The sequence below is a fragment of the Diabrotica virgifera genome, chromosome 4 (genome assembly GCF_917563875.1).
Source record: "Diabrotica virgifera virgifera chromosome 4, PGI_DIABVI_V3a".
Taxonomy (NCBI): domain Eukaryota; kingdom Metazoa; phylum Arthropoda; class Insecta; order Coleoptera; family Chrysomelidae; genus Diabrotica; species Diabrotica virgifera.
The window spans coordinates 65,438,419-65,510,507 of NC_065446.1; positions in this window are offsets into that span (position 1 = coordinate 65,438,419).

Genomic DNA, 72,089 nt, shown 5'->3' on the forward strand with positions numbered 1-72,089 from the left:
TTTCAACGAAATAAATATACTTAACAGTTACAATACCAAAAATACACAATAATTACCAAAACTTAACAATACCAAAAAAAAAAATGAATATGAATATGAATATGAATCATCCGGGATTTGAACCCGCGATCTCTCGATCTCTGGTCCAATGCTATACCAACCGAGCTATGAAGCCCCGTGCTATTGACGTGTCGGATACAATTACACATCACAGTGACAAATAGATCAAAGTGAAGTATAAACATAGATATTTTATTATCTTACGCCCGAGGAAGACAAATCTAAAGACACAAAAATTATAATAAATAATACATTTACTAAGAACACTATACTAAGAACATTTACTAAGAATCTATAAAGCAGCAATTAGACCTATATTGACATACACGGCGGAGGCAAGACCTGACACATCTCAAACGAGACGATTACTAGAAACAACAGATATGAAAATACTCCGACGAATATCAGGGAAAAGTCTGTTGGATAGGGAGAGAGACGAAAACATAAGAAGATCATGCAATGTAGAAGACATAAATGGATGGGTGACAAAACGGAAACAGGAGTGGAACGAACACATTAGTAGAATGGCAGAGGATATGATATTACGAATAGCACGAGATAAGTCACCAAATGGACGAAGAAGTATTGGCAGACCAAGAAAAAGATAGTGCGATAACTCAAACAATTTAGGAGGCTAATATTGAAGAAGAAACAGGCTTTAAAGCCTACATAAAAGAAGGAAGAAGAAGAAGATTAATAACACTAATATATTCTTTTAATGACTTATTTACGCTGATACATACATAATTTGAAAGATTAGCAACGCGTCTGTCCCTGTCCCTGTCCCTGACCCTGTGTGTCTGCGCATGCGCCAGGGACTTATAAAATTTCACGCCCGATCGTAAAGAAGTATAACTTCAAAAAAGATCTTAAATCAAAAATATCGATTTTGACTAAGTTCTTTAGTACGTTAAAAAACAATAAAAAGCGATGAAAAGCTATTGAATTTCAACGCTTAGTTGACTTTAATAGTTTGTTTCAAAATAAAGATGAAAATCAGTGTCGATTTATATGTATATTATACAGGGTGTCCAGAAACTCTACCGACAAACGAAGACAGGAGATTCCTGAGATAATTTTAAGACACTTTAACCCAATAAACCTAGTCCGAAGATGCTTCCTATGGGAGCTAGAGCTCTTTGAAGATGGCGTCTTGTAATTAGTTTTTCTTAAATAACTCCATATCGATTCGAGATAAATCGATTCCATGCATTGCGAATTTCTTGTACCGGTCATAGGCGTCCGTTTTGGGTAGGGCAACAGTTATTTTATCGCATAATTTTTATCTTTAATTTTTAAGCATTTTTGACTCTGGATTATTAAATTGTGAAGTATTTTACAACTAAAAGGTAGGTACTCTTGTTTTAAGTCGATAGGATACACCGTGTTTTAGAAAAACCGATTTGAAAATTTTTCTTTTTTTGAATTTCCAAAAAAAATTAAAAAAAAACTATTTAAAAATCCGAAAACTGGTACGTTTATTTATATTGCAGAGATGAATCGATTTCATTAATTGCGAATTTCTAGTACGGGTCATATGCGTCCGTTTTGGGTAGGTCAACGGTTATTTTATCGCATAATTTTGTCTTTAATTTTTAAGCATTTTTGACTCTAGATTATTAAGTTATTAGGTATTCTAGTACTAAAAGTTACTCTTGCTTTAAGTTCGTAAAAAAACTGTTTTTTGGAAAAAATTTTTAAAAAATTTTAAATTCAAAAAACGAAAAATTTTCAAATCGATTTTTTTAGAAAACGAGTGTCCTACCGTTTTAAAGCTAGAGTACCTTTTAGTACTAGAATACCTCACAATTTAATAATCTAGTGTCAAAAATGCTTAAAAGTCAACGACAAAAAAGTTATGTGATAAAATAACCGTTTCCCTACCCAAAACGGACGCCTATGATCGATACTAGAAATCCGCAATGGATGGAATCGATTTATCTCTGGAAGATAAATACACACACCAATTTTCGTTTTTCTAAATTGAAGCGTTCTGGAGGTATTTAAGAAAAACTAATTACAAGACGCCAATTTCAAAGTGCTCCAGCTCCCTTAGGAAGCATTTTCGAACGAGGTGAATTCAGCTAATGGTCTTTAAAATATCTAAAGAATCTCCTGTCTTCGCTTGTCGGTAGAGTTACTGGACACCCTGTATGTATAAAGGGTTGTTCAATGCTAAGGGTTTCCCCTACGTCCGTCAGCCAGGACTTCCATTTTTACGATCTTCTCAGTCTCCTTCTTTCAATCCTTCATTTGATATGGCTTCGTCGACTTCATTTTTCCAAGATCTTCTCGATCGTCCTCTCCTTCTTGTTCATCTTGGGTTCCATTCTGCAACCTTGTTTATCCTTGTACTTTCTGCTCTGCGTACGTGGCCGTGCAATGTTAGTCTTGTCTCATCTATATACTGCAGGGTATCATATTCCACTTTCATTATTCTTCTTATCTCTCCATTTGGTATTCTGTCTCTTCTGATTAGACCACAGCGTCTTCTCCAGCATTCCATTTCCGTCGCCAGAGTGCTTCTTTTTTTTGTTTATGACCCAAATTTATGTTGCATATGTTATGATACTTCGTACTGTTGTTTGGTATATCAATTTTTTTTGTTTTTTCTTTTATGATTTTCTTCCAGATTACACTATAGAGTTGTCTTATATAAGATCTTAAATTAAAAGTTAAAATTTGTCTCAATCTATTTTTTATATTTTCTTCTGTTGTTCCGTTTTTCGACAATATAAAACCTAAATATTTAAAATTCTACGTTCTTTTTATTTCTACGTGTTCTTCTATTTCCATATTTTTGACGTCTTCTTCCGATATTGCTAAGTATTCCGTTTTCTTCATATTTATTTCCAGACCCACCTTTCTGTATTTCTCTTTTAGTTTTCTTACCATGCATGATATCCTCCTCATCTTGAGACATCACCACCTGATAGGTTCTGCGAAACACAATGTGTACAGATAATCGTCCCTTATCGGTATTTCCATATCCCTACATTTTGACTTGTTATTAGTGCGTGTTCTAAAAGTATTTTAAATAGAGTTGGTGACTTTGGGCATCCCTGTAGTAGTCCTCTTGTTGTTTTGAAGTTGGCAACTACTTTGTTTCTGATTTTTATATTTACTAAATTTCCACTGTATATTATGTTCGTGATTGCTTGTGTTAGGTTAGCTGGTATCCCTATTTTTGTTATTGCTTTATGCAGTCCTTTCCTTGGCGCGGTGTCGTATGCCTTCCTAAGGTCTACAAACGCCATGTGTAAATTTCTGTTCTTAGCTCTTTTCTTCTTTATGTCTGTTGTATTGTATGGATATGATCTAGACTTGATTTCCCTGCTGTGAATCATGCTTGCCCTTCACCAATTTTACCTTCTATACTTTTCTCTATATTTTGTTCCTGAGGATCCTGCCATACAGTCTTCTCATTGTAGCAATGACGCTTATTCCCCTGTAGTTTTCGCATTCTTTTCTGTTCCCTTTTTTATATATCGTTGTTATATATTTATAGGCTTCCTGTCATTGTTTAGGGATGTGCTCTCCATTTATTGCTCTTTCCATTATTCGGCATATCATTCTTCTTAATTTCTCTGTTCTGTATACGATTTTTCTATGACGAAAATACAAATCCCATCCCCATTAAGAGAGGCGTGAGACAAGGAGAAGTAATATCGCCAAAGCTTTTCAACCTAGCCCTAGAAGACGTCTTCAAAACGAAAAATTGGTCAACCTATGGCATTAAGGTCATTGGTACATAATTCGCAAATATTTTACGGGTATCCCTACTTTCTCTGTCTTTACACGGCAAATTACGTGTAGTAAAATTCACACTGGTATGGATATGTAAACATTACTAGAATGTCATTCTACCTGAAAATGTCATAATTAATTTAAAGAGATGGCTTTTGAATGTTCTTGGATAACTGTTATTTTTATAATTGCAAATTATTAATTCAGTTAATAAATGTGATAATTTTTTCACTAACTATGTATTCAATGATTGTAATAATTTATATGTACAACAAAAACTAATACTAATACTAAACTAAAAAGTGATTTTGTAATAATATATTGTTACTATGGAACGCTTACAATTTTGAACATCTTTAAGAACAAACTACTTGGATCACAGAATATATTATCCTGATGTATTCTCTGCTTGAATCTTCCACAAATAATACACAATAAATAAATTTTTATTAAATTCACTTCGTAAATTAAATATTTATCAAATACACTATTATCAATATTATTTAATCAACAACTCAAAATATTCCCGATGCCATGTCAAATATTTAAAATTGTCACTGATTGTCACTGTCTGACTGACAGTATGCTGACAATATTCTATTCGACTGAGTGCGTTATATGACAAAGATAGATTTGGAAATATTATCACGGACATTGTGTTCATTTTTTTTCGAATCCTGAAAAACCAATAAATATTTTTGAAAAATTTAAACGCAGAATGAAAGACTATATTATTACCGAGGGCCGAAAGTCCCTTAGAATAAATAAAAAATCTATTTTGAATGAGATATTTTAAATTAAATAGGACACTAAATTTTCTCTTAGTTTTTCACCCCTGTAACTTATTAAAATAAACATTATGGAAGTTCTCAGGGACTTTCGGCCCTCGCCAATAACGTAATCTTTCATTCTGCGTTTAAATTTTTCAAAAATAATTATTAGTTTTCTCAGGATTCGAAAAAAATGAATCCCCATTTGAATAGCATTGCAGCCGAAAATACGTACCCATCCTCTTAACGTTAATGGCAACAAGCTAAACTACCTCAGATTCTCTGACAACATTGTGATTATAGCGAGCTCATTCGAGGAACTGCAAATTACGATGGAGGAACTAGCAGGCAGATCCCAATACGAATTTTTATAGTGGTTCTACCACTGGTTTTATAGTGTTAGTTCGTAAAGATTTCACAATTTTCCAGACTTCTGAGCTTCTTGTTTCTCACATATTCTGCTCTATCTTTCTACATGACCATTGCATTTAAATTTATGGTATAATTCCTTTTTTTCTTTTATTTTCTTGATTTTTTAACGTAATAAAAAACTAGAATCGATATTTTTGACTTTTTACTTTTTACTTATCAGTACAGAATTGTTCGGTGGCATTCAGTCCTAAATAAGACATCCTGCACGTGTACGGGAAAGCTGAAAACCATTTCTACACCACTGCACAGGAGCAGTCAATATCCTTCAGTTCATTGTAATCCGTGTTAAATTCAAACTTGACAAAAACCACATAACTGACTTTTATTTTTATGCCTTTTAATCGATTTCGAACTGATATTCTCAAGAATGTTATTATTAGAGAACGGAAGCATTTTTCGGTTGAGTTGAAGCTTTAAAAAAAGCCGTTCGGTAGCTATTGTTGCGTAATCAACAATCAACACAATGCTGGAGTAATGAGTGAATTTAAGGTTCGAGTTTCCTAATTCAAAGATAATTATTTATAGTTTATGATGGTCTTCCCAACTGAATCTTCTTCTTCTTCTTTTTGTGTAGACATGCCTCTGTCTGTTTTTTCAATGTGCCTCTAGTAAGTTGTCGTTCCATCGTTTTCGTGGTCTTCCCACTGATCGTCTTCCTATTGGGGAACCGTCTCTCGCCGTCCTTACTACTCTACAGGGCCGTGCCGTGCTATGATGCGGTGAGGCAGCCGCATCAGGCGGCATCACTATAGGGGCGGCATATCAGTAAAATCAAAATGCATCAAAATAATCATAGGAATAAGAAAGGGTGTGCAAAGTAGAATACTTGAAAAATATCCGAGGTTACGTGCCCTGCGGATGCCACTCTTTAAACTTAGTTTTAAAAGTGAAGAAAGCGTCTTCTTCTGCAGAAACAACCTTTTTTCTGGTTCTCCAAAGCGTTGGGAAGTCTGAAGAAACATGTTTCACACTAACACTAGTAACTCTAAAACCGTTGGGTGATACTAGATGGCCAAGTCGAATAGATGCATTGGAACCTTTAAGATTTCAATTTTGTGAAATATATGATGCCTTATTCGAAATAAGTCAGAAAATAGATTCAGAAACTAACGTCAAAGCACGAGGATTAGCAAAAAATATTAAAAATTATAAATTTATAAAATAGGCGGTGTAGTTCTTTGGCATGATATTTTAGTTCATATGAATTCAGTCTCTAAGATGTTGCAATATGCAACTATAGGTACATTTGCCAGATTGTGTAAAAATGTTGTAAGAAACTATAGATTTGTCAGAAACTATACAAAAATTAAAAGTTATAGATAGACAATCTTGCTATGACCAAACGAAAATTACTGCTAATGCAATTGCAGAAAATTTTGATATAAGTTTCGGATTTCCAGTTGAAAATGAAATTCGATCCAGGAGGAAAAAAGCGTCAAATTGATTACAAAAATCTGTGGATGAGCTCTTAACAGAGGATGATAAATTTAAAATAAATTTTTTCATCTATATTTTAGATATTGCCATTAATTATTTGATTGATCGATTTTTTCTCCTAGAAATTCATAAATAAATAAACTTTTGATATTTTTAAATTGAGGGAAATAGATTCATTCAATATTTTCAGTAGTAAAAGAAAAAGAATCTGATATAGAGGCAAATGAGCTTCTAGACTGAAAGAAGAAATGCTTGATATATCCCAAATGATACCATACTCCATGAAACCGTGGAGGTTTTCAACTAATTATGCCAAGATAACCTAATTTCTTTATATGTACCCAAATGTAGTTGTATCACTAAGAATTATATTAACACTCCCAGCTGTCTCGGTAGATAGTGAAAAAAGGAGTTTTTCAAAATAAAAAATTATTAAAAACTATGTATGTACTTACGAAGCTGCACAAGACAAACAATACTAAAAAATTTAGCATCCATTTCAATAGAGTCCTCACTCGCTACTATTTTATATTACATCAATCTGATTGACGTGTTTGCCAATATTAAAGTCGAAAGGGTAAAATTATTGTAATTTTTGTAAATGTTATTTAATGTTTTTTTTTATTTTGTAAATATTATTTTGTGTAGTTGCATTTAATAAAAATAAAAGTTAAGTTTCAATAATATTTAAGGGGCGGTATTTCGAAGACTTGCATCATAATGATAATATGTACCGCACGGCCCTGCTACTCTATTTGTGGTCATTCGGCCTATGTGGTCGTTCAATTCTCCTCTTCTGTTTTTTACACAGTTATTAATGTTATCCACCTTGCATCTCCGTCATATATCTGTAGCTCTATCCCATAGTGTCTACTCTGCTGTTTCTAGCATTACTTTTATCATTTCTGTATCAGGTCGTATTTCTGCCGCGTACCTATGTTATTATTGGTTTGATGACTGTTTTGTAAATTCAGCTTTTCACTTCTTTTCCGATATTTTTATTTGTCCATATTGTTTCATTGAGGAAACCTGCGGCTGTTTGATTTATTCACTTGATATTCCACTTCTGTTTCGAACTTTCCGTAGCTAGATATTGTGATGCCTAGATATTTAAACTCCATGACTTGTTCCATTATCTGACCCTCCAGCTCTAATTTACGTTTTATTAAATTTGTTAACCATGCATTTGTTTTATTTGTGGAAATTACTATATTAAATTTTCTAGCGATTTTCTAATTGGTGCAGCATACGTTGTAAATCATCTTCACTTTGAGAGATTAGTATTGCGGCCTGTGCGTAGCAGATTATTTTAAGTAGTTTTTCTCTCATTTAGTATCCTTTTTTAGTTCTTATTTTTTTATTATTTCGTCCATAATTACGTTGAACAATAGAGAACTCGGGGATTTCACTGCCGTATCACATTGCCAGCTTCAATTGGGTCAATTAGTTTTTTTTTTTCTACTTTTTACTTTTATTGCCTTGTTCTGGTAGATATTTTTGATCGTTTTGATTATTCCTGTAGGTACCTCTCTTGCGTACAATAGATGGATAACGTCGTGTAATTTGACCTTGTCAAATGCTTTCTTAAGGTCCACGAAACATAAATATGCCGGTTTATTGTATTCTAATAATGTCTCTTGAACCTGCCTCATTATAAATATAGCGTCGATGCACGATCTTCCTGACCTAAAACCTTGTTGTTCTTCTGCCAATGTTATAATTTTATTCAGTTTGTTTATTTTCACTTTGGTCGTTAATTTTAATGTTGTGTTTAAAAGATTCACACCGCTGTAATTCTCCGGGTCCGATTTTTCTCTCTGTTTGAAGATGGGTATTAGGATGCTTGATCTCCATTCTTGTGGTATTCTGTTTTGTTCTATTATTTCTTGGATTAGTTTTAATAGTTATTTAGTCAGGATTTTTTAATAGTTTTGAGAAGCTCTCCCAATGCTGTTTTCACCCAATTTTTAAAAAATGTGAAAACTTTGAATTATCCACGTCCTTCTGTCCGTCTGTCTGTCTGTGAACACAACTCCTCCGTCATTGTACTAGGTAGAATGACAAATGAGGTGTCAAATGAAAGCTTATAATCCAAGGATGGTAGTAAAGGTGAGAAATTTGACCTAGGCTGTCTGTCTGTCTGTCCGTAGGACCTCGAATATAACTCATCCGTCATTATACCAGGTACAATGACAAATGAGGTGTCAAATGAAAGCTTATAATCCAAGGATGATACTAAAGGTGAGAAATTTGACCTAGGCTGTCTGTCCGTCGGTCCGTCCGACCGCGAATATAACTCATCCGTCATTATACCAGGTACAATGACAAATGAGGTGTCAAATGAAAGCTTATAATCCAAGGATGATACTAAAGGTGAGAAATTTGACCTAGGCTGTCTGTCCGTCTGTCTGTCCGACCGTGAATATAATTCCTCCGTCATTATAGCAGGTAGAATGACAAATGAGGTGTCAAATGAAAGCTTATAATCCAAAGATGATACTAAAGGTGAGAAATTTGACCTAGGCTGTCTGTCCGTCTGTCTGTCCGACTGCGAATATAATTCCTCCGTCATTATAGCAGGTAGAATGACAAATGAGGTGTCAAATGAAAGCTTATAATCCAAAGATGATACTAAAGGTGAGAAATTTGACTTAGGCTGTCTGTCCATCGGTCCGTCCGAAAGCGAATATAACTCCTTCGACACTATATCAGGTAGAATGACAAATGAGGTGTCGAATGAAAGCATATAACTCAAGGATAGTATTACAGATGAGAAATTTGACATCAGACTTCCGGTTTTAGAGTTGCAACCGTAAGTACTGTTTTAAAGTCACGGAAATAGTATAAGCGATACCTATATTATTCGACATGCTATAGCAAGATGAGAACAAATGTAAAATTTTGGTTTTTATATCATTTCCGGTTAAAAAGTTCTAACCAGAAGTGTCATTATAGTCGCTGAAATAGTACATGTAACACATCAATCGAAGCGTATTGAAAAGTTGAGTTTGAATCTTTAGTTCCGGTTTTGAAATCAAATTTTGTCAAAATTTAGTAACAATGACTCAAAATTAGTAAAATCGTTTATCAATCGACGCAAAGTTACACGAAGAGTTCAAATATCGACTTCCGTTTCTACTTTCGATTACTTTGGGTGAAAACCTAGGATTTACGAAGTCAAATTACTTGTTCTCTTTTTATTTGTCTGACTAAAGTGTTCGTTTCTGCTTCTTTATAGTGGTTGTATGCCTTTTGTGTTTGTTTTGTTCTGTATTGTAAAAAGGGTTTCTTCTTTTCTTCACTTCCTCTCTAAACCATTGGGTTTTCTTTTTTGATATATTAGTATTCGTTACTTTCCTCTCTCTAAGCGATTCTGTTGCTGCGTTAATTATGTTACCATTCAGTTTTTCCCCGCTTTCCTCGATGTTATCGTTTTCTAATGTTCCATTCTCAGCAATCTTCTCTGATATTCTTTTTGTATATAAGTAGGTGGTATTCCGTATTTAGTCCTTCGACTCTGGAAAAACCTTGGAAAAGTTAAAAAGAAAGAGGAACTACGAATTCATGTGGCAGAATTAAGAATACTTAGAAGGATGAATAGTGACAAAATAGGATAAAATTAATAAAGACTCTCTCTCTCTTGTCGTTTCCCATTACTAAGGATCGTGATTTCTTCCAATATTCCTAACAATGTTTCTCCATTGGTGTCTATCTTCAGCTGCTCTAAGAGCTTCGCAGAATGAGTTTCCAGCTGAATTCTTTCTTTGGTCGGACCATCTAGTTGGTGATCGTCCTCTTGATCTTCTCCCCGGAACGTTGCCAGAAACAATTAATCTCTCCAAACTTGTCACCTCTGCGAACCACCTGACCAAAGAATTGCAGAATTCGTTGCAGACATATTGTAGACAGCCTTTTTTTAATCTTGAGTTGGTTTAGAATGGAAACGTTTGTTCTATGAACTGTCCAAGGTATGCGCAGCATTCTTCTCCAGCACCACATCTCAAATGCATCAATTTTTTGCTCCGTATAGAAATATTGAGAATACAAGGGCATTCACCAGTCTCATATTGATATTTTGAGAGATAGATCTATCTTTCCAAACTTTAGTTAGGCGACTCATCGCATTTTTTGTCATGCCAATACGTCTTCGAACTTCTGCTTCACAGTTACCATCGTTAGTTTTACTAGACCCGAGATAGACAAAGGTGTTTACTATCTGGTGTTCTTGTAACATGTTGGTCAGTTGAATAGAATAGTGTCGAATCTGTCGACCACCATTATTTTTGTCTTAGCTTTATTGATTTTTAGACCAACTTTATTGCTTTCATACTCAACTCTTCGCAGGAGATCAAACATTTCTTGCTCATTTGCTGCTATAAGTGTAGTGTCATCAGCAAATCTTAAATTGGAGATTTTCCTACCAGCCACTATTACTCCACCGGCCCATCCTTCTAAAACCAACCTCATGACATGTTCACCGTAAATGTTAAATAAGTCAGGTGACAACACGCATCCTTGTCTAACACCTCCCTCGGTCTTGAATTGGTTTGAGAACTTATGATCTAGTCGTACTGTCGCTATATTGGACTGGTACAGATTTTTAATAAGTGTCACCAGGTGCATTGGTGCGCCCATTTCTATTAAAATTGACCACAGATTTATCCAGCTTACACAATCAAATGCCTTTTGGTAGTCAACAAAGCATATAATCATAGATAATTGAAATTCTCTAGATTTTTCAGCATTTTAATAATGACAGTACTTGTTTAATATATACTAATGGTGTGAAGTTATGGAATCTCTCTCTCTATCTCCCTATTTCTTTCTCTGTGTGTATCTTTCTCTGTATATAGTCTGCTCCCTAGCAATGGACGATTGGTCTCATTTTTATATTTTTTTAGCCAATAATAGAAGGTGGCAGTCATCTCTATTTCTCGCTCTTCATTTGATTTCTTTTCAACTTACCCAATTGCTTTATGTGCTATTGTTGTGATTATTGGCGGAATTTTATCAGATCTTCCTTTTCTTCTTTTCCTTTTAGATTGTTACTTGAGTGCCTGTCTGATTAGGTTAGTTTGGTTTTTCTTCAGTGCATGTCCTGTAATAATTCTTTTTAAGGAGTGCGATAAATAGAAACATATTTCTTATTTCTAGTGTACATTGTCTCCTCCTATCTTTTTTTTTCAGCTTCTCCACATTCTACCTTGCGATTTTCGCCTGTTTATCTATTGTTTCTGTTGAAATTCTTGTTTTGAGCTTGGCATTCACGATAAATAGTCCGGTTTTAAATGGATGAATAGCAAGACGAAATGTACGGTAATAACAAAGACAACTAAGGGCATTCGTGAGATATATGCACAGAATCAGCCTATTGAAAGAGTAAGACAATTAAAATACCTATAACCATTAATGAAAGCAATGACAGCTCTCAAGAAATACGAATCAGTATCGAACACACCAGAAACAGATTTACAAGAATGAAGAGGCTCCTTTGCTGTCGGGACTTAAATTTTGAGTTAAAAATACGACTGTTGAGGTGCTGTGTGCTATCCGTAATATACTACGGGATGGAAGCGTGGACACTGAAGCAAATTGACGTGAAGAGACTGGAGGCATTCGAGATGTGGATGTAGCGAAGAATACTGAAGATATCATGGGTAGATAGAATAACCAACGTACATAGAGGTAATGAGACATATGCATAAGGAAAGAGAAGTACCTCCAACAATTAAGAGAAGAAAACTGAGATATGGGACATGTGATGAGAGGAGATAAATATCTAATACTCCAGGTCATTATGCAAGGAAAACTCCAGGGAAAAAGATCCATAGGAAGGAGACGTAACTCATGGCTGAAGAACATTAGGGAATGATTTGGAGGAACCAACGAATTATTTAGAGCCGCTCGCTGTCTCAAAAGTTAAAATCGCTCGGGTGATTGCCAACCTTCGAAGCGGAGACGGCACCTAGAGGAGAAACTGACAAAGATCCGGAAATATACGAAAATATTTCCTTTTACAATCCTCTATTATTCTAGGAAAGTTTATTTGTTATTAAAATTATATTAAATATATTTGAATTGGCGTAAGTAAAACTTAACTTAGCTTTAAAGTTACTCCTAAGTTTTGAATTATATTTCTCAAACTGTTAATAAAATTCTGGCTACTTTTCAAATTCAAGTTGATACGCCTTTGAATAACAAGATCGTTTCACTACAAATAGATCTTTCAAAGAAATAGGAATTACACAATATACAACGGTGATACAATTTTTACAGTGGGCAAAAAGTTCATTTGTTTCAAAGAAATTTCACCATTGTTACGTTTTTTAAGTTTATTGTCTGACAATACTTCTTAGTTTATCGAATCAGCGATTACTGATGTGCTGCTGATTCGACTTCTTTCTGATCATTGAAAAAGGATATTACATAATTATTTTTATTTTTATTTGGCAGTTAAATATTAATAAACATATTATATTAACTACAATCGTGACTACTTTATATAGGGTGAGGCAGATAAAGGGCCTATTAGAAATATCTCGAGAACTAAATGCAACTGATTCATGAAAATTTGAATGAAGGGGTTTTGAAGACTGATCTATTTAATGAAAATATTTTCATCTATTTGGTACGTCCGGTTATACCGGAAGTTGCTTATAACTTCGTTTTTTTTAATGGGACGCCCTATATATTTTTACATTTTTGGATTCTCCTTGATTTCTTCTTTCCTAAAATATGGTTTTGTAATATTATACAGGGTAATTTAAAAGATAATTACTTTTTTTATTCATTTCGTAGCAATTTTCACACCCTGTAGAATTGTAATAGTTTGAGATCAAAATCTCTATTTATGTTCAAATGATTTTTAATATAGTCTACTGTTGTTAGATAAATTTTTAATTTTAGTATACAGGGTGGGTCGAAACTCGGAATTAGCATTTTCTGAGTTTTCTTAAATGGAACACCCTATATTTTATTATTGTAATGAAATGATATTTTATGGTACTTTTTTACTTCTTAAGCATTCCCTATACCTAACTGCTTTAATTTGTGCATAATTGTTAATCGCACCAACAATCATATCTACGTAGGTATTTTGATAACTCAAGCATTAGTGGCAATTTTAAGTATCAGTCTAGATTAATATGTATTTATTTCCGAAAAATTATTTATGATTGAATATTTTCACGGCCAACCTAATAAAATTTCACGTATTTTGTGTTGCAATTAATGTTTGGACTTAATCACCAATAACTCACAAATTAAAGCAGTTAGGTATAGGGAATGTTTATACAATTAAAAAGTACCATAAAATATCATTTCATTACAATACTAAAATATAGGGTGTTCTATTTAAGAAAACTCAGAAAATACTCATTTCCAGTTTCGACCAACCCTGTATATTAAAATGAAAAATTTAACTATACCAATAATTCTTAAAAATAGTAGACTATATTAAAAAACATTTGAACGTAAATAGAGTTTATTATCTCAAACTACTACAATTCTACAGGGTGTGAATATTGCTACGAAATTAAGAAGAAACGTAATTATCTTTTAAACTACCCTGTATAATATTACAAAACCTGATATTTTAAGAAAGAAGAAATCGAGGAGAATGCAAAGATGTAAAAATATACAGGGTGTCCTATTTAAAAAAAGAGACCATAATATTTTCACTAAATAGCTCACACCTCAAAAACGTTTACTTCTCGAGATATTTCTGATAGGCCCTTTATCTGCCTCACCCTGTATAGGTACCTCCATTTTTGCTATTCCAGTATTCTGCTATTTCCAGTATTCTTTGTGTTGTGGCTGTATAGGGTTTTTTTCTGATGCATATGTCATTATTGGTCTTACATTGGGTTTATAAATTCTAGACTGATTGGTTCTTTAGGTACTGATTACCTACTATTTTTTTAGTTTTCTAAAATAAAATTGTCATATTGAATTATATTGCTCTCACGATAAATCTGTGGACTAATCCTTGCAGACTACCTTAATCTTGGGCTATCAGCATTGCCTCGTCTAATTAATATAGTATTTCTATTTCTTTGTTTCCCATTCAATATCCTCTTACTTTGTTGATACCAATGGATGAAATGGATGATTTCATCCATTACATTGAAGAGCGTAGGACTCAGGTAGTCTTATTCTGTTGCCCATATCTATAGGTTGTGTAAGTTGTCCATCAATTAATCAATTCTGGCTTTCATTTTGTTGTTTTGGTAGATGTTTTCAATAGTTTTTATAATTTGTAGGGGAACTTCTCTATTATACAGAAGATGGGATACATTCTTGAGTCTTACTTTGTCAAATATTATCTTTAACCCGTCATCCGATAGGTGAATTTTTTTGCCACTAAGAGACAGCTGGGGTGTGACAAACCCCAGCAATTGAAAGAGTTAAAAAATCTCAAAAAATATATTTACGTCTAGTTTTCTGTGATATGTGGAACGTCAACATCTTAAAGCTGGTCAGAATAGTCACTATTTACACTAACATTGTTTATTTCTTCACTTACTTCCCAATCACTCTTGTCAATACATTCGTCACTGTCTGCCTCATCCCATAAGGCCCGACGGCGTGCTTATTCTCGTTCGTAATTCATTTTAGGTTAGACTAATAAAAAAATATGTTAAAATCTGTAATATAAGTATTATTCACTTACCTATACTTACTTATTTATAGTAGTAATACAAAATAAAGACAATTCTGCAGGAAGTCTGACTCATGGGACTTCCTACTACTACTATCGGTTTACAGCGTTCTCCGATGCCTTCCGACTCCGGTTCCGGTTTAGCCATAGAATTGGAGGGATTTCTCTTTCCTGTAATTCTTTTTCAATTCCCTCCCTCCAGCTTCTTCTCGACCTTTCTCTTTTCCTTCTCTCTTGTGGTGTTCACGTCAAAATATGTTTAGGGATCCGATGATCTGGTATTCTCTGTACATGGCCGTACCATATGAGTTGTTTTGTTTTTATGTCATCAATTATTGTATGTGTGACTCCCATCATCTCTCGTAATCTCTCATTTGGTATCCTATCTCTTCTTGATTTGCCTACAAATTTGTAGGAAATTTGTTTTGTACAAAATATGCCACGAGTGGAGTGGACTGCAATTCCTTAGCTACTCGTGGGAACAATATGGAAGACAATATGGAAACCAATATTCTCAAACAACCCGTAGTAGAAAGCCCTGAAGGCACTACTACGCAGATAGCGGGCCGACCAAAAGGAAGGCAGTCAGAGTCTTCTCCCTAGAGGAGGTGGATCTGATGACAGACAAGGAGGTCATTCAGGCCAGGTTGGCCGGGGCCTCCAAGAAGAAAGTAAGGGATCTGGTGGGAAAAAGCCAGGATTACATTGAAGCCAAACGCTCGGTGATCAAGGCTAACCTCACCAAGGTCCTTGGACGACAGGAGGACAAGAAAGGAGGAAGAATCCCGGAAGAAGTCCGTACCGACTTACAGGGGAGTGCTACAGACCCGCCCAGAAGGCTAGAAGCCACTGAGCGGGTGGTCGCTCCCATGGAAGGGGTAGAGAACATGGAAAAACCCGAAAGTTAGCCTTCAGTTTAGAGGAAGGTGGAATAAAGGTCCTGCGGGTCAACCTATATATAGAGGACCAAGCTAGATGAAGTACTTTAAGTACTTTAAAGAAGGGGAAACACAATCGATCTGCAAAGATCGCAGTGTATCAGGCTCTATTGGCCGCCCCATTTTCTACATTCTACATTCTAGGGTAGTATTTAAGAAGTTGATACCTCTGTAGTTTTCGGACTATTTTTATCTCCTTTTTTTATTTAGTAGAATTAGTTCCCTCGTCGCAAGAACATTGTATATAATAATATGTATTTAAATCCTCATCATGCTCCTACTGCAGAAAAATCAGATGAAGAGGTTGAGGAATTCTATGAACAAATTAACCATGTTCTAAAATCTATAAAGGCAAGAGACGTCACAATTATCCTTGGTGATTTTAATTCCAAAATTGGGGAAGGAAAAAGCGGCAAATATGTAGGAAATTATGGTCTCGGGTTAAGGAACGAGAGAGGAGACCGAATGTTACAGTTCTGCCAAGAAAACGATATGATTATTTCAAACACATTTTTTAAACTCCCCAAAAGAAGGCTTTATACGTGGACATCACCTCAACATAACGCACAGAAAATAGTTAGGAATCAAATAGACTTTGTGTTGATAAATGAAAGATACAAAAACGGCATAAAATCGGTTAAGGCGTACCCAGGCGCAGATGTTTCCTCGGACCACAATCCCTTGATAGCGCGTGTAAACATTAAACTTAAGAAACCTTCACAAAGGGTAAAACCAGATTACATAGATACCAGCCGCTTACAGAACTCAAAAATCAAAGAAGAATTAAAGCAACAGATAAATGGTAACCTAAGAATGTTGTCTACAAAGGAACCAAACACGCACGTGGAAAACAAGTGGCAAAACTTAAAAGAAGCCCTAATAAAACCCGCTCAGAATATCCTTAGCAGAGGAAATACGACAAAAAGACAAGAATGGATGACAGAGAAAATTTTAAGTCTCATGGAGGAACGAAGACAGTTTAAGGGAAAATGCAAACAAAAATACAACGAGATACACAAGCAAATTAGAGATGAAATAAGGTCAGCGAAAGAAAACTTTTACAAAAGAAAATGTGAAGAAATTGAAGAACTGCAATTAAAACATGATACGTTTAACCTACATAAAAAGGTAAAAGAATTGGCAGGTATACAAAAAAGGAAGCATCCCAATGTGCTATACAACGCAAATGGACAAATAATAACTGACCTACAAGAAAAGCTTACGACCTGGAAGAATTATATAGAAGAACTCTTTGCCGATGAAAGAGAGGATCATGATATTGGTAACATACAAGGTGAGGAAGGACCAAAAATCTCTAAAGAAGAAATACTATATGCTATAAAAACAATGAAAAATGGCAAATCACCGGGTCCAGATGGACTTCCATCGGAACTTCTTAAGCTTGTGGAAGATGAAACAGTAAATGTTTTGGTTGACCTCTTTAACTGCATTTATAAAACGGGAGAAATACCTAAGGAATGGCTTCTGTCAACTTTTGTGACTATTCCAAAGAAAACAAACGCAAAACTGTGCACCGACCATCGCACAATAAGCTTAATGGGACACACACTAAAAGTATTTCTTAAAGTGATACATACAAGAATTCACAAAAAACTAGACGCTGACATCAGTGATACTCAGTTCGGGTTTCGAAAAGGGCTTGGAACAAGGGAAGCACTATTTGCACTTAATATCATGTGCCAAAGATGCCTGGATGTTAACCAGGATATATATATGTGCTTTATTGACTACAACAAGGCGTTCGATAAAGCTCGCCACGAACACCTGATGAGACTGTTGGTAGAGAAAAACTTGGATAAAAGGGACCTCAGAATTATTTTCAATATTTACTATAACCAGAAGGCGAATATAAGAGTAGAACGGGAAACAACCGAGGAACTCGAGATCAAAAAAGGCGTAAGGCAGGGATGCATACTTTCACCAACCTTGTTTAACTTATATTCAGAAGATATTATAAACAGAGCCCTTGCTGACCAAGATATAGGAGTTAAAATAAATGGCACTTTAATAAACAATTTGAGATACGCTGATGACACAGTATTAATAGCAGAAACCCCGGAAGATCTCCAAACACTGATAAACAGAATAGTAGAGTGCAGCGAAAAGTTCGGTTTATCACTTAACATCAAAAAAACAAAAATAATGATGGTGTCGAAATCTCCACAAAATTTTTCTGACATAACCGTACATGATCAAAGAATTGAGCGTGTTAGAAAATATAATTACCTGGGAACTGTGATTAATGAAAACAACGACAACTCTGAAGAAATCAAGATCAGAATAGCAAAAGCTAGAGCTACTTTTACCAAAATGAAAACAGTTTTATGCGGAAGAGAGCTAAGTTTAAATCTTAAAATTCGCCTGATGAGATGTTACGTGCTGTCAGTTCTTTTCTATGGAATGGAAGCTTGGACACTGAAAAAGATCGATACAAGGAAAATAGAGGCATTCGAGATGTGGATGTACCGCAGGATACTGAGAATATCGTAGACAGAGAGAGTGACAAACATGGAAGTGTTGCGAAGGATGCAGAAAGAAAAAGAACTTGCGCTTACTATTAAAAAGCGCAAACTGCAATACTTGGGACATATAATGAGGGGACAAAAGTACCAACTACTACAATTAATTATTCAGGGAAAAATAATAGGTAAAAGATCCATTGGCAGAAGAAAACATTCATGGTTGAAGAATTTAAGAGATTGGTACAAGTGCAGCAGCTGCCAATTATTTAGATCTACGGTATCAAAAATACGCATAGCCTTGATGATAGCCAAACTTCGGAACGAGGACGGCACCTGAAGAAGAAGAAATCCTCATCACTTTTTATTATTATTTTATAAATTCTTATTTTATTTTCTTTTACTCTTGGTATAACTTTACACTTGGTATACTCATTTTCCAGTTATCTTAGTATAATATTATTATAATCTATAATCACACTCGTCTTTTGCTAGAATTGCTTGGTCGTCAGTGCAGTCTATCGTGTACAATATGTCGTCTTCGATTAGGATGCTCGTACTGCAGTACTTTCGTCTCCACACCAAGATTACCTCATTCAGATATATTTTAAAGACTGTAGATGCTATGCAGCCTTGCTTTGAACCTTGCTAATAGGAGTATTCTAATTAATTCGTCTCCAGTTTTAATGTTTGCCATCATATTTTGTAAAGCTGTTGTACCTACTGCTTTTTATGTTGTTTGCTTATTCTTTGTTTTCAATTGTTTTCATTAGTATCATTAAACTAAATTGAATATTTTTTGGGCAACGGACTAATCTACTTGATCAGAGTTTTATGAAGTTTGACGTAAATATTAAAAATGGCTGACGTGCACCATTGTGTAAGATAAGACAATGCGTAGCACCTCATTTGAAATCTCCTTTTAAGTTCGATTAATTTTTTTTAATTGTAGATCTTTCTTAAAATTACAGCGGATTTTGCATAATGTAATTAATATTCCTGCTTTTTTAGTTATTAACTATACAGGGTGTTTAGTAAAAAATGGGCCATAGCTTAACCTTAGATTCCTGAGATTAAAATAGGTCGATTTGTGCTAACTTACCTTAGTACAAAAGTTGATAATAACCTAAATACAGGGTGTCAAAGTTAAACCGTGTTAAATTTTTATTTTAAGTATTTATTCTTGAATATTTCCTAACAGGCATGGGATAATAACACGAAATTTGGTAAGCGGGATTTTTTGGGACGAGAAATCTAAATTCGTCACCAAAAATGATGTTTTGCCCCAGAGGGCGCCACATACGCCTTTCAGAGCTCATTTAATAGGTTCAATTTTTTTTATTAGGTACTCACTCTACATACTTTTTGAATCAAAACTTTTATTCTCTTAATATTTTCACTTAAAAAGGTATACTACATTCATCTCGTTAAACTCAACCGTTTTCGAGATAAACGCATTTTAAATCTTCGAGGCAACATCATTTTTTGCATAATATCATTATAGTTACACCCGAAAAATAACTTAAAACCATAAAAATTTACAAAAATATATCGCACATTTTTTCAAATGGAATTTGCGATCAGAGCCGTGCGGTACATCTTTTTAATATGATGCAAGTCTTCGAAATGCCGCCCCTAAATATTATTGAAACTTGATATTTATTTTTATTAAATGGAATTACACAAAATGAACGAAAACTTTTATTTTAAAAACAAAAGATACTTTAAATTAAATGAAATATGTATTAATATTAAAAAACATTTATGAAAATTACAATTTTATCCTTTTGATTTTAATTTTTGCAAACTCGTCAATCAGATTGGTGTAGTCTAAAGTAGCAGCTAGTGAGGACTCTATTGAAATAAGTGCTAATTTTTTTAATTTTGTTTGTCTTATGGAGCTTCGTAAATAATTTTTAATCATTTTTAGTTTTGAAAAACTTCTTTCCCCAAGTTACCGAGACAGAGAGTGTTAATAAAATTCTTAGGGCCGGTACTTTCTGCACCTCGCATGACAAAATTCCTCTAACCGGGGTTTAATCGGGACAGATAATACCGGCCCTTAGTGATACAACTGAAAGAGATGTAAGACTAATAACACACCTCTATTACAATCAGCGAGCAATAGTAAGAATTGAAAAAGAAACATCTGAAGAAATGCAAATAAAGAGAGGAGTCAGGCAAAGCTGCATACTATCACCTCTATTATTTAACGCTTATTTTGAAGAGGTAATGCGAGAAACTCTGGAAGATGAAACAGTCGGCATAAGAGTAAATGGAGTGTTAGTTCACAACATCAGATATGCAGATGATACAGTAATAATAGCCAATGGTTTACAAGACCTGCAAAAGACTCATGAGTAAAATAGTAAGGTGTAGTAGGGAGTACGGACTCTCTCTCAATATCAAAAAGACGAAGTTTATGGAAATTAGAGTAAAAACAACCATAATAATAACGAAATCTTGATAGTAGAGGGTCAGCAAATCGAAAGAGTAAAAAAGTACACTTACCTAGGAACACTTATAACAGAAAATAATGACTACACTGCAGAAATCAAAGTCAGAATCGAAAAAGGACATTCTAATTTTATGAAAATGAAAAAGGTCCTATGTAGCAAAGATTTAACATTAGATCTTAAAGTACACCTAACAAAATGTTACGTATACAGTGTACTATACTATGGAGTGGAATCATGGACATTAAATGTAGAGACAATGAGACAACTTAACGCCTTTGAAATGTGGACCTGTAGAAGAATTATGAAGGGTTTCCTGGGTAGATAGAGTTACGAATAACGAAGTACTGAGAAGGATAGGTAAAGAGAAGGAAGTTGAACTTACAATTAAAGAAAGAAAACTACAGTATCTCGGACATGTGATGCGGGGCGAGAAGTATGGCATCTTGCGACTCATAATGCAAGGAAAGATAGATGGCAGAAGCAGCATCGGAAGAAGACGAATTTCATGGCTAAAGAACCTGAGAGAATGGTTTGGATGCAGCTCATCAAAACAACTATTTAGAGCTACTGCCTCAAAAATTAAAATAGTTATGATGATTGTCAACCTCCGTAGCGGAGATGGAACCTGAAGAAGAAATGATACAACTATATTTGGGTATAAATAAATTAGGTTATTTTGGCACAAATAGTTCAAAACCTCTAAAGGTTTCATGGAGTATGGTATCATTTGAGATAAAGCATGCAATAATTCTTCTAGAAAATTATTTGCCTCTATATCCGATTCTTTTTCTATGAAAAATATTGAATGAAGGTTTTCTAGTATTTTATCATATTTCCAAAATCCACAAGGAAAAGAAAAAGCTTTCCTGTAGTTGGCTGTATACCATCAATCACAAAATTGGAAAGAAATCCTTTGTAAAAGGTATAATTTTTTTTTATTTTTTATTAAAAATCCCTTAAAAGGGCTACATCATAACAAAACGTTTTCGATTTTTATAAAAAATCATCATCAGTGTTCGATAAACTGGATGCTAGCTGAGCCACAAAAGAAAAATATCTGGGTAAAAACTCTTTACATAAAATATAGATGCCTTAAAAGTGCATACTTCAATAAAAAGGCCTGTGATGGTCACATGGTAAAAATCGAAAACGTTTTGTTATGATGTAGCCCTTTTAAGGGATTTTTAATAAAAAAAAATTTTATACCTTTTACAAAGGATTTCTTTCCAATTTTATCATATTTCCCTTGTCTTATATTTCCCTCAATTTAAAAATATCGTATAAAAATTTAAAATTTTTATTATGACTTTCTAAAAGCGAAAATCGATCGATCAAAGAATTAGGGGCAATGTCTAAAATATAATGAAAAAATTTACTTTAAATTTGTCTTCCTCTATTGAGAACTTATCCACAGATCAAATTGACGCATTTTTCTCTTGCCTCAATATTCATTTTCAGCAGGAAATTCGGAAATTCGGAACAAGATTTTCTGCAATTTCATTATCAGTAATTTTCATTTGGTCATAGCCAAATTGTCAGCAAATTTTCATTTTTTCCATAGTTTCTGATGACATTTTTATACAATCGGACAAATTTATAGTTACATGTTGCAACGTCTTCGAGACTGAATTTATATGAAATAAAATATCATGCCAAAGAACCTTTAATATTTTTTACTAGTCCTCGTGCTTTGATTTTAGTTTCTGAATCATTGTTGACGTCTTCTACTATTTCGAATAAGGCATTATATATTTCACAAAATTGAAATCTTAGAGGTTTCAATTCATCTATTCGACATAACCATCTAGTAGTACTCAACGGTTTTAGTGTTAGTTGTTCAACATGTTTTTTTTTCTCAGAACTTCCTAACGCTTTGTAAAACCAGAAAAAAAGTGTACAGTTCTTGTATAATACAAAAAAAAAAGGTTGTTTCTGTAGAAGAAGGCGCTGCGTCATTTATGACTAAGGTGGCATGCACAGGGCACGTAAAACGCCCTCGGATATTTTTCAAATATTCTGTTTTGCACACCCTTTCTTATTCCTTTCACATTAACCCCGTTATCATAGCCTTGTCCTCTGAGCCATTTTAAATCAAGAACAAATTTTTCCAAAGGACATCGGACACATCTTATGGAAAATATAATGTCACTCAAATTCAATAAATTTTATACGAATAGATTCGTTTTAAATTAACGTTCAAATCTTATCATTGCGCCAACTCCATATTTTCAATAATAAGAGCAGAAATTGATATAAATAAATCTGAAATCAAATCGATACGTACATAAGTTAGAAGACAAAAATATTTTATAATACCCAAATTGTCGGTACTCCATAAATCAGCGGATTAGTTTCACTAATCCGCTTAGGCCCAGCGGGGTTTAAGGCTCTTTTGAATAGCACCCAGAGCAATAGTAATTGTAACTGACAGTTTTACTGACTCCAAAAATGTGATTTCGATAAACTTTAATTGCAATTTGCGCCGTAATTAATCATAATTAAGAGTTGGCGCAATGATAAGATTTGACCGTTAATTTAAAACGAATCTATTCGTATAAATTTTATTGAATTTGAGTGACATTATATTTTCCATAAGATGTGTGCGATGTCCTTTGTCAAAATAAATCCTGTACCTTCACCGGTTAAATATTTTCGGCTGACACTTGGTCCTGTATATATTTTTAATTATTGAATGGCTCAACTATTTGTATTTTGATTTTACTGATTATGCCGCCCCTCTTGTGATGCCGCCTGATGCGGCGGCCTCACCGCATCGGCGCATCATAGCACCGCACGGCCCTGTTTGCGATGCAATGACATAAATTAATATGAGAACTGGCACAATTATTATGGTTTCAAGTTTATATTTCGGGTATAACTACAATGGTATTATGCAAAAAAATTATGTTGTATCGCAGATTTAAAATGCGTTTATTTAAAAAACGGTTAAGTTTAGCGAGATGAATTTAGTACTTATACCTTTTAAGTACAAGTATTAAGAGAATAAAAAATTTGATTGAAAAAGTATGTAGAGTGGAGGATAAAAAAACTGAACGTATTAAATTAGCGCTGAAAGACGTATGTAGCGCCCTCTGGATAATACATCATTTTTGGTGGCGAATTTAGTTTTCTCATCGGAAAAAACCTCCGCATACCTTTCGTTTTGTTATCCCATGCCGATCAGGAAATATTCAAGAATAAATAAAATAAAAGTTTAACTTTGACACCTTGTATTTCGGTTATAATCAACTTTTGTACTAAGGTAAGTTAGCTTAAATTGACCTATTTTAACCTCAGGAGTCTAAGGTTAAGCTATGGCCCATTCTTTACCAAACACCCTGTATATCATCGTATTTGGTCGATTATGTATGATTGACATTATCCATTTTGGTATGTATTTATATTTTAATTTAAAACATATAATAACAAAGATAATATTCATAATTAACCAAAATTATAATTTAATGCTTTGTAGTTTTGATAAAGCTTTTGTTTATATCTACCAAGTAACAAAATAATCGCATACGTAAGTAATGGTAAATCTGAAAAACTGAAAAATCCTGAAAGGAAAAAGACAAGTATAAAGGTTGAGTAAGAAATAGAAATTATACAGAACTTGAAATGTAAGAATAAAACATAAAACAAACCCAATAGGCCAATAGAATAGGTAGGTACAACAGGGCCGTAACTACCATTGGGGCAACCGGGGCAGGGCCCCGTGCATAGATTTTAACGAGAAAAATAAAAATATGTATTTTAAAAGCCGATCCCAAGGAAATATTTTCAAATGAACAATTTTAAAAAGACCGCAACATAGTTTTCATTTTTCACTGGGGAAATTAGTCTTTTAGACTAAAATGCAGTTGGAACAGAACAGGGCTCCTGAGACCTGAGCTAAGCTGGGGCCCCTGAGACCTTAACATAAAAATTTAAATTATTACTCAAAAATTAGTTATTTCGGCGTAATAAAACCTAAAATGCCATTGGAAGAGGGGGGCCCGGGCTAAGCTGGGGCCCCCGAGACCTTTCGTAAACATATAAATAATTGTGACTGAGGAAATTAGTTATTTTGGCGAAATAAAAACTAAAATGCAACCGGAATAGGGACCCCAGGTCCCAGCTACTTTGTCTTAATCAATTTACCCCAGACCACATCTTGGTACGTGAAAGGAACCACATATTGAAAATAAAGGTGAATATACCTACACAAGATAAAATGAGCACATTAGGATCAGTCCCACTAGTACACTGACCAGCTTCACTGAGTGTGCTTGGCTCACACTGCAGTAGCTTAAGGTACCTTAAGGTGCTTTTAAATCAAAGTGAACACGAACGAAGGAACGAATTCATAGGTGTTCGCTTGGTTATTCGTTCGGTACAAAGTAAGACCATTTAAATTGTAACGAGCGAACGCATTCGTTGATAATCCATCCGCAATGTTAGATACACATGAAGCTGTAATCATTAGCGCTGCTAATTTTATAGTTATTGCAGGACATGCTGAAAAAAAGAAAGAATAGAGTGTGGTGTTCACATAGGAGGGAAAATGCGCTTTCAAGTGGTTAAATGTCGAACATTTTTCCGGACCCCGCTTACGCTGTGGGTAAATTCCCCAGACCTCTCGGTAGGGGCCCCCAGATCACATTTGCCCCGGGGCCCCCAACATCGTGGTTACGGCTCTGAAGTACAAACGAATCATTAGAGATGTAACTCTGAGTTTCGTTCACAAAAGAATCAAGGGTTTATGAAACTATAATAATTAAAAAAAGAACACCTTTCATTTGTTTATTTAGACAATACGTGAATTTTTGCTAAACGTGAAATAAAACAGATCTGGTATAGGACTAAGGGACAAGGGAACGAGACATGTTATATTGCATGCAGGTGGAAAATATGCTTTATTGATGAAGCGAGCTTATGTTTTCGTTAAAATTAAAATCGTCTGATTATCACGATAAAGAATACGGATATGTTTTATGATATATGGTTGAAAAAAAAACTGATTTAAAGTAGTATCCAGCTTTCCATAATACATAGAGAGATGGGAAATACATAACACTCATTCTGGTTTTAGGAGTCATAGGAAGATATGGTGCTGTCAGCAATTTTTTCATTTTGAAGAAGGCAGCTCGTGCTAGTTCAATTGAAAGAATTTCTTCTGAATTTTGGTTAGTCTCGTTGAAAATAGTTCTAAGATATCTTTTACCGAGAAACCCGCTCAATGACCTGTCTATTACAAACTAATTTTCCACTTTTTATGAAACGACCATGAGTTTGGTTTTCCTGATATTGATATGTAAACCGTGCGTCATATTAACCATATATACTTCAGTGGTGGCTGGTCCTACGAGGCAGGTGAGGCAGTGCCTCACGGGTATAGCAATCGACTTTTTACGTTATTTCGTTATTTCATCATCAATTCTTTAAATACAATTTAACTGTTTGAAATTTGCTAAATAACTTTATTTTCGTTATTTCATCATCAATTCTTGAAATACAATTTACCTTTTTGAAATTTGCTAAATAACTTTATTTTTATTATAAAACTTAATAACTTTATTTTTATGATAAAACATAAAAATAGGTACGGCCCGGACCCCTTATCTTTGTAGTTAAGCGTTCTTCATAAATACACCGGTACCTACTCTACGTGGGAGTATATATGCGTCTCATTCTCACTTTCTCAAATTGTATAGTGCATTGAAAAGTGCATACTTGTATTATGTAAAAATAAAGAACCGTGTTATAAAATGACAATTAGTGAACTTATTCTTTAAGACGACATTGCAAAGTCGCAAAAAATTCATTACACCTACTCTATCAAAAATATAATATTTTGTTGTTTCTTCATAAATTTTTGTTAAAGGGGCCGTTCAAGTATCGTAACACAATTTTACAACCTCTTTATCCCATCTGTACCGTTTCATCTTTGTTGTGAAGAAAGGTCCAGCTATTTATTGCAAACATGTGTTACTGTGCTTGATCTGGTTAATACACATATTTTAAGATTTTTTCACTTCAATACTATTGTCCTATTGTAACATGAGCGGAGCGTGAGGGGGCAATATAATACAATCCAGGGGTTCTATGTAAAATATAAACGAAAGTTGAAAAGTTGGGAGATTGTGATTTCGTAGTTTTTTTATTTAAGTTAAAAAACAATGTTATGTGGAGGGGGAACCCCTCCCCCTCCGTATAACGCGTCGTAACGTTTTACATGACCCCCGTCCCCAACTTCATCATCATCATCAGTAGCTCGACAACCCTTTTTGGATCCTGGCTTGTTCTAGAATTTTCCGCCATACTGTTCTGTTCTTTGCTTTGTTCTTTCAGTGGGTAATCTCAAGTGTTTTTAGATCTTGTTCCACTTGTTCCATGTATCTAAGTTTGGGTCTTCCCTTTGACCTTCTCCCTACCGGTGTTTGCCTCATTATATGTTTTGGTGTTTCGGTCTCCAACATTCGTTTAACGTGGCCCATCCAGCGAAGACGTCCAATTTTTATGGATGTTATGACGTGGGGTTCGTTGTATGCTGCGTATAGTTCAAAATTATATCTTCTGCGCCATACGTCATTTTCTTTCACCGCCTTATATATGTGTCTGAGGATTTTTCGTTTAAACGTACCTAATAAGTTCTCATCGCTTTTCGACAGTATCAATGTCTCTGATCCATATATAAGGACCGGCTTTATCAGGGTTTTGTATATTTTGCATTTGGTTTATCTCGTGATATTGTTAAATCTTAGATGATTATTTAGTCCATTTACTAACTTGCGTTACCCTCCCCCAACTTGCGTCACGTAATACTTTAAAGCTTCCAAAGTAGATTAAATTACACTTGGTATGATAAAAAGTGTAAAAACAAAAGTTAAAGATGTCTCTACCCTAGTAGCAAAGCTTAGATGGAAGTTCGCCGGACACACTCTACGGCAGAAGGATGAAAGATGGACTAAGATGATTATACATTGGAGACCGTGGAACCACAAACGAAAAAGGGGAAGGCCACAGATGCGATGGTCAGATGACCTGAAGAAACACACTGGGTCAAATTGGATGCAAATTGCCCAAGATAGAGAGGCATGGAAGAAGGAAGAGGAGGCATATATCCAAGGATGGATGTTTAGGGCTGATTAGATAGATGATAAAAAACTATCCAACGAATTCTTTGTTTTAATCTAGTGACACTCAAAAACAAAAAAGTTATATCGATAAAACGAAACTTATATATATATATATATATATATATATATATATATATATATATATATATATATATAATGTTCTTGAACTCCTAAGTGGAGCATAGAGCTTCAGTGAAAACGCGCCATCGGGTTCTATTTTGCGCTAGGGCCTTCACCTCATTCCAAGACTTTCCTTGACTTCTTATCTCGTCCATGATGGATCTTCTCCAAGTTTGTGCTGGGCGACCTCTTTTTCTCTTTCCTTGGGGATTCCACTCTAGGGCATTTTTTGCAATACTGGAACTATCTTTTCGGAGTGTGTGACCTATCCACCCCCACTTTCTGTATTTTATTTCATTTTCTACCCTCTTTTGTTGGGTCAGGTGTAGCAGATCTTCGTTTCTGATGGTGTTTGGCCAGAAAATACGAACAATTCTTCGTAGACATTTGTTAACAAAGACCTGCAATTTGTCTGTAAGGTATTTTGTCACTTTCCAGGTTTCACATCTATAGAGTAGAACAGACATAACATTTGACTGGAATATTCGGATCTTTGTCCTTGTAGTATATTCTCCACACCTCCAAACAGGGTTAAGCATGCTGAAAGCTTGTCGAGCTTTTCGTATCCTCATACGAATATCGTCTTCTGTACCTCCGCTTTCTGTTATGACACTTCCAAGGTACGTGAAGTCCTCCACATTTTCAATCTGCTTGTTGTCGATATTAAATAGCGTGTTGTTCCTTGCATTTATTCTCATCGACTTGGTTTTACCAATATTGATTTTTAAACCTATTTTATTGGCCTCAGTGGATAGTGTTTCCAATTGGTCGGCCACATCCTGGAACCTTTGTCCTAACAGGCAGATATCGTCGGCGTATTCCAGATCACTTAGGCGTGTGGTTAACGTCCATTGTATCCCTTTTGTGTCGAAGTCTAGTTTGGAGAGAACATAGTCCAGAGCTATGTTAAACAGAAACGGAGAAAGCACACATCCCTGTCTGACTCCAGTAAGTACGTCAAATTCGTCACTGTTGACCCCATTGTGTGTCACGCTGCACGTCGCCTCAGTGTACAGTGACTTTATAATGGAAATTATTTTATGAGGAATGTTTCTTAGCTCTAAAATTTTCCATATAGCAGCATGAGACAGGCTGTCAAAGGCACGTTCGAAATCGACAAAGACCATGTATAGAGGTGTGTTCCATTCAACCGATTGTTCCGAGCCAAAACCAAACTTACCAGCAAGCAATTCTAAGCATACAGGAATAATTTTCAAAAAATTTACCATATTTTGATTATAATCGCTTCCTGTATCAAGATACTTTTATGTGGCATTCATTGTATTATTAAGTTTCTTATCTTAATTGGCAACTAACATGTCAATCTCGACAAAAAAGTATATCTACTAAATAAATTATTTTTCAAACTCTTTCAAACTAGTTTGACAAACAGTTTGAATTTTCAAACCTGTACGATTGACCAGTTTGACTTGACTTGAATTATTTGTCAGAAGGATTGACTTGAGTTTGACTTGAAATTAAGTCAAACTCAAGTCAAGCTCAAACATTTAAGTCAAACTTCTGAAACTCTAATCGCGCAGCAACATAGCAACCGTATGTAGCGCCGTAGGGTCTAGGACATTTCGCCGTCGCCGTTTCGCCGTCGCCATTTCGCCGTCGCCGTTTCGCCGTCGACCCATTTCGCCGTCGCCGTTTCGCCGTCGAGCCATTTCGCCGTCGAGCCATTTCTCAGTCGCCATTTCGTTGTTAGCATTCGTACTTATAATTTCGGGATGATAATTATTTTTATATAAGTTTTGAATGGTTTTCGAACGATTATATACTATCACTTTTGCATAATGAAGTTTTTATTTTTGATACAGTAAAAACAATTGAAATTGAAATCCCTTTTCTCAATATTGTTTATTTCCGGGAATCTGATAATAGTCATATTTATCTATTTAATGATTTGTTTTTGGTTTTACTAGCAACATCAGCATTTTATTTACACTGACATTTAGTATAAAAAAAAGTTAGTGTGTTATCACGTTCTTGCGACATTTAGTATAAAAAAGTTAGTATGCTATCACGTTCTTGTAAACTTAACCAATGCCGGGATGGCGACGGCGAAACGGCCGACGGCGAACTGGCTCGACGGCGAACTGACTCGACGGCGAAACGGCCGACGGCGAAGTGGCTCGACGGCGAAACGGCGACGGCGAAATGGCGACGGCGAAACGGCGACGGCGAAACGGCGACGGCGAAACGTCCCAGTCCGAGCGCCGTATAGCGTCATAGTAGATAGAGAAAATATGAAAAATGTTTTAGACACAAAAGTTAGAAGGGGACCAGAGATTGGTAGTGATAATTTTATGGTACTTAATATCTAAAATAAGAGATGTAAATGAAAGAAAAGTAGAGAATAAGAATAGAAGTATGCAAAAAACTGAATGCGAAACAATAAGAAGTTACAAACTAAATGACAAACGAGTAGCTAGCACATTCAAAGAATTAGTCGAACAAAAATTAGGGACTACTTCAATAGAAAGAAGACAAAAAATGTAGATCATTTCTGGGTTATATACAAGGAAGAAATCTTAGAAGCGGCAAAGGAAGCTTGTGGAACCTGTAGAACCGTCAAAAACAAGAAACAAACATCTTGGTGGACAGAGCATGTGAAAAATGGTAATAAAAATAAGAAAACCGCTTGGAAAAAATACTTGGTCAATAGGAACGAAACTAGTTACGAAGAGTACAAGAAACAAAGGAAAAAAGCAAAGGAACTAGTTGTAGAAGTAAAAAAAGTAAGTTGGGCAGAATTTGGAGAGAAAATGGAACAAAATAGCAAAGAAAACCAAAAGCTACTGTATAAAATCCTTAAATCGGTCAGGCAGGATACAAAAGAAACAGATACATATATTAGAGATTCAGAAGGAAAAGTGTTAACCGAAAACAAAGAAATGATGAGCAGATGCAAAGAGTATTTTCAAGAACTTCTGGAAGTAACTCATACAGATACAGCGGAGGAGGAAGTAGGAAACATACTACAACAGGGAGAAACAGATGAAATAAAATTAGAAGAGTTAGAAGATGCTATTAAATGGCTAAAAAAAGGAAAAGCGCATGGGTTTGATTGAATAACGAACGAAGTGCTGAAGCACATGGGTGATAAAAGTAACGAAGTACTCTTGGAGATTTTTAATGAAATATGGAAGACAGAGATAATTCCAAAAGATTGGGAAATGACGCTGATTTTACCCATTTACAAGAAAGGAGACAACAAATGTTGCAGTAATTATAGAGGAATTTCTTTACTATGCACGTCTATGAAAACCTTCGAAAAAATAATCGAGAGGCGACTGTACAAGAAAATTGAAATTTCACTGCATGAAGCGCAAAGTGGATTCCGTAAAGGAATAAGCACCCAGGACCATGTATTCACACTGAAGCAAATAATAGAAACAGTTAACCAACAAAACCAGACAGCGTCACTGGCATTTATAGATTTGGAGAAGGCTTTTGATAAGGTGAAGAGGGATAAATTGTGGGAAATACTGAAGAAAAAAGGTGTAGAGGGCAAAACATTAAATGTGATTAAGAGCTTATATAAGAACAACAAGAATAGTGTCATTTGGAGAAACAACATCTCGGATATCTTTGTAACCAGTGAAGGACTGAAGCAAGGAGGAGGGCTGAGCCCACTATTATTCAATATATTTCTGGACGAAATCATCAGAGCCTGTTCAAACAAAGCGAAGAAATTAAAAGTAGGGTACAAAAATTTACAAATGGTGAGGATTTCGGAAGGAGCATTCGCGGACGATGTGATGGTAGTTGCAGAAAGTGAACAAGACCTCCAAGGTAATATGAAAATCTGGAATGAAACACTAAAAAGATATGGAATGATTTTGAATAAAGAGAAAACCAAAGTAATGAGGATAGGGGACAACCAAAAAATGAGCATTTCAATTGAGGGAAGAAAATTAGAACAAGTCGACATGTTTGAGTATTTGGGCACTAAGATAGAGGATTCAGGAGATGACGAAATGAAAATCTATTCAAGAATAGAACAAGCTATGAAAACATACTATCTAATGAACAAGGGTTTAATAGGAAAAAGAGAAATTTCACGGAAAACCAAGATGAATGTATACAAGACGATATTCAGACCAATCCTCGCTTTCGGTTGCGAATCGTGGGTATTAACAAATAGACAGAAAAGTAAATTACAGACTACCGAAATGAAATACTTGAGAAGAGTGAGAGGAGTCACGAGAAGAGATAAAATTAGAAATAATGAAATACGGGAAGAGCTAAACATCCAACCCTTGATCTCATTTATCGAACAGAAACAGCTAAGTTGGTGGTGACATCTGCAACGTATGGAAGACCAAGGACAGGTTAGAAGAGTATGGGAAGTAAAAACATGGAAGAAGGCAAAGAGAGGAAGACCTAATAAGACCTGGGACAAAACAGTTGGGGAACTGCTGGTAAGAAGAGGAACCACTTGGAATGAAGCAAGAAGAATGGCAAGAAACAAAAAAGAATGGCGAAAATGTGTATACCAGTAATGGTATACTGACTGCCATACACCATTAGATGGTATAAGTGACTCCTGATTATATATACAGCGCCGTAAATTGTCGCTGGTCTGGCCGTAGCCTTAGGGATTTATGGATAAGGTCAATTTACCTGCTTGTGAACAAAAAAGGAAAGTATCTCGGAGTTGATTGGTCTACTGGTGTATTGATTTGGCTAATAAACTGGCTTGCTGTAGGTGATTTTCTTTTCATACAAAAAATTAGCAATTGATCTTATGGATTCTAAGGTTAGGTGGGTTTTCCTACTTCTGGATTAAAAGGGGTGCTTTGTAGGGGTCAGAGGCGTGCGGTCCATGGAAGCGGGGGAAGCGTCGCTTCCCTATTTATTCGTCGATATAAGAAAATATATATTATTAATTAATATTTAATAATAAAATTTCTTTCCCTAATCCAAAAATAATCTACATATTACCTAGCCAATAGGCATTGAAAAATATTAAAAATTAATCGCGTACGAACGAACTCAATATGCACACAATTCAACTATTTGGTCCACTCCTGGCAAAAGCGCATCTCAAAATCGCCGCTTGTCATGCAGTTGTCCCTTTTAAAATTGGTCAGGGTTCAATGACCGCACCCACTAGTCGCGCGAATTTTGGTATGCCATGGAAGCGCTCGTCGTATCGCCTTCCCGAAAGTGAGATGCTCCGACTGTTACTGCTGCTAAGGTGTGCTTAGGTATTACATACATTCGCTTAAAGAATATTTCGATTTAAATTTTTTGCAGAGATATTTCCTTTTACTGATCTTTTATTTGACATTTTACAGAAATCAAATGGTATTGCATTTTGTATAAGACAAATTGATGACTTTATTAATACGATAATTAAAAAAACGAGAGCAGTTTAAAAATATTTGTGATAAAACTGAACATATGGGGTTTGAACATGAAAGAAAAATAATGAAGATTGATAATTTCGGAGACAGAGAGACAGAGAAAAAAGAGGAAACAAAGAGACCTTTTGATAATATTCTACAACAAATGAATTCTAGCTTTCAAAATTTTAACGATTTAAAATTTGTAGAATTATACTGGGTGTCCAGAAACTCTACCGACAAACGAAGACAGGAGATTCCTCAGATAAATTTAAGACATTTTAACCCAATTCTTCTAGTCCGAAAATGCTTCCTAAGGGAGCTAGAGCTCTTTAAATATAGCGTCTTGTAATTAGTTTTTCTTAAATAACTCCAGAACGCTTTTATTTAGAAACATGAGAATTGGTACGCGTATTTATCTTTCAGAATTAAATCTATTACATTTATTGTGAACTTTTAGTACCGGTCATAGGCGTCCGTTTTGGGTAGGGCAACGGTTATTTTATCGCATAACTTTTATGTCTTTGACTTTTAAGCATTTTTGACACTGTATTATTAAATTATGAGGTATCCTAGAACTAAAAGGTACTCTTGATTTAAGTAGGTAGAACACATCGTTTTCTAGAAAAATCGATTTGAAAATTTTTCGTTTCTTGAATTTCCAAAAAAAATTTCAAAAAAAAAACAGTTAGAAAAACGAAAATTGGTACGTTTATTTATATTGCAGAGATGAATCGATTTCATTAATTGCGAATTTCTAGTACCGGTCATATGCGTCCGTTTTGGGTAGGTCAAGAGTTATTTTATCGCATAACTTTTTTGTCTTTAATTTTTATAAATTTGTGACTTTAGATTATTAAATTATGAGGTATTCCAGTACTAAAAGTTACTCTTGGTATAAGTTGGTAAAATACACCGATTTTTTTGAAAATGTTTTTCATTTTTCTATCAAATTTAAAAAACGAAAAATTTTCAAATCGATTTTTCTAGAAAACGGTGTGTCCTACGGACTTAAATCAGGAGAACCTTTTAGTACTAGAATATCTCACAGTATAATAATCCAGTATCAAAAATGCTTAAAAGTTAAAAATAAAAAAGTTATGCGATAAAATAACCGTTGCCCTACCCATAACGGACACCTATGACCGGTACTAGAATTTTACGATGAATGAAATCGATGCATCTCTGAAAGATAAATATGTGTACCAATTTTTGTTTTTCTAAATAGAAGCGTTCTGGAGGTATCTAAGAAAAACTAATTACAAGACGCCATCTTCAAAGAGCTCTAGCTCCCTTAGGAAGCATTTTCGGACTAGATGAATTGGGTTAAAATGTCTTAAAATTATATAAGGAATCTCCTGTCTTCGTTTGTCGGTAGAGTTTCTGGACACCCGGTATATAATCTTAATATTTCTAATTATAATTCATCAAAATTTCCCACAGAGGAATTTATGTCATTACGATTAAATAATGAAAATTTTTTGATATCCCAGCTTTGCATTCTCAGTTAAGTATCATTTATGAAACAACTGACATGAATGATAAAGAAATACCCAGAAATCTGGGATTTCTTTATAACTACTGGTTTAAACAAGTCGCTGTGTGAAGTGGTCAAGTTGTGTGAATTAGTACTACTAACTATCCCAGCCACAAGTGTATCAGTTGAACGAAGTTTTGCAGTATTAAGATGCATTAAAAGTTTCAAATTAAGAGTTTAAAAGAAATTCAACAAGCGAAGACAGACTTTGAAAGTTAGCCCTATTATCCATTAAAAAAGACTGCATTCAACAATTATCAGAAGTTGATAGGAGAATAGACCTCGAGTAGAAATAAGTGTCATTTTAGTGAAAGTTGTGTGTTGTGGAAAATGCCTCGGAGTATATTTTTTTTTTAAATAGGATTCTTCTTTAGAAAACCAAGCCCGGCGCGAGGACTCAAGGCCCGAGCAAGCAATACAGATCAATGATAGGTCACTAGTCACTAGAAATAGCAGGAATAGAGTGCCTCACGCATTCACGCGTCACGGATTTAGTGTGTGAGTCCTTGTACGCAGGACGTCTCACATAATTAAGTACTTTGCTGATAGAGAGCCCCTGCGCATCAGAGTGTTATCAGGTGGAAAGTTGCTCGACCCTCAACCCTTAAGAAAATATTTTTATATCCTTATTGAATCGCTTCCCCTTATTTCGAAAAAGTCACCGCACGCCACTGGTAGGGGTTAATAAGGTTAGAAGTGTTTTGTTTCGATCACAATTACTGTATGTGATTTTATTTTGGATTGATACAATAATCAATAAATCTTAGGGATTGCAGGGTTATGTGGGGTTACCTGCTTATGGATTGAAATGGGGGGATTGAATTGGGGGTGATTTCTAGAAGTTGGTTGGGGTTGAAGTAATTTGAGATTATTGGAGTTGATGTTATTTGATTTGGGTGGACAGGCTTGAGGTTAATGTAATAAGGTTTTATGAGTCACAATAAATTTCTCGCCTTTATAGCCGCATCTAAACGCCACTTAACAGTTTTTGGGAGAAAAATTATATTACGATGCTTATTCTGATCTCTGGGTCCGAATATTGGACAAATTTTGTCGGCTTGTGTTATTTTTTATTTTTTTTTTTAATCTATAGAAATTGCAAAACATGTGGTTTTTTATTGCAAAAACTTGGTCTGTAACCGACTCATTACTCCTAAATTCTGCTTAATAGGCATTTCCTTTCTCTATCTATGTCTTTCTCTTTCTGCTTCTTAAGCACTTCTTTATGCATTGGATAATTTCTAGCGTTTATTCAATCTTCAGTTAATTTCTCTTTTATCATTTAATTCTATTTTTATAATTTCTAACGCACTATCTACTACATATCCCAGAACTTTTTTTGATTTTTAAAAAATTTTATTATATTAATTTGATACCCTTTCCTTTATTGCAGTAGATGAGGCAGGTATGCTAAATTTGCAGCTACTAAAGCGTCATGGGGACCTATTGGGTTGTGAAGATAAGGTTCTAAAACCAAAAAAAGTTAAGTTTTCCATTTTAGTGGGGACTGTTTTATTTTTTAATTCAATTTTCCATTTCCAAAAATTGTTGTTATAATAAATAGCTCCATCTATCCATAATTCGAAAAAATGGCTCAAATAAAAGTTACTGATATTTACGTAAGGAATCCAAATCTGCAATTAAAATATGGGGCTCCTATTTAAGATTTTAAAGTAACCCCCCACCCCAACACCGTGGGGATCGTGTTTGATGTCATTAGATAGATTTTTGAAAAATATTGAAAACGTATTTTTCAGTTTTTCGATTTGATGTTAATTTCGCGAAATATTCGTTTTTTTTGTGAAACTTTGTGACTCACATATTTCCTTACGCCTCACCCGAATCATCAGATTTTTTAAATATACACGGTCCTTCATGTACTTAACCTTGTCTTAATCTGACGTTTTCGAGTTCTTCTAAGGATAGATTTTTTTACGGAGTGCCCACAACTCACGTCCCTGTATTAGGGTATATGGTAGGGATACATTTATAGAATACAAGGTTTCTCCCCATGTGATTTTCTGACGCGCTCGAGTAACTGCAAAAATTCCCGCTTGGGCTCCCGTACCATTGGTACTGCTTCTAGTTTTTCTACTCTATTTTTTATCAAATATTTTTTTCTAAACTTTCCTTTCATCACCATCCAATTACTGTTTCTAAGAACTTTTCCATTTTGCCAATTCTTTCAAATCTGGGCTGTCAAATCCTTCATCCTTGGTTTTGTTAATAGGTATCATACTTAGTTATTATACCTACTTTGTATACTTGATACCTATGTATCATGTATATCGATGTTTTTTCTTGCACTGCACACATACGATAAATAGATTATATATCTTCTTCTTCAGCCTGTGTTCGTCCACTGCTGGACATAGGCCTCTTCCATTTGCTTCCATCGATTTCTACTCTTGGCAATTCTCATCCACTGTTTGCCCGCGACTTGTTTGATATCATCTGCCCACCTCTTCTGCGGTCTGCCTACTAATCGCCTGTTCTCTCTTGGTCTCCAGTTTGTTAGTCTCTGTGTCCATTTTTCGGGATTATCTCGGGCAACATGTCCGACCCATTGCCACTTGAGCCTTGCTATACGTTCTGCGACATCAGTAACGCAAACCTCAAATGACTCAAATGTACACCATCAATGTTTAGACCTTTTTCCTCCCAGTCGAGCTGTTTGAATACATTTTCCAATGCTAAGGTAAAAAGTTTTGGTGAAATAGTATCACCTTGTCTAATACCTTTACCAAGGCGTATTTTTTCGGTTTTTTGGTCTTCATTGATTTTGATGTGGAATGTGGCCTGTTCATAAATGTTTTTAATGAGTGTAGTGTACCGTGAGTCTATTCGAGCATCCCTGAGGGCTGACAAAAAGAACCAGGTTTCAATACTATCGAAAGCCGTGTGAAAGTCAATAAATGCCATATGTAAGGGTATATATTATATTCTGTGGTTTTTTCTACCAGTGTTCTGACGGTTTGTAAGTGATCGTTAGTACCAAACCCTTTTCGAAATCCCGCCTGTTCAACCGGTTGATATAAATCAAGTTTTTGTGTTATGCGGTTGGTTATTATTCTTGTTAGCAATTTGTATAAATGTGACAACAAACTTATAGGCCTGTAGTTTTCAATATTAGTATTGTCTCCTTTCTTGTGTAAAAGTATTATTTCGGCGTTTTCCCACAGATGGGGTATTCTTTTCTCTATCAGACACCTATTCAGCAAGACTTCCACAACCTCTACAACGGTGTTGCCACCCATTTTTAACATTTCAGACGTTATATGATCCTCGCCAGGAGCTTTTTTATTCTTCATTTGCTGTAAGGCATGTCTCATTTCCGAAGAAGTTATTTTAGGGAGAGTTTCCGAGCCGACGTTTAGAATTGTTCTATGGTCTGTTCCGGGGTTCTGTATAGTGGATGTATAAAGATTCTTGTAGAACGTTTGTATTTCCTTCAGTATTTGAGTTTTTTCTGTCACCGTATTCCCCTGTTGGTTTTTGATTTTAGTTATCTTCGATTTTCCTTTAGTTAAATTTGATTTCAATACTCTCATGTTGCTATTGTCTTCGATGGTTTGCAATATTTGTTTTGTTTTATAAGCCCGCAAGTCTGACCTTATGCTCGTTTTAACTTTATTGTTGATAGCCTTATATTCTGGTAATTCTTTAGATGTTGTTCTTCTTTCTTCCATTAAATCCAGTGTTGTTTGTTTAAGTTTCGTTTTTCTCGGATTTTTATTTTTACCACAGATCTTTTTTGTAGTTGATGTTATGTCATTCGTTAATTTTTGTGTTATTTCATTTATATCTTTCGTGTTGAATACTGGTAAAGGTCCTTTACCAGATTATATATATGTATGTATATTGATGTTTTTTTTTTATATTTTTGTTAGATATTCACTTTTATATTTCAGTATTTCAGTGGCGCACCTAAAATTTTCCTCTGGGGGTGGGGGGTTGACTTGGGCACCGAAATTTTTTTGTATTGTTTGTGAAAGACATGTTACATTTTCCTACTATTCTTTATATATATTTATACAGGGTGATTGATTAGTAGGGTAAAGCGCAATAGCTCCGCTATAGTAATAGATAGCAATAAACGTTAATAACAAAAATTTTAGCCACCTTTGAGCTTCACATTACAAAATTCGTTAGAATGTTACAGGGTGTTCGATAACACAGTGGCAGACCTAACTTATGTTTTTTTTTAAATAGAACACAAACAAATTTATTAGTTTTCGAGATATTTTCATTTTTCAGAGCAAATTATTTTAGGTGTTTAAATTTATCTAAATTTTAAGTAAGCCATGACTGAATTGACAATTGAAGATTACCGATTATCAATCCGGTAATCAATGTAACACTGTAGCAAATAAAGAAATAAAAATAATGTATTAGTAATACATTTTACAAACAAAAACACAACCGCTACATGCAACATTTTTGAAACAATTAAAAACTATCTTTTTATGTAAATGCAACAAATAAACAAACAAAATTAGTAATAAATTTTACAAAAAAACACACAAACACAAAATACAATATTTTGTGAAGACAATTAAACACTACTTTTGTATGTAAATGTAACAAATAAAGAACGAAACATAATTTATCAGTAATACATTTTGCAAAAAAACATGTTTGAAAAAATTAGAAGTTACTTTTAATAAAATATTTTTAATATTTAATTACATAAGGTGTTCAAAATTATCTCCTAACACATTTATGTACGCCTAAAATCGATCATTGAATGAGCTACTTACTCTACGGAGCATTTGTAAATTAACACATCGAAATACACTTTGTATTCCATTTTTCATCTCATCCCTTGTTGTTGGAGGTATTTTATAAACTTCATTATTAACGTAACTCCAAAAAAATCAGTCCAGTTTATTAAATTCTGGTGATTTGGCTGGCCACGCTACTGTCCATTGAAAAATGAAAATATCTCGAAAACTAATAAATTTAGACATAGCGAATGTTATCTAAAAATTAAAGTACGGTAATGGTACTTTTCAATAGTGATATAAAATACAGGGTGTTCCATTTAAAATTACTGATAAAATAATGTACTTGCATTTTGACTCACCCTGTATTTGATATAAAGAAAATTAGCAATATCGACCATTCTTGAAAATTTTGACAATACGTTAAAAAATATGGCATTAATAAACCATTGTTGTTTTGCTTATTTTTATTTATACAGGGAGTTGAACTTGTTACGATTTTCATATAAAATTGGTTATAACTTTGTAAATACCCTGTATAACATAACAAACCTTTATATTTTTGTGATGGAAAAGTTAACAGGATTTCGAATTTAAAATAAAATATAGGGTGTTCCATTTAAAAAAACAAAAGTTTGGTCTGCCACTGTATTATCGAACACCCTGTAACATTTTAACTAATTTTGTAATGTGAAGCTCAAAGGTTGCTAAAATTTTTGTTATTAACTTTTATTGCTATCTATTACTATAGCGGAGCTATTGAGCTTTACCCTACTAATCAATCACCCTGTATTTGCTCTGGGAGGGGTTTTAACCCCCAAACCCCCTGGGTGCGCCACTGTTATATTTATTTATGTTCTGGTAAACAAGAATATTTAATAAAAATGTATAATCCGTAACTGACAGCGATCAAAAATTTAAATTGACTCCAATAATTTAAATATTTCCGTTGCCGATACAAAATTCGAGAATGAAAGATAATATCCATAACAAGTTATTCTTCATAAAGCATTTTCATTTTATAATAAACTCCTTTAAAGAGAGCTTAAGCTACGCCTCTGTGGCCGACATCGTAAAAACTTTTATAGAATATAAAAAATCCCTTCAATTGAAATCATTTCTGCATATACAAAAGGTCTACCCCATGGTACTATCTTAATCCCAGTCAACACCACGCGAACCGGAGCATCCATCCATCGCGTCCATCAACCATACACTTGGCTCGCTTAGTTCCCCCAGAACTCAGAACCACGAACGATGACTAATAAGCATCACCCAGTGTCATGGTACCCAACACAGGTGCAATGGCCTCGTGATGGCGAGGGGCGGGGGACTGGAAGCTACCTGTCGTAAGTACCAACGCCGGTTATACTACACAGTATCAGTTGAACCGCGGTAGAACAAAGTCGTACTTCTACGTTGCATAATGTCACCTAGCTTGCGAATGGCACTAGAAGAATTCACGGGGATATTTTTTAACTGCCCGTGGTCTTTGAGTGCCATCCCCAAAGCCCTTGGTAATCTCAACTTTTTGCTTTATCGGTACTATTTCTTGAAATTGGCTACGGCTGACGTCAGAAACGTTGTTGTTTGGTTCTAGGAAGTGCTTAGTGTACTTACAGTGAGAGTCATCTAGGTTGGCTATGATGACTCGTGATCTAATGGTTAGAACAAAGAAGTTTCATGATTGGTAAGTAGAGGAATTTAGGAGAGCAAGTACGTTTACACTCTTTGATCGGTCGGAGGTACACGTCAAACAAAAGTTACAATGAACAATTATTATGTCACCTGTTGCGTGTCTGTTAGAACATTATGAGTACCTATAATATGTGTTATTAAATTTTGCCAACTCGACTCCAAATTGGTTTTCGAGTCAATTTTGTAGTTTTAAGGGTACCGCAGTACCCTTCTCAAAAAACTGTCTACGTTTTTAATATTCTTTAAATGCTTCATTTGACGTATATTTTATAATGGTCTTAGTAAATTTGCATTGCTAAACAAAAGAAACATATATTTTATTAGTATTACAACAGAGAAAGACACATCAAAAATGAGAACCACTTTTTCATTATTTTGTCATAAATATTATACTGTCATAATAATTATTGGCGGAGGTACTGGGTTCTTGGGAAAGTGGTTCCTCCGTACCATGGTTAACAACTATGTAATACATAATTATTATTAGAATATGATGCTTAAGGTTTATAAAAAGGGCAGATAGAAGTGATTTATGAAGGTTTTATGAACTTCCCTTATATTAATACAAAGTATGACGTTTATGGACTAGTTATTAAATTTTATTTTGTTTCTATGATTACTACCAAATTCGATCTTACTTTTTTTTAATTGGATTGGATCTTTTTTTTTAATACACTTGGATGCAAAATTAACCGGACACCTTAAAAATTGGTCATTTTTGATGTCATAAACAGTTATTGCTAAATCTGTATCTTTGATTATTGCTAAACAGTTAAATTTTCATTGTATACCGGGTGTACCAATCAAACTGTGTTATTTTTTCAAAGTTCGCATCACCCTGTGGAATATTCTAGCATTTATAAAATACTGAAATTAAAATTCAACTATAGCCCTATGTTTTCTCAACATTTTGTTTTTTAATTCATTCGCTTACATTAGACCATAAAAAAGTTGGGTACTTTAACAACTAGCCACGTTTTTCATCAATACAGTGTCTTTTTAAATAAGTATGACACGCTTTAAGGGGTAATCCTGCATGAAAAAATAATGATAGTTTGCTTTATAAACGGTATGTCCGCAAATCCTTCGTTTCTGAGATAGAGGGTGTTGAAATTTTTCTTACAAACTAAAGATTTATTTATTGCTTAAAAACTGGTTGAGATATGCAAATGAAATTTGGTGGGTTTTAAGACGTAGTTATTGTACATTTTTTGACATACAAGTAAGAAATTAATATTCACCATTGAATAATATGAGCCGTGATATTACCCGTATGCGCGCCAATGGTGAATATTTAATTCCTGCTTGTATGTCAAAAAATGTACAATAACTACGTCTTAAATCCCACCAATTTTCATTTGCATATCTCAACCGGTTTTAAAGCAATAAATAAATCTTCAGTTTGTAAGAGAAATTTCAACACCCTCTATCTCAGAAACGAAGCATTTGCGGACATAGGTTTTTAAAGCAAACTGTCATTATTTTTTCATGTAGAATTACCCCTTGAAGTTTGCCAAACTTATTGAAAAACACCCTGTATTGATGAAAAACATGGCTAATTGTTAAAGTAACTAACTTTTTTACGGTCTAACATAAGCGAATGAATCAAAAAACAGAATGTTGAGAAAACATGAGGCTATAGTTGAGTTTTAATTTGAGTATTTTATAAATGCTAGAATATTCCACAGGGTGATGCGAAGTTTGAGAAAAAACACAGTTTCACTGGTACACCCGGTATACAATGAAAATTTACCTGTTTAGCATCAATATTATTACAGCGATATTATTAAAGAATAAGGCTATAACATAATAAAAAATCACTTAAATCGGACAACAGGTTTAGAAAATTCAAGACATCAAAAATGACCCATTTTTAAGGTGCCCGGTTAATTTTGCATCCCAGTGTAGTAGTTTTACGGTACCTACACTACAATTATTCACTCCTTGCTTAGTTTTTATTATTTATTTATTTTTATTTATAGGCACAACAGACCGTTAAGACCTAGGCCATTTTATAAAACACAATCATAAACTAATTACAACTATTGCTCCTCCACCTTTGACATCCAAATGAAGTAGTACCGGCATTTATAATTTGTTTAATTTCTTCTGTCCTTTGTCCAGTGTGTCTTAAATGTTATTTGTTAACTTTGCCATCACTCCCATCAAACAAATGTCACATTCTATAAAGAATACCCTTCTGATTTGACGAAATGCTCCTGATGGTGCTCTAGGAGCGTAAAGTTCACTACGGAGACCCTCGCATGGTATCTTAGCCTAGAGCATAGTATCCTACTCTTCATATTCATGAATTCTCGCATATAAAATAATACTTTTATTTTACCTGGCGATCGAAACTATATTATCGATCGCTATGTAAAATAAATGTAATACCTATTATTTTGATATGTATACTATGCTCTAGGTTAGGATACCATGCGATCGTCTCCGTAGTGAACGTAACCTTGTATACTTGGGCAAGATTTAATAAACTAGGTGATCGATATATGCCTTTTTTTTTTCAATAAATTTCATATATTCAAGCCTTCAACCTTCTCCTATCTGAACCACAATTATTTTAAACAAAACTAGAACTTAAATATACTTATATAATTTACTCTGACGGACCTGATGAACAATATTTTCCCATTCACTTCTGTTTTGTGCTTTTCTTTTTCAGTCCCTCACATTCACATGTTTAGGGCCTTCCTCCACTTTATTAAGAGATAGACCCTTATGAAGAGGTCGACCCTTATGGGTCTACCTCTTCTTTTGGGACCGATTAGTTTTCTGGTCATAACCAGTTTAGTGCATTCTGTTCGTTGCCATTCTTTCTACATTTCCTAACCTTCTTCTTCTTGAAGTTCCGCTCCTATCGGAGATTGGAAATCATTCTGGCAATTATAATTTTGTTGGTTACGCGCCGGAATAGTTCAATTGAGCTGCATCCAAGCCATTCAAGGAGATTGCGTAACCACGAGATTTTACGTCTTCCTACGCTTCTTCTGCCTTTGATTTTGCCCTGCATTATATTCCTTAATAGTTCGTATTTTTCATCTCTCATGATGTGCCCCAAGTATTCCAACTTCCTGATTTTTATGGAGTTTAAAACTTTGCATTGTTTTCCTAGTTGTTCGAGCACTTGTGCGTTTGTTTTACGATCTGTCCATGATATTTTCAGAATACGTCTATAACACCACATTTCGAATGCTTCGAGGTTTTTAATGTTGAATTGTTTTAGTGTCCATGCCTCAACCCCATACAAAAGGGTGGAGAAAATATAACAACGAAGCATTCTTATCCGGAGCGTTATATTGATATTGCGATTACAGAAAAGTTTCCTCATTCTGTTAAAAATGGATCGTGCAATTTCAATGCGGCATCTTATTTCTTTTGTCTGATCAGTATCTTCTGTGATCCATGCTCCAAGGTATTTGTACGAAGATATTTGCTCAATTTCTGTATTATCCAGTACTAGTCTAACTCTGATGTTTTGTGCTTTTGTAAATACCATGAACTTGGTTTTCTTCAAATTTATTTTTAGTCCATAATCGTTGCAATGTATATTTAGTTGTTGAGCAAGGTGTTGCAATTCTTCCAGTGTTCCCGCTAGAAGTACGGTATCGTCAGCATATCTTATATTATTAAGTGGCTCACCGTTTATTATTAGGCCCTCATTGACTTCGGCCAACGCTAATTCTGAGATGGCTTCACTATATAAATTAAATAACAATGGTGATTAAATACACCCTTGGCGCACCCCACGGCGAATCTGGATATCCTCAGTCAGTTCATTCTCAACTTTCACTTTTGCTGTTTGATTCCAATAGAGGTTACATATAATTCTAATGTCTCTACTGTCTATGTTTTTATTTAACAAAATTTCTTTGAGACGATTATGCTGCACTTTGTCAAATGCCTTCTCAAAATCAATGAAACAGGCATATACTTCCTGATTCATATCTAGGCATCTCTGCGAAAGAACACTTACTGCAAACAGTGCGTCCCGTGTTCCCAGACCTTTCCTAAATCCCATTTGTGTATCACTTATGCCTTCGTCTAATTTCTTATGTATTCTATTGTGAATCACTTTTAAAAACAATTTCAAGACATGACTCATTAAGGCTATGGTGCGATGTTCATTGCACTCCTTTGCATGGGCTTTTTTGGGTAGCAGTATAAATGTCGATTGGAGCCATTCTTTAGGTATTATACCTGTTATATAAATATATGGTGTTAAATAAATCCAAAAGAAGGTCAATAGATTCAGTATCCACAATTTTGAGTAATTCGATAGGAACTTCATCAGGCCCGGGAGATTTACCACTTTTAGCTTGTTTCATTGCATATTCGACTTCTTCTCGTATAATGTCAGGTCCAGTATCATCTTTAAATTCTTTTGGTGCTTCTGTTCTCTCTGTGTCTTTAAAAAGCTGTGCTATATATTGTGTCCATCTCTGCATTTTCTGGTTTATATCTGTCATAAGTGCACCACTTTCATCTCTTAGTTGCCTAGTTTGAAGTGTTTTTTTCATTCCTGTTAGTTCTCTAATTCTTTTATGCATGTTAAAAAAGTCATATTTTTTCTCAAATTCTTCCAGTTCTTGGCACTGCTCATGTAACATTCTCTCTTTAGCTTCTTTCATTTTCTTTTTAATTAATCTATCGGTTACATTATATTTAATTGGATTTTTTGTTTTGAATGATTTTCTTTCATTCATTAATAATATTATCTCTTCAGTCATCCACTCTTTATGTTTTCTTTTCTTTGGTTTTAAGTTTTCACTCGCTGTTTTAATTACTGCTTGTTTTATATTTTCCCATTTCTGATCAATGTTATAGCTACTTTTATTCAGTTCTTGGGCAATATGTAAATTTTTAGTAAGAGTTTTTACAGTTTGTTCCTTTGTTTGTGGTTCCCTTAATCTCTTAACATCAATTCTACTTTGCGTGGGTTTTTTAATCAGCTTTAATTTGATTCGTAATGTGACTACTATGGGGTTATGGTCTGAACCAATATATTCTTCTTCTTCTTCTTCTTCTACGGCACTACAGCCCAAATTGAGCCTTGGCCTCCTTTATTTTTTGCCTCCACCCTTGCCTGTCTGTGGCTGCTCTTCTCCATACACGGACTCCTAAAAGGGCTTGTGCGTCGCTGTTTACTGTGTCTTCCCAGCGCTTTCGTGGCTTCCCAACCGGTCTCTTTCCTTGCATTCTAGCATGCAGTGCTCGTTTTGGTAGCCTATCCTCTCCCATTCTTATCACATGTCCGGCCCATTGCAATCTTTGTAATCTAATGAAGTCTGACAGGGGCGTTTCCTTATAAAGTTGATAAAGCTCGTTGTTGTATCGACTTCTGAAGATTCCGTTTTCCCTCACAGGTCCTAGTATTCTCCTAAGTACTTTCCTTTCGAATGTGTCGAGTTTGTTTTTGGATGTTTCTTTCAGCACCCAGACTTCACTGCCATAGCATGTTATTGGTCGAATTAAGGTTTTATAGATTCTCATCTTTGTATTTCGGTGGACACTTTTTGACCGAAATATATGGGAGAGGGCAAAATAAGCTCTGTTTGCCTGCGTTATTCTCTTCCTTATTTCTCCATCTTCTGATCCGTCGGCATATATTTCTACTCCCAGGTATGTAAACTTTTCAACCGTTTCAATGTCATCTTCATGTATAATGTTTTCTGGGACTATATTTCTTCTCGTCTGAGTCATTATTTTTGTTTTTTCTGTGTTACTTTCCAGACCTAGCATTTTTGTTTGTGTTTTTAACTCTGCATATGTTTCCTGTGCTCCTGTTGATGTTCTACTCATAATATTAATATCATCAGCATAAGCGGCCAGTTGAACCGTTCGGTTGGTCAGTAGATTTCCTCGTCCTCTTTCTCCACACAAAATTTCATATCGTTAAAAGACTCCTAACATATATTACTATAATAAAAACTATCGATATTACAAATGACAAAAATACCAAAATTCCAAATCAAAAATTAGGTTGGAGAAAATGGAATCTCAAAACTCAAGATCGGTATACGTTAAAAAAAAAGCATTTTCTCGGCTTCCCATGGAGCAATTTTCTTCATTTTTTTTGTTCCCAAGTAACTCGAGTAGAGCCATCTAACTAACTTATTGTTAAATGTCAAACTTGCTTTTGTTTTGTTATAATTAATTAATTTTTTTGTTAGAACAAATTTTTTTAATTTGTTTAAAAAAGATTGTTTAGATAATTACACATCTTTCAAATGTGAATTTTTTCTATTTTAAACGCTAAAAGGTACACTCGTGGTAAGTTTATCTAAAAAAAGTTTACAAGTGGAAAAAATACGTAGTTTTATTTTCTTGTAAATAAATTATTATAACAAAACAAAAGCAACTTTGACATTTAATAATACGTTAGTCAGATGGCTCTACTCGAGTTACTTGGGAACAAAAAAATAATGAAGAAAATTGCTCCATGGGAAGCCGAGAAAATGCATTTTTTTAACGTATACCGATCTTGAACTTTGAGATTCCATTTTCTCCAACCATAATTTTTGATTGGAATTTTATTATTTTCGTCATTTTTCACTTGTAATGTCGATAGTTTTTATTATAGTAATATATGTTAGGAGTCTTTTAAAAATATAAAATTTTGTGTGGAGAAAGAGGACCGAAATGAAAAGGTGATGGTTTAAATATTACCATCCTATTGTTTATATCTTTGCCGTATACTGCCAACTTCGACCGGTTGTATCATAATAATTATTGGGGGAGGTACTGGGTTCTTGGGATACAGCTAGCTCCTCCGTGGTTCCTCCATACCATTTGTAAGAACTATGTAATCATTATTGATTGGATTAGATGCTAAGGGGTACAAGTGACAAAATATTGTAAACTGAGTTAAATGCACAAAATAATACTAGATAGGTAGTACTAAAAATTTAGTGGCAAAAAGATACAGGTGAATTAAACTTCTGGTGGCGACATATCGCAGGTTCTAGTTTGACTACTTACGAAATATTTAAAAACAGTTTGCTGTATACTATATTAAATAAACTATGAAAACGGTATTCGAAATAACGCGGCATGATACTTCTTATAAAAGAAAAAACGTCTAATTAAACGTCTAATTGCGATGAGTAGTTCCTGAGATACAACCGATAAAGTTGACCGGCATGTACGGCAAAGATATAAACAATTAATAGGATGGTAATATTTTAAACCAGCACCTTTTTATTTCGCTCCTCTTTCTCCACACAAAATTTAATATCTTTAAAAGACTTCTAATATATATTACTATAATAAAAACTATCGATATTACAAGTGAAAAATGACAAAAATACCAAAATTCCAAATCAAAAATTAGGTTGGAGAAAATGGAATCTCAAAATTCAAGGTCGGTATACGTTAAAAAAATGCATTTTCTCGGCTTTTCATGGAGCAATTTTCTTCATTTTTTTTTTTGTTCCCAAGTAACTCGAGTAGAGCCATCTAACTAACGTATTGTTAAATGTCAAACTTTCTTTTGTTTTGTTATAATTAATTAATTTATTTGTTATAACAAATTTTTTTAATTTGTTTAAAATAAGATTGTTTAAATAATTATACAGCTTTCAAATGAGAATATTTCTATTTTAAACGCTAAAAGGTACACTTGTGGTAAGTTTATCTAAAAAAAGTTTACAAGTGGAAAAAATACGTAGTTTTATTTTCTTATAAATAAATTAATTTATTATAACAAAACAAAAGCAACTTTGACATTTAATAATACGTTAGTCAGATGGCTCTACTCGAGTTATTTGGGAACAAAAAAAGAATGAAGAAAATTGCTCCATAGGAAGCTGAGAAAATGCATTTTTTAACGTATACCGATCTTGAACTTTGAGATTCCATTTTCTCCAACCTAATTTTTGATTGGAATTTTGGTATTTTCGTCATTTTTCACTTGTAATATCGATAGTTTTTATTATAATAATATGTTAGTGAGTCTTTTAAAAATATGAAATTTTGTGTGGAGAAAGAGGACCGAAATGAAAAGGAGTTGGTTTAAATATTATATTATTGTTTATATCTTTGCCGTACATGCCGGTCAACTTTGATCGGTTGTATCTCAGCAATTACTCATCGCAATTAGACGTTTTTTCTTTTATAATAAGTAATCATGCCGCGTTATTTCGAATACCGTTTTCATAGTTTACTTTAATATAACATTTCCCGAGATATTCTATTTGTTTATAACCCAAAAACTTGTTTATAATTATAAAATATTCTCGAGACCGCTTAAATAGTCCAATTTCAATTATGTAAATCATTTACATTACAATCATTTATACTAGATAGGTATAGTGCCCTTTTGTACAAAAATGGTATTATGGTTATTATAGCGACCGTAAAATTTTAATTAAAAATTTAATTGTTGCGAAACTGTTCATTCAATTTCTATCGCCTTCTGGAAATATAATACATATATACCAAAAAAGCTTTTATATCATTTATAGATCAATAATTACTAACCTAAAATTTTAGTTGAAAATTAAAGATTTTGTTGGAAAAACAAGCATTTTCCGAGGAAAATTTTCGTCAAACTAAATCGGGAAAAACACGTCTCTATGCATAATTTAATTACGGTAAATTTTTATTTGAGTTTTTTTGGTGTAAAGTTAAAATCTTTGGAGTTATAGAGCAAAAATTCAAAAAAACACGATTTTCGGGCGCCATTTTGTTTATAAAAAAAGTAGCACACTATCTGCGGACTTTGCATACCTATATTATTAATATAGAGAGTCATAAGATTCGATTGCAGCAATAAAATTGCTGGTAAATAAATTTTCCCAAAAATCGCCTATTCTCCGATAATCTGCCCAGACTAAACTGCCAGCGATCCCACGCAGCTTGCTCGCAGCGTGCACGCGGCTTGAAAAGACGCAAATGTGCAGCGAGCCTAAGGTGATCAGTTTACGGATCTCCCAAGGGTCAAGTGATCAGTTTGCTATTTCTCGGAGGGTGTCATAATTTTATGAGGGACTACATATAAAGTGATGAGTTCGTACACGTCTCTCATTTAAAAGCTTCATTTCATAAGTAAGTGAAGTTCCAGTGGCGCACCCAGAGGGGGGTTTTGGGGGTTAAAACCCCTCCCAGGGCATATAACAAAAATATATAAAGAATAGTAGTAAAGCACTAAAATCGCCTAAACCTCTAACTTTTTTAAAGTGAAGACGGATCTTTTTGAAACTTTTTGCATTCGATTCGGGAGAGCTTCAGGGAAATTCTTGAATACTTGGCATGAATAATTACAAATGAGAATTGCATTCTTGTAGGCGGAAAATTCATTTTCTAAAGTGCACCTCAAAGTGTTTACACAATAAAAGTTCACAACTTAAAAAATAATCATGAGAATGAGTTTAATTTTCATATTCGGAGGATTTTGAGGTCGCTAAACAGGAATATAGGGTCGGCGAAGCTGTAAGAGGTACCTGGTGCCAGGAATCTACGCCATCTCTAGGAGTTTTATAGAAATTCGTTATTGAAAATAATTTATTATCTCGGAGTTTTAAGATCGCTGAACAAGAATATTGCAACGAAGATGCTGTACGAGATACCTGGTGCCCTGTATCTACGTCGTCTCTGGGAATGGTATGAAAATTCGTAATAAAATTTGTTGAAACTTGTTATTCCGGGGTTTTTAAGGTAACTAATGCCCGGTTGCACCAACAGTTCTTAAACTTAAGTCGAGAATATCATAAGAATTAATATATTATAATTATAATATATTACAATAAGAATACCATAATATAATAATAGATATAATTGATAATAAGGTAAGAATCTAAAATTATAGTGCAACGTAAGTGATACTCAAGGAGGCCCTATCTATAAGTAGAGCTTAGCTAAGTGGAGCTTAAGATCTGTTGGTGCAACCAGGCATAAGAGTTTTAATCATATAGTCGATGTTCTGGCATCTCTATATCTAAAGGAAATTATTATTAATAGTGAAAAAAAAAAACATTTCGAATTTTTTTTAATAATTTTCGCTCTGATCTAAAAAACTTACTGTTATTGTTACTCACCGTTGAATTTTATAACGAATTTCTATAAAACTACAGAAGACGAAGTAGAGTCCGGGCACCAGGTAACTCATACTCATACAGCATCTTCCATGCAATATTTATTGCAAAACTCCAGGAGATAATTTAGATATACCGGGCACCAGGTACCTCGTACAGCATCGTCGAAGCAATATTCGGGTTCAGCGACCTCAAAAACCTCGGAATAAGTTTCCATGATTTTTATAATGAATTTCCATAAAGCTACAGGAGACGACCGGCCTATTGGGATACCGGGATAATTTTTATTTTTTGACACTTTAAGAAGCACTTTGGAAATAGTTATTTATGAAACAGTTGTAGTATGCTTTTTGCGAACGCACGTGATGGTTAGAGCACGAGCGACAACGGAGCGAGTGCTATACATCGCGTAAGTTCGCAAAAAGTACTTCACGCACAGTTTCATACAATATTTTATCTACGATAAACAAATAAAAAAACTGTAACTCTTCATCACTGGAATTCATTTCTATTCTACAATTTTTAGAACTTTGACATTTAAAAATTCTTATTTCTTTCAAACCTCAAAACTGTCAAAATTTTTGTTTTAATTTATTGCTCATTATGTCATCACCATGACAACGCGAAATTTAAGGATATTTGATTATATGAAAGTGTGTCACGCGATGCATAGCACTCGCTCTGTCGCTCGTGCTCTAAACATCACGTGCATTCGAAAAAAGTATACTTCACGAACTGTTTCATAAATAACTATTCTGTTTACAACAATGCAATTTTTATTTGTACCTCATGCCGAGCATTCAAGAATTTTCCTAATGCTCTCTCGAATCGAACGCAAAAGGTTTCATAACGTAATGCTTTATATCCTCACCTGCAGAAAAATGTAACTTGTTTTTAACAAACAATACAAAAAATATTCGGTGTCCAAGCCAACCCCTCCCAGAGGAAAATTCTCGGTGCGCCACTGTGAAGTTCCACTCTACGGATTTTGTTTCACATTACTCCTCTAACCTGCCATATCTCACTTTCATTTAGAGTGGTGTTCTAGAAAATATTCTGTTCTTTGTCCCTTTTTGTATATTTATATTTCGCAAAAGGGAAGTGGCGGGAGGGAGCTGGCTTGAACTTTGAAAAGCAATGTTTATTTGTAAAATAAACATTTTTTTCTATTTTCGGGTAACAGTAAAATGTATTTTGAGTTAAATAAATTACATGCGTTCTTCCTTTTTTGTCAAGTAATTTAATTAAAAAACATTTTTTGGACACCCTGTATAAATAATTATGTAAATATTTATATTACTGAATAGATAATTGAATAACTTTTCGAACGACCTAGCACACGACCTATTTCCATTTAAAAAAATCATCGATTACGTCATCACGTTCAGATGGATGACGTCACTAGTATAACATATATGCCAAAATATCATAATTGTAAAATAAAAATCGACCTATTTTGGGATTTTTCCTTAACACCGGTTTACGAAATAACGAATTTATTCCTTTCATTTGCACCATACTGTATAGCTATCACATCTTTTCCCCTACAATAATTATTATTGTTATATTATAACAACAAAACTACAACTTGCTGATTTTTATATAGTCCAGGGCACATCTGTTTTGACGTTGAGATGGACGTTGAGAGGTGACTCAAATTTTTTTGCAGAAATTGCTTGAAAATAACTCAAACAATATTTGAGTTATCCTCCCACTCAAAATGGTCCGGAACATTGTTCAAATAATCAAAATGTCAAAATATGAAGGAAAAATTCAATTTTTTATTGGTTTTTTGATTATAACTTTAAACTATTAACTTTAACTATTCATTTCTGAGAAAAGTTGTACTAAGATAAAAGTTGCGTAATTAAATTTCCTACAATATAGAATTGGTTAAAAATTTGAAAATAGTCACCCTTGTTGCAAAATAGCAATAATTGCGAAACTAACCATACAAAAACAAGTATTCGCATTTTACGTTTTTCAACCATTTATGCTACACTTAGGACCTTCATATTTGACCCACAAATACTTTATGATATAGTACAACAACACTGCAAATTTCATTATGATCAGTTTAATAGATTTTGCAAAATAAATTTTGCAATCGAGGTTTCGCAAAAAAAATTCATTTTTTTTAAATGTTGCAGGACTGAACATAAAGCAGATAGCAAGTTGAATTTTTTTTGCTTATAGAAGTGTACTGTATCTTTCATTTGTAATTGGCAAAATTTAAATCGATTAATTACCAGGGCGTCAGGAAATTTTTCAAATAAACATTAATTTTTGGTGCTACGCGCAGGACAGCGGTGTTTGATTCACACAAGTTGATTTCCACCAAAATTTCTTCCAATCTTTATCTAATATATTATTTTCTTACTCTATATTTTGTTGTATTTTAATATTTTAATTCCACAAAAATCAAACTAATTTGATTATTGTTTGTGAAATATTGTTTAAACAGTTGCATATGTTTAAAAATAATAAACTTTTATTCTCTAAGTTAAAATATATGAACAAAGAAAGTTTTTGCTAAAAAAAGTGTTATTTCAAAGGATAGGGTATGTGTTTTTATTTTGCAATAAACAATTTTTTTTATTTATCTCGAAATGTAATAAAAATTAAAATGTATCAATCATTATCAAAGGTCATTGGAATGCCCAATCAGAGCAAACTATCCGCTGTCCTGCGCATAGCACCAATAATTAATATTTATTTAAAAAAATTACTGACGCCGTGGTAGTTAATTGATTTTAGTTTTTCAAATTGCAAATGAAAGGTACAGTACACTTCTATAAGCAAAAAAATTTCGACTTGATATCTGCTTTATTTTCAGTCTTGTAACATTTTGAAAAAGTGATTTTTTTTGCGAAAGCTGGATTGCAAAATTTATTTTGCAAAATCTATTAAACCGATCTTAATGAAATTTACAGTATTGTTTTACTGTATCATAAAGTTTTTCTGGGTGAAATATGAAGGTCCTAAGTGTAGCATAAATGGTTGAAAAACGTAAAATGCGAATACTTGTTTTTGTATGTTTTTTTAGCGATTATTGCTATTTTGCAACAAGGGTGACTATTTTTTAAATTCTTAACCAATTCTAAATTGTAGGAAATTTAATTACGCAACTTTTATGTCAGTACAGCTTTTCTCGGAAATGAATACTTTTAAAGTTATAATCTAAAACCGAAGAAAAAAATCGAATTTTTCCTTCATTTTTTGACATTTTGATTATTTAAACAATGTTCCGGACCTTTTTGAGAGGGAGGATAACTCAAATATTATTATTTGATTTATTTTCAAGCAATTTCTGCAAAAAAATTTGAGTCACCTCTCAACGTCCAAATGTACTAATATTTTTACAGATGCGTCCTGGTCTAATAGGTTAATGTACTGTAGACTATATAATATCCGAACTCGCTGTAAAGATTTTTTCTGGCTTCGCACAAAAACAATATGACTTGATTACTTCATTGATTATAATTTCAAATTTACCCAATTAATATTGTCTTAATGTTTATCAATGTTTATGGTGTGATGGTTTCCATCAGCATGTAACAGCCTACTTTATAATAACTTTATTGTACCTGTATGATAGATTTATCTTTCTCTCAGGAATCAGGAAGTCGGGTTAATGTTTCCGTTATTTTTATTGACTTTAAAAGTGTGAATATTAAAAAAAAAGCGCCTGGCACTTACGGAGTGCCGGCAGAAGTGAATACTTTTTATAAATTCGATTATATTCGATTCAGTTCGTTTCGATACGATTCTCTTCGATTCGATATGATTAGATTAATTTTTTTAATTAATTTTATTTAATTGAATTTAATTTATTAATTATTTTTTAATTCAATTATTTAATTTAATTGTATTTAATGTCATTTAATTTTATTTAATTTAATTAATTTGATTTAGTTTTATTTAATTTTCATTTCATTTAATTTTATTGAATCGCCTATAGGGTTGCACCTATCCCGAACAGAGTCAGTAATAGAAAATTATGAATCTACTTCTAATATTACCAAAGCAAAATGTCTCCCACTATATTTTACGGAAAAACTGAACACGTCAACCCCTACAGAATTAAAACTACCCCGAGGCGAGTCAGAATTGAAAATTCGGAATCTATATTTAGTTTCAGTACCTCTAAAAACATGTACCGCTCAATTTTTTTTCGGAGAACTGTTCAAATCAACGCCTATCGGGCTGAAACCGATAGTTTCAATCAATAATATCAAAATCGAGATCTATACTTAGTTTTGCCATAAAAAAATGTACGCACTATTTTTTTTTTATTTGAACAAATCATCCCTACAGGGATAAAACCACTCCAAAACCAGATAATAATAATTTAAGAGTGTACTTTTTCTATCTTTACACGGCAAATTACGTGTAGTAAAATTCTCACTGGTATGGAGATATAAACATTACTTGACAATGTCATCATTAACTTTAAAGAGATGGCTTTTGAATGTTCTTAGATAACTGTTAGTTGTATAATTGTTTAAATTATTAATTCAGTTAATTAATATGATAATTTTTTCACTAATTATGTATTCAGTGATTGTAATAATTTATATACTGTACAACAAAAACTAATACTCAATCGAGAAAAGAGAAAAAGCGATAAAGTGATTTTTTAATAATATATTGTTACTATGGAACGCTTATAATTTTGAACATCTTTAACAACAAAATATTTGGATCACAGAATATATCCTGGTGTATTCTCTGCTTGGATCTTCCATAAATAATAAACCATAAATAACTTTTTATTAAGTTCACGTCTAAAATCAATTATTTATCAAATACACCATCAATATTATTTAATCAACAAATCAAAATATTCCCGATGCCGTATCAAATATTTAAAATTGTAACTGTCTTGTCACCATATTCTATTCGACGCTGTATGACAAAGATAGCGAATGTTCGATTTGGAAAATATCACCACGGACATCATCATCATCATCAGTGGCGTTACAGCTCTTTATGAGCCAAAGCCTTCGGACATATTGTCCATTTTTTTCGAATCCTGAAAAAACTAATAAATATTTTTTAAAAATTTAAACCCAGAATGAAAGACAAAAGTATAATCGAGAGCCGAAAGTTCCTTAGAATAAATAAAAACTTTCTTTTGAATGAGATCTGATTGATACCAATTCTGCTTATCTGCATAGTGACTCAAAAGAATTGATGATTTTTTTTTCAAATTTTAATATTTTGAGAACATGAATGTAGCTGAAAATACTGTCTGAAATATATTAAAAACTAGAAAATGGCGCTAATGTCCAATCAAGATATAACATTGGTGAATATGCCAAACTTACCTCTGGCGTTTGTGTCGATCGCATCGTTGTAAGGTTAGCCAATATGGCGCTTAAAAGGGATATATGCCGTTAATGAAAAAAAAAAAAAACGAAAATTAAAAATTGTCGTTTATGCCAACAAGATAAATTATGAAATTACGAAGATTTTTGATAGGCTTTATTTTTTTAAACCAAAAATACATTCTAAGTTAAAAACAATAGCCTAAATTATTTAAACATGTTTTTGATGCTAGGATGAAATACTTAAAAGTAAATAATTCGCAAATAGGAGCGGATATCTAATAATAGCGGATTCTAATGCATAATCACTGTCAATATTTGGTTCAATATCATTATTGATTTGATTGCTTGTATTTTCCTTATTTTGATCACTACTTATACTGGCATCCAAACCATTATCTGCTGCTAAGTTGAAACATGATGTGAGATCGTGACTAAATATTTCTTCTTCTACTGCAACGTCTGGTGGTTCCTCAAAGATGATAATGTCATTGCTAAAAGCTTCTGCAATGTTGGCATTATAAATGTCATAAACCTCTAAGGGGAATATAGGGGAATTATTGTCAGTCTGTATATCATTTTTACTGCTTCCGTATATGTTTTATTGTCATTCAGTAAGGCCAATATTTTTTTACTTCTGCTATTCTTCTGCAACAAAAAAATGGCATAAACGCCAAAAATCGATCGCCATTTTTAGCTATATAAAATTGATTTGAACTATATGCTGTAATACAAAATGAATTGTTCATCACACTAGTACAAAGTTACAATAGAAAATTTTAAAATATACTTTTTATTTGCGCAAATTTTAAATAAGAAACCTCCATAAGAATACCATTGAGGAATGGCGCTTGTGTCAACCACGATGTAAATATTTGGTTTTGGCATAAACGCCTCATAGTTTTTAGAGAATTTCAGTGTATTTACGCTTCAAAAATCAATACAAATTGAAAATATTGCAGAGGTAAGTAATATCATGTTATTTATCCATAAAAATTGTAAAAATACATACCTTTACTATTATTACTGGACCGAACTGTACACAATGATTGGTCGAACGGGCACTGGCGATTATGTCAATCGGTGTTCATGTCGGTGTTCACGTGCGTGACTAGACTGGCGTTTATAAAAATTTTAAACCAATATTACCCCTATTTCACTTTATCTGGGGTTATACCGCGTTGACTGTCTGGTGCGGAAATTAAAATCCTATTTTTTGGTGCAGCTAACCAAAAAGTGGTCATTTTGGCGTTTATGCCGTTTTGGCTTGGCAGCGTCGACTTGAGAATTTTCATGTCGTCATCATCATTTTTGTTCGCAGAGTTTCCTAAGGCTCTTAGGAATCGAACGCAAAAACTTTCATTGAGATCCATTCAACTTCAAAAAGTTTGGAAGGTTTATTGCGTCATTTCCTCGCCATGAGAGGGCACCATCCCACTCCGTTATTTCCCAAATTAAAAAATATAACTCTTATATGGAGTTGTTGTTCTCATAATATCTTGTGACATAATTATGACGAGAAAACATATTTATTTCAATAAATCAAGTCTTACTTTAAGAATTTTGTTATTGATTATCTTGCCATAATCTTACTTTCAATGTCGTTTGGTTCATGTATCATTTAAACCCCTTATTGAATAGGTATCTATGAGTTTATTTTTGTGTCTAGTTGCGGGTATTTCAAGTAAAAACCAATTATGTTCTACACGTTTTAGCAGCCTTGACATTTCTTCTTCACGATTTCTATTAATAAAAGACAGTTTTTGTAAATTTATTTATCGAATGAAGAACAAAATCTAAGAAGTTACATAAAGTTATTTTTATTTTAACAAATAAACGGGATATATAATAGCCAACTTCTTCTTTACGTGCCATCTCCACGACGAAGGTTGGCAATCATCGTTGCTATTCTAACTTTTGACACTACAGCTCGAAAGAGTTCAGTTGAGCTGCATCCAAACCATTCTCTGAGATTTCTCAGCCTGGCCATTTTTCTTCTACCTATGCTGCGCCTTCCTTGAATCTTTCCCTGCATTATTAATGTTAATTCCAAATAGATGTGAAACAAGGAATAAATAAATTAAAAAAGAGAAAGTCACCAGGGGAAGATCAAATACCAAATGAACTCTTAAAATATGGAGGTAACCTTTTACAACAACTGTAACTTCTTATTCATAAAATAGAGGGATCATGCTGATGTTCTTCAAGAAAGGAGATAAGAAAGAAAGATAATTATCGAGCAATAAATCTTTTAAATACAACTCTCAAATTGACAGCAAGGATTATAGCGACAAAAATAAACGAACGCATACCTCTGCAAGAGGAACAGCCAGGATTTCGGGCAGGAAGTTTATGCACGGATGCAGTTTTTGTAATAAGACAAATCATGATACTACGACAACCAGAGATAAAGCCACTTCGAGAACAACTTTTAACCGGTGCGCGCATGACGTCAGCGGCCGACAAACTTATACGGAGACTTGTGGGAAAGCATAGAGTTTTATACTGTTTTATACATTCTCGTGTTATTAAATAACAAAAATTGCCGTTCGTCTGTTCTGTTACACTGTTTAATTTATACTTTGATGAATTATTATAATCATACCAGTAAAATAATACAATATAATTATGTAGTAAAAACGTAATAGTTTTTTCACTGCAAAAATTTAAGAGGTTTCTTGGCATGCAGAAAACTTTAAATAAACCGAGTCAAATAAAAGATGGTTTATTAACAAATAATAAAAAAACTAAAGTTTCAAAAAAGTATTAAAATTAAAAAAACAAAATTAAGTAGATAGATGTAGATGGATTTAAAGAGGTGGCCGTTTAGCCTATTCCACTGCTACCTTTTCAGATCTATTGTGGTCCTCTAATTCTAGATTACATTCTTTAGTCTGGTCCTTTTTAAAAGGTCCAATAAGCCCCAATTCTCACCGCACATTCTTCTACATTTGCCAAAGGACATGGTAGCTTTCTGTGTGGTTTTCAGGATGTGAGTATTCCATTTCAGCCTATGATCAGTATAAACTCCAAGGTATTTTGTTTTTTTTGGCAAATGAAATCTCTGTTCCTCCCAGCACCGGTAGTTTTAAGACTTCTAGTGCTGTACTTTGGGTGCAGTTGGCGATTTGTTTTCTGAGCATTGACTATCAGTCTCTCTTATTTACACCGGTCGTCAACTATATTTGGGGCTGCTTACATTCTCCCAGACACCAGCTGGGCAAACCTGCCCCTGATGACGATTGATCGTCAGTGTATCCTAGACAAAAAAGTCTTCTGTTGAGAGATTTTTGAGATCATCTACCAAGGTTGCTCAAAGTAGAGGTGACAAAACTCCTTGCGGACATCTTGCTTTGATGGTTGCTATAACTAGAGTTGATATTACTATCCTATTCTCCAGGTATAACCTTATCTATCTGCATATTACCGCAGGGATTGTTTATTGACTGTCTATGTAGTCTAGATCCGCTAAGTTTAGTTTCAACAGGGCCACCACGAGAAGGGTGCAATCAAAGATTACACACCCCCAATCAATGTTGGGAGTACCCAGCAGTCTTGGGATGGTTTAAGGAGGTGCAAAGTCCTAAAACTCTCCAAGCAAAACTCATCCCCTGAGATTAGTTCTTTTCCCGCTCAGCTTTACGCCGACTTGAAAAAGAGCACATCCCTCGGCCCAAAAAAAAACAAAACAAAAAAAAACAACAAAAAAACAACAAAAAAACAAAACAAAAAAATATTACATTTGATTCATTTTACTTAACGATTTTTGCATTTTTTTTGTATTTTATACTTCTCTTTCAACTTTTGGTTCAAAACTCGCATTCGAAAATACATCAGACATCTAAAAAATAGTTTTTTTAAATCACAAGATATTTTAACATGAACTGATCTTTCCAATAAATAAAGATATTTGATAATTTTTGATGCCAACTTTAATAGTGTCCCCATTGAATTGGCAAAAAATATTTTCTAGTTCACGACAGTTCCTAAGTAATATTTCTGAAAGCTTCACCAAACCCCCTTCTGAGAGATGATTTACCCACGAGGAATACGTGTTACTATTCTACTCTATACGTGTTACTACTATACTCTTCATGTCGTAGCTTGAAAGCTATGAAACCAGCTAAATTTTCTAGTCCATCATGATACAACTCTTCCATTTGAAAATCTGTTTGATGGTTTTCATTTTCTAAAGCTACTGGAAGATTTAATTGACTAAAGAGTGGTTCGGTTATCATCACTGAATATACTACGTCACTGTTGTAGCAATCAAGATTCAAAGAGCTTCATGCTTTCATGTTTTGAAGCGACATATTTGTTGTTTCTGGTAAGTGACTTACAACGTATTACTGAGAATAGTCCTTCTAAGCAATCTTGATTTAAATTATATGTTGTTATATAATTGATGTTGAAATCTTTTTTTAAATCTAGGAAGAGTAGTCGCAAAGATTTAATATTAACAATAATACCATGCTGAAAGGGCAGTAATGACTATTTCTAATTATATTTAAGAATTGTATCCCGAAAATATAGCCTTATGCTTTCCAAAAACTTTCGCAAACTGCATAAAAATAACAAACCCAAGTTAAAAATCGAACATTTGGCCTGGCGTTTGTCGGTCAGTGACGTAGGCGTAGAAGAGAGAAAGACAGGCTTATTCATGCGCGTGGCTTTATCTCTGGTTGTCGTAGTATCCTGAGACAAATAAAAGAAAAGTCCCTGGAATACAACAAACCAGCATATATATGCCTGATAGATTTGAAGAAAGCATTTGATAGAATGAGAATTCGGGACGCGATACATTTATTGTATGAAAAAGGAATATCACTATATTTAATAAAAACCATTGAGAATATATATTATATAAAGATAACATAGCTATGGTAAGATGTAAGGGAAAACTATCCCAACCTATCAAGTATGAAACTGGCATTAGACAAGGAGATTCGCTGAGCCCATTAATATTTAATCTGATAATGAATGAAATAATAAAGAAAGTTAAAAAAAGAAGAGGATATAGAATGGGAGAAAAGGAAATAAAGATAATCTGCTACGCCGATGACGCCATAATAACAGCCGAAAATGAAGATGACCTACAAAGATTAATTAAAGAATTCGAAGATACGGCTCTCATATACCTACAACATGGTGATCTCAACAGAGAAAACTAAATCGATAATAATATCAGCGGAACCGAGACGATGTAAATTGATCGTAAATAACAAAATAATAGAACAAGTGATGAAAACGGAATACTTGGGAGTAAAACTGTCAAGCTACGAAAAAGTGGAAGAATAAGTACAAAAACAAGTGAAAATGGCGAACAGAGCAGCAGGATGTCTCAACAACACAATCTGGAGAAACGAATACCTCACAATGGAAACGAAAACTAGGATATATTTATAAGTCAACAATAAGACCGATAATGACGTACACAGCGGAAACAAGAGCAGATTCGGCGAAAACACAAAGACTGCTGGAAACAGCAGAAATGAAAGTCTTACGAAAAATAACAAACCAAACTCTAAGAGACAGAGTAAGAAGTGAGGAAATACGAGCGAGATGTGAAATAGAGGAAATAAACATGTGGACCAAAAGAAGAAAGATTGAATAGAATCAACACATAGAAAGAATGACATAAAATAGAATAGTACGAATAGCAAGAGATAAATCGCCAAATGGAAGAAGATCATTTGGACGACCGAGGAAAAGGTGGTCAGACAATGTGAATTGAGGCTAAAAACCGAAGTAAAACAGGCATTGAGCCTATTTATAAAGTAGTAAGAAAAAGAAGAAGATTAATTTTAAGAGTTTATATCAGTCATCACATATTGTATGACCCAAGTATTGCAGTTTTCTTATTTTGATGGAATCCAGTATGTCCCGTCTGTTCTCTGCTCGTTCTTTTCATTAATAATAATAGTCAACTTAAATCTTCAAATAAATATTCTGATATAAAAGATTAACTATAATATTTCATCAATACATTTAAGTAATATGTTTTACTGAAGACAACTGGTCTCTCTCTCTATCTCTCCTATGGCGCTACAGCCCAAGTAGGGATTGCAATCCAGCAGCATTTTCAATCCAGCTGGACTTTTGCAAGATTGGCCTAAATCCAGCTGGACCCAGCAAAATGTAGAATCAAAATAAAAACAGGATTTTAATCTTTTTTTTTTTTAGTCTGTATTCTAAATTTCTAAACAACAGAAACATGAATTATTTAGTTTTTGGAAGTGAGTCCTTAAAAAACATATTTTAGCTATCGTATTATCGCCTAATTCGCACAGAACTGCCTACTTCGTAGAGAACTGCACATATAGCCGGTTACGGAGAAAGCCATTTCGGCCTCTATACTGGTCGATTTTAAGGTCATCAATAGTCATAAACCATGGACAAATGATCGCCTTTTACTCCTTCGGTCTCATAAACGGCCATTTCCTTTTCCAAAATCTTTTCGTAATCTTTTTGAGAACCAGTTGTATTTTGGTTATAAATGTTTTCTTTTTCTCGTTTCAATTCAAACTTAAGTTCTTAATGCAAAGTAAAATTCACGGGTTCCGGATTAGTTGGCCCATCTTCTTCCATTATGTCCTCTTGCAGTGGTTCTATAATCACATGTTTATTTATACGACTCAACAAATTTTTTATATCTTGTCGCATTGCTTTCTTTTTCGACATGGGGAAATACGAGGATTGTTTAGTCCTTCGTTATACTTTTTTGGATTTTGTAAGTACACTAATGTAACTGTAATTTCAGAGAGAGATCGGCACTAAGGCTAGAGTCCTGACTATTTAGTTTGTCTTGGACAAATTTCATTGTTGTGTCGGCTGTTATCAAAGTGGACTTCTGCAAAGAGCTTCTACAGCCAGTTTCAATGGTTAAAGAGTGGTGATCAACTCATTGATTATTGAGTATTGGGTTATCTTTTCACTCAAAAATGTCCGGAACATTGTTTAAATAATCAAAATGTCAAAAAATGAAGGAAAAATTCGATTATTTTCTTCGTTTTTTGATTATAACTTTCAAAGTATTCACTTTCGAGAAAAGTTGTATATATAACAAAGTTGTTGTTTTCGATATATAAGTTGCGTAATTAAATTTCCTACAATATAGGATTGGTCACAAATTTTAAAAGTTGTCACCCTTGTCGCAAAATATCAATAATTACCAAAAAACCATAAATAACAAGTATTTGCATTTTACGTTTTTCAACCATTTATGCTACACTTAGGACCTTCATATTTTACCCAGAAAAACTATACATATAATATAGTAAAACAATATTGTAAATTTCATTACTATCGGTGCAATAAATTTTGCAAAATAAATTTTGCAATCCAGCTTTCGCAAAAAAAATTAATTTTTTCAATATGTTTCTGGACTGAAAATAAAGCAGATAGCAAGTTGAAATTTTTTTACGTATAGAAGAATACCGTACCTTTCATTTGCAATTTTTAAAATTAAAATCCATTAACTGCCACGGCGTCAGGAATTTTTTTAAATAAACATTAATTTTTGGTGCTACGCGCAGGACAGTGGTGTTCGATTCACACAAGTTGATTTCCACCAAAATTTCTTCCAATCTTTATCTAATAAATTATTTTCTTACACTATATTTTGTTGTATTTTAATATTTTAATTCCACAAAAATCAAACTAATTTGATTATTGTTTGTGAAATATTGTTTAAACAGTTGCATATGTTTAAAAATAATAAACTTTTATTCTCTAACTTCAAATATATGAACAAAGAAAGTTTTTGCCAAAAAAGTGTTATTTCAAAGGACAGAGCATGTGTTTTTATTTTGCAATAAACAAATTTATTTATTTCAAATCATTATCAAAGGTCATTGGAATGCCCAATCAGAGCAAACTATCCGCTGTCCTGCGCGTAGGACCAAAAAAATGAATGTGTGTACCTTGTACGCACGTAAGAAGTTATACTTCTATTATATGATTTCAACGAAATCAATATACTTTAAACAGTTTCTCTACTACTTTCCAAAAATTTTTATTAAATCAATACCAAAAATTAAAAAAATAAAAGAACAAAATACACACAAACACATTGAAAAATGCCACAAATGATTTCTGAACAATAATTGTTGCCAAAAATTTTAATTAAATACGTATTTTCTGAAAAAAATTACATAATAATATACTTACAATCATAAAATCTATAAAAAAAAATAAAAAAAATGATATAACTTGCATTGGGCTTGAACCTACTTCCCGTGTATTCCGCCGTACGAGAGTCGAAGCGATTTCAAACTGCACCACCTTCGCGTATACGTCATGTGGGAATATACACAAACTGAACAACATTTTGACATTTTGTTTATATGAATTTTTATTAGTTTGATTTTTGTCGAATTAAAATACAACATTATATAGAGTAAGAAAACGATACATTGGATGAAAATTTGTATAAAGTTTGTTCGTAATCAGATTATGTAAATTAAAGCATTGCCTACTAGGGGTATAGCATAGCAAGTACTAGGTAAGTACATTATTTTTTTTACATTTTCCAAATAGGTATGAAGATAATTTTTTATTGGAATACAACTGAAACATTTAGAATTATGTACCTGTGGCTTTTCAAAACTATTCAAAAAGTCACTATAATTATAAATTTGATTTTATTTCTGTCCTCACAACAATAAAAACTAATATATTATACAACATTTTTGTTTACCGATAACCTCCATATTGAACAATTATTGACAGATCATTTCAACACCCAATCAGAGCCCGTATAAAGACTAATACCAAACTGTCGGTGTGCGCATGCGCGCAGATCAATATAAATTCACCCTCAATCTCAATCGCCTCTTCTTCTTGTAGTGCCTATCCGTTTCGGATGTTGGCGACCATCATAGCAATCTGCACTTTGCACACTGCTGCTCTGAAAAGATTTGTAGTGGTTGTGTTGAACCACGTTCGTAGATTTCTCAGCCAGGAAATCCTTCGCCTTCCTGGTCCTCGCTTTCTCTCTACTTTCCCTGCAAGACCAGTTGCAACAGTCCATATCTCTCACTGTTCCTCATGATGTGACCGAGGTATTCGATTTTGGCTGTTTTTATTTTGATTAACAGATCTTTTTCTTTTTTCATTCTCAGCAAAACACCCTCATTAGTAATGTGGTCGGTATAAGATATCTTCAGAAATCGCGCCTAAAGAAATATAACTTCAAAAAATGTGTATTTAAAAAATTCCTGACGCCGTAGTGGTTAACCGATTTTAATTTTGCAAATTGCAAATGAAAAGTACGGTATTCTTCTATATGTAAAAACAAACTAAACTTGCTGTCTGCTTTATACTCAGTCCTGCAAAATTTTGAAAAAATGAATTTTTTTTGCGAAAGCTGGATTGCAAAATTTATTTTTCAAAATCTATTTAACCGATCTTAATGAAATTCACAGTATTGTTTTCTTATATCATAAAGTTTTTCTTGGTAAAATATTAAGGTCCTCAGTGTAGCATAAATGGTCGAAAAACGTAAAATGCGAATACGTGTTTTTTTTATCGTTTTGACGTTTTGTGACAATTTTTAAAATTTTTAGCGAATTCTATATTGTAGGAAATTTAATTTTTACTTTTATGTCAGTACAACTTTTCTCAGAAATGAATACTTTCAAAGTTATATTCAAAAATCGAAGAAAAAATCGAATTTTTCCTTCATTTTTTGACATTTTGATTATTTAAACAATGTTCCGGACCTTTTTGAGTGGGAGGATAACTCAAATATTATTATATGAGTTATTTTCAAGCAATTTCTGGAAAAAAATATGAGTCACCTCTCAACGTCCAAATGTACTAAGTACTAATATTTTTACAGATGCGCCCTGGTCTATACTCGCTAGCAGCGAATTTTATCGCAGATTCAATGGGTGCGTTCGGACGACCACAGCGGCTGGACAGCTGAGCCAGCGGTAGCGTTTACACGACACCGCTGGAAGTCAGCCTCTGAGAGTTTTACTAAGGCTACGGCTCCACGGGCGACAAATTTACGCTAGCAGTAGCCGTAAAACTAACTTAGGTTCCGCGGAACGGAATAGGAATAGCCGAACTGAACCGACTACGCACAAGTCCTGTAGTCGGTTCAGTTCGGCTATTCCTATTCCGTTCCGCGGAACCTTAAGTTCGTTTTACGGCTACTGCTAGCGTAAATTTGTCGCCCGTGGAGCCGTAGCCTAAGCTTTCCCTATCCGCGCTGGATACAACCACTCAGCCGATTTCTGCTGACAGTCAGCCGCTGTGGTCGTCCGAACGCAACCAATGTCTATTAACGCTTTATCGATGCAAACTTTTAAGCTATAGAAACTTTCCAACATACTGAGCTACTGCAAGCGCGATAGAATGGCAAGTTGCCAACTCACGGCTTTAAATAAAGAGGCTAAAACCGGAATTATGTTACAATGGGAACGTGGACGGGACGGAGCACGTTGAAGAATCGTCTGATATGAAAAGGATTGGCTGGTTTATTCTACAACGGAACGGGGCGACATGGGGAAGTGCCGAGGACGTGCGCTTTCTATTGTTCTACGCGCCTTGCCGTCCACGTCATGGTGTAAGTTAAATCAGCCTTAATGAAGACATTAAGTAACTTATTTCGAATTTGACACGTTTGCGGATCCGCGGTAAGCACGGTTTGCTGGATCCAAAATGTAAAAAACCGCTCTGGCTCCAGCTGGATTGCTAGATGCTGGATCCAGCATTGCAATCTCTAACCCCAGTCGGGCCCTGGCCTCCCCCAGCATCCGCTTCCAAGTACCTTTGTCTCTGGCTGCTCTGCTTCGGTTGTCCACCCTCAATATCTCTTCAGCATCGGTTCTCACTTCGTCTATCCACCTCTTCCTTGATCTTCCTATTGGCCGACATACCACCATAGTTCTGCTCAGCGTTTTACTATAGGTGTTCGGACGTTATCCATTTTTATAAGGTGACCTGCCCAGCGCAATATTTGTATTTTTGCATAATTTGCTATAGAGGGTTCTTTGTAATATTGGTTTAACTCAAGACTGAACATTATTCTCCATATACCATTGTCGCAAATGGGTTCCAATATCCTCCTTAATATCTTTCTTTCAAAAGTATTAATAAGTGATGAAATGGTTGCAGGTGTGAGTCCATATATTGGAAACATGGCGAAACTACTGTGGCGAGCTATATAAAAATAGCGAGGTATCAGCAGAAAATCAGTGACCCTCTGACTACCCTAGAGAACCTACGGTCTTACTCGCTGAAGTCAAAGATGCAATTAAATCTCTAAAGAGAAATAAATCCCCAGGCATTGATTCAATACCATGTGAAATACTACAGTTACTAGGTGACAAAGGATTACGTATCATCCATTCTATCTGTGTCGCTGTTTGGAATTCAGGAAAATGGCCATCTGATTGGTGTACCTCAATTTTGAAAACTAACGCACACTGTCACTAATAACACATGCTAGTAAAAGCTTGTTACCCGTCATCAAAAACAGATTAAGAAGCTATCTACGTTACCAAATACCTCAGGAACAAGCGGGGTTTGTAAAGGGTAAAGGTACAAGGGAACAAATCCTGAGACAACTCATTGAAAAGTCTAGAGAATTTCAAGTACCTATGATTATATGCTTCGTTGACTACCAAAAGGCATTTGATTGTGTAAGCTGGATAAATCTGTGGTCAATTTTAATAGAAATGGGCGCACCAATGCACCTGGTGACACTTATTAAAAATCTGTACCAGTCCAATATAGCGACAGTACGCCTAGAGCATAAGTTCTCAAACCAATTCAAGACCGAGAGATGTGTTAGACAAGGATGCGTGTTGTCACCTGACTTATTTAACATTTATGGTGAACATGTCATGAGGATGGTTTTAGAAGGATGGGCCGATGGAGTAACAGTAGCTGGTAGGAAAATCTCCAATTTAAGATTTGCTGATGACACTACACTTATAGCAGCAAATGAGCAAGAAATGTTTGATCTCCTGCGAAGAGCTGAGTACGAAATCAATAAAGTTGGTCTAAAAATCAATAAAGCTAAGACAAAAATACATAATGGTGGTCAACAGATTCGACACTATTCAACTGACTAACAGGTTACAAGAATACCAGATAGTAAACACCTTTATCTATCTCGGGTCTAGTATAACTAAAGATAATAACTGTGAAGTAGAAGTTCGGAGACGTATTGGTATGGCAAAAAATGCGATGAGTCGCCTAACTAAAGTTTGGAAAGACAGATCTGTCTCTCAAAATATCAAGATGAGACTGGTGAATGCCCTTGTATTCTCAATATTACTATACAGAGCAGAGACTTGGACTCTTCGCGCATGCGAGCGCCAAAAAATTGATGCCTTTGAGATGTGGTGCTGGAGAAGAATGCTGCGCATACCTTGGACAGCTCATAGGACAAACGTTTCCATTCTAAACCAACTCAAGATTTAAAAAAAGGCTGTCCACAATATGTCTGCAAATGAATACTGCAATTCTTTGGTCACGTGATTCGCAGAGGTGACGACAGTTTGGATAGATTAATTGTTTCTGGAAACGTTCCGGGGAGAAGATCAAGAGGACGATCACCAACTAGATGGTCCGACCAAATAAAGAATGCAGCTGGAAACTCATTCTGCGAAGCTCTTAGAGCAACTGAAGATAGAGACCAATGGAGAAACATTAGGTTTGTTCGTAGAACGATCAGCAACCGTTGCCAACCGTCAGACGCAAGCGCGTTCGTAGTCTACGAGCTCGAACTGTTAACTGCGCAGCGCTAACTGTTAACTGCGCATGCGTCTGATTGTTGGCAACGGTTGCTGATCGATTGGATCGTACTACGAACAAACCTATTGTTAGGAATATTGGATGAAATCACGATCCTCAGTAATGGGGAAACGACAAGAGAGAGAGTGTGTCCATGATAGTATATGAAAAAAGGGTCAATACGCACAATCTTTATTGTTGTTAAGGCCTACTATACTAGTATTAATAAGGTGTATGATCTTCTCGTCATGATCCTTGTTCCTACGTCATATGTTGCTGTTGGCCGCATAATGGTTTTATATATTTTAAACTTTACTTCCCTGTTGATATCTTTGGATCTAAACACTTGCGACAGAGAGAAGTATGCTTTGTTACCAAGCATTATCCGTTTCCGTATTTCCTCCTCCTCGCTGTCATCCTCAGTTAGTTAACTGTACTCCCATGTATATGACAATGAGCTGATCTACTACTTGTAGTTCCTTGAGTTCCTTGCTTGTATTAGGGCTTTAATTTTATCTACATTGACGGCCAGCCCTATTTCTTTCGCATTTTCTTCAAGCTCCACATATATGTAGTATGGATTATTGTGCAAATGTTTGGAATAAATTCGTTATTTCGTAAGCTAGTGACTTTAAGGAAAAATCCTGAAACAAGTTGATTTTTATTTTTAAATTATGATTTTTTGACATGTATATCATACTAGTATTCAAGTATTCAAGAAAGGGGATAAACGCATATGCTCTAATTATAGAGGAATAACTGTTACCAGCTCAGTAGGGAGGTTGTACGGTCGAATAATAAAGAAAAGAATAGAATCAGAATACGAAGACATGGAAGAACAAAGTGGATTTCGTGCAGGAAGATCGTGCACTGATAATATATTCGTTCTGCAGCAGGTAATAGAAAAACGGAAGGCAAGGAATCTATCTACCCACCTATTGTTTGTAGATTTGGAGAAGGCATACGATACGGTACCTTTGAAAAAACTGTTTCAAACATTGACGAAGGTAGGTCTCAGTAGAGAGTATGTGGATGCTATCGCAAATATATACAAAAATGCAAGAAGTGTCGTTAAAGAAGGAAACTTTATATCTGAATCATTCCCTATATCAAAGGGGCTTAAACAAGGATGTTGTCTGTCTCCGACTTTATTTAAAATATATATTCAATCATCGCTAGAGCAGTAGAGGAAACAAGTATCCGGAATGGGAATATACATAGGCAGTGGTAAATGTCTAACAACTTTGTTTTTTGCAGATGATCAGGTAGTCGTAGCGAATGATGAGGAAGACATGGACTACATGTTTAGAAAACTAAAGAAAGAATATGAAAAATGGGGCCTCAATATGAATATGTCAAAGACAGAGTATCTTAAAATAGGGGATGATGAAGAAGATCCAGAGTTAGAAATTAGAACCACGAAAAGATGTTATGAATATAAATATCTCGGATCTATAATATCTAAAGAAGGCACTACCAAAAGAGACATCGAAAAGAGAACGCAGCAGGGCAAAAAAGCGGTAAACATTCTGAGTTCTCTACTGTGGTCTAAAGATATAAGGCAAGAAACGAAATTGACAATCTATCGTACCTTGGTAGAGCCTATTATGACTTATGGGGCAGAAGTTTGGCAGATGACAAAAAAAGATAGGAAAAGAATAGAAGTAGTAGAAATGGATTATCTAAGGAGAGCGTGTGGTATATCTAAAAAATATCACATCAGGAATGAAGATATTAGAAGGAGGACACATACTGTATATTCCAGTGTAGATAAAATTGAAACTAGACAACTAGTGTGGTATGGTCACGTGAAACGAATGAATGAAGATAGATGGCCAAAGAAAGCTTTAAATTACATACCACACCAAAGAAGAAGAAGAAGGGGAAGACCTTCAGTTGCCTGGGAAGAAAATGTACGGCACATCATGAAAGATAGAGCCATCAAAGAAGACGAATGGATGGACAGAAAACGATGGCGGTCGAAATGCGAGAAGCGGCAGAGGCTGTAGGAACCTCGCTGATAGATAGAGATAGATATCATACTAGTGACGTCATCCAATTCCGTGATGACGTAATTGATGAATTTTCTAAATGATAATAGGGGTCGTCTGCTAGCTGATTTGAAAGATTATTCCATTCTCTATTCAGTAATATAAACATTAACGTAATTAATTATACAGTGTGTCCAAGAAAAATTTTTTTGAATTAAATTAATTGACACAAAAAGAAGAATATAAGTAATTTATTTCATTTAAAATACATTGTACTGCTGTCAGAAAAACAAATATTTTTAATATTTTATTTTTACAAATAACTTCATATTTCACGAATAACAAATAAATTGTTTTTCGCTTCAATTAAAAAATGTTCAAACTATCAAGAGACACAGTGGCGGCTCGTCACCTCAGTATGCGGGTAAGC